Genomic DNA, 71,347 nt, shown 5'->3' on the forward strand with positions numbered 1-71,347 from the left:
GCTGACAGATTTAATTTACTTGAAAGCCCCTTGTAAAGTGGTATACCATATACCCAGGGACTGATTGTGCCACCCAAAGAAATAGCATTTCAAACCTGTCTCAAGCCTGCTACTGCAGTGCCTGTGCTGCAGTGTACTGCCACTTCGACTTGGCATTTAAAACTACTTGCCAAGCCTTAAACTCCAATTTTATTACATATCAGTAACCCCTAAGGTAGGCCCTAGGTAGTCCTAGGGGCATCATGCTATGTAAGTAAAAGGTAAGACATGTACTGTGGTAGTTTGTATGTCCTAGTAGTATCAAACAGTCTATTACATTTTTCACTACTGTGAGGTCTGCCCCTCTCATAGGTTAGCATTGGGTATTCCCTTATACTTTTTGGGGGGTAATTCCATATCTGAGAGGAGAAGCTTTATTTATTTATTGATAAATCCAATCTACTGGTGAGGTTGGATTTAATCTTACTATTGTATAAATGCCATTTTTAGAGAGTGAGCATTTCTCTGCACTTACTGCTCTATTTGCATGAAAACCTGTCTTCAATTGACGTCTGGATTGGGCTGCGAGACAGCTACATATGTGCATTCCCTGTAGACAGCCACAACACAGGTCACTCAACTGCAACTGCATTCATCTGCATTCTGATTGGCCTGGGGGAGAGCTCCGCTCCCCTTACCGCAAATATGTTCAAGAACGATAATTTATGTCAGTAAGTACAGTATACCTACATCTTATAATCATGTGTGTTTAAATAATTTGTCGTTAGATCGTTTAAATATTGAAAAGGATCTGTTTTTAATAGACATTTTACAAAAACAACTGGTACATTTGGGAATTCTGTAAAGGAAAAACCCAACTGCCGTGACATTGCCAACCACAATGCCGTGACTCGGATTCGAACCGAGGTTGCTGCGGCCACAACGCAGAGTACTAACCACTATACGATCACGGCGAGCTACTTGGGCTCAATAATGTACAGTGACATGAAGAAATTATAATTCGGAACACTCAGGGCTACTCCTGTGATAGGCTGAATGTGTTCATTGCTTCCTCATTCCTTATACAAAGGCTTTATCTCCTCAGTGGTTGATAGGCTGAAACCGTTTCCTGGCCGCCTGCTTGTGAACTGGCAGGAGTCAAAGATCACACATACACTGGTGGGCCTGTGATGGGACACCAATGCAGAGAAACACACCTGGCGCAGATATTCTATTCTGTTTATTAGACCTGCATCTCCCCTGTACTTCCTCAAGCCATCTGTATGTGAAGCAAGAAAGAGTTAAGGAACGGTCCATCTACACTTTTATTGGGAGGATGCTGCCGTGAGCTCCTCCCAGCTAATCACACAAACAGCAGTAAAGCAAGATAACTACACAGTTGGAGGGGACTGTATGGTTAGGTTTTGGAGGAATTATTGAAACTGACCTCAGTGACCCATAATCAGAGCTGTGGCTAATGACTGCATGCCTAATTATGATGAAGCAAGCACCATGGCTCGTAGGGGCCCCACAACACACTTTTCTTAGCTCATTGAATTAAAGTATAAACTTCTGCCATGTGTGAGTGGTAAAGGCTTGATAATTTTGTTGCTTTTCAAATTCACGTCTGACAACAAGACGAAGGAACATTGGGGCATCAGACGCTTTGGAAAGTAGCCACCAACCGCAGAGAAAGAGAGAAAGAGGGAAAAGACAGTATGAGGTGTGGAGAAAACAGCAGCAGGTACAAGGAGCTCAAATGAGATTAATGGCGCCTAAATAGAGCACGTAAAGGAACAGTTACAAATCTAAGAAAAGGGAAAGAAAAGACTAGGAAAAAACGCAGAAAGAGCTTGTAGATGAAATTCTCTTCCAGGAACAGCAGGTTAAGAGAAATTACACAGGGAGCAGTTAAGCTTGTAACGCGGGAGAGAATAGAAAAGAAAATGCAGTTTTATGAAGTGTGTTTGCCTAATCCAGCTAGCACTTTTATTTTATTTCTCTATTTGCTTCTTTTATTGGTAAAGTAAGTTTCAAGTGCATGCACAGGTATGACCGAGAGAGCCAGGGTATAATAATTTGAAGCGTTTGCACCAGCGCTAATGAAGGACGAGAGTTATAGCAAAGATATGAAAGGGGGAGCGATAATAAATATGTGATATGGCAATAGTGACACCAAAATAAGCCACCTATTTATAAAACTGACATGGAAGAAATACTAAAGGTTAACTTCTGAAATTGTAGCCGATGTTAAAAAGATTCTCATTGTCGGCAGGATTCGAACCTGCGCGGGGAGACCCCAATGGATTTCTAGTCCATCGCCTTAACCACTCGGCCACAACAACTGAGTGTAAGGTGTGTGCAAATAATCTGTATGCAAGTTTTCAAGGTGTCCCACAGCAAATTCCTGATATTCTGCAATGCACTTTTTAAAAATAATGTTTTTTTCAGCAGGCACATTCTCTCCTAAAAACAAAAATTGCATACGTATATCTCTAGTTTGGAATACCATAGGCTTGCATGCATACTCTCATGGGTCACTCAAGTTTTTTGGACCCTATTGCACTCTGTTTTCGTGCTGCTTTTAGTATATGGCCCATATTAGAGAAGTCTTCCATCTTTGAGTATTTGAGGCTCCTTTGTAAGTGGTTTATGTTTTTTCCTTGAAGAGCTATATAATAAAGGGGTCCGGGAAAGATTGCATTTATGGAAGATAAAAGAAGGCCCACTTGTCTCACCAAATGCTGTAGAGAAACCTGATGTTTTACTCATGTTATCCTTAGTTCGTTTTTGTTAGACCTTGCATTCTTAAGGTGGCCCCAACCCCACCTTATTGCTTTTCACCTCCGCATTTTGCTGTATCTTTTTGTTGGCCTTAGGACTCTGATCACTTTATCGCTACTAATCAGTGCTGAAGTGCACGTGCTTCTTCCCTAATCATGTGTATAATTGGAGTATACCTGACTGACAGATTTAATTTACTTGAAAGCCCCTTGTAAAGTGGTATACCATATACCCAGGGACTGATTGTGCCGCCCAAAGAAATAGCATTTCACACCTGTCTCAAGCCTGCTACTGCAGTGCCTGTGCTGCAGTGTACTGCCACTTCGACTTGGCATTTAAAACTACTTGCCAAGCCTTAAACTCCAATTTTATTACATATCAGTAACCAACCCCTAAGGTAGGCCCTAGGTAGTCCTAGGGGCATCATGCTATGTAAGTAAAAGGTAGGACATGTACTGTGGTAGTTTGTATGTCCTAGTAGTATCAAACAGTCTATTACATTTTTCACCACTGTGAGGTCTGCCCCTCTCATAGGTTAGCATTGGGTATTCCCTTATACTTTTTGGGGGGTAATTCCATTTCAGAGAGGAGAAGCTTTATTTATTTATTGATAAATCCTATCTACTGGTGAGGTTGGATTTAATCTTACTATTGTATAAATGCCATTTTTAGAGAGTGAGCATTTCTCTGCACTTACTGCTCTATTTGCATGAAAACCTGTCTTCAATTGACGTCTGGATTGGGCTGCGAGACAGCTACATATGTGCATTCCCTGTAGACAGCCACAACACAGGTCACTCAACTGCAACTGCATTCATCTGCATTCTGATTGGCCTGGGGGAGAGCTCCGCTCCCCTCACCGCAAATATGTTCAAGAACGATAATTTATGTCAGTAAGTACAGTATACCTACATCTTATAATCATGTGTGTTTAAATAATTTGTCGTTAGATCGTTTAAATATTGAAAAGGATCTGTTTTTAATAGACATTTTACAAAAACAACTGGTACATTTGGGAATTCTGTAAAGGAAAAACCCAACTGCTGTGACATTGCCAACCACAATGCTGTGACTCGGATTCGAACCGAGGTTGCTGCGGCCACAACGCAGAGTACTAACCACTATACGATCACGGCGAGCTACTTGGGCTCAATAACGTACAGTGACATGAAAAAATTATCATTCGGAACACTCAGGGCTACTCCTGTGATAGGCTGAATGTGTTCATTGCTTCCTCATTCCTTATACAAAGGCTTTTTCTCCTCAGTGGTTGATAGGCTGAAACCGTTTCCTGGCCGCCTGCTTGTGAACTGGCAGGAGTCAAAGATCACACATACACTGGTGGGCCTGTGATGGGACACCAATGCAGAGAAACACACCTGGCGCAGATATTCTATTCTGTTTATTAGACCTGCATCTCCCCTGTACCTCCTCAAGCCATCTGTATGTGAAGCAAGAAAGAGTTAAGGAACGGTCCATCTACACTTTTATTGGGAGGATGCTGCCGTGAGCTCCTCCCAGCTAATCACACAAACAGCAGTAAAGCAAGATAACTACACAGTTAGGGGGGACTGCATGGTTAGGTTTTTGAGGAATTATTGAAACTGACCTCAGTGACCCATAATCAGAGCTGTGGCTAATGACTGCATGCCTAATTATGATGAAGCAAGCACCATGGCTCGTAGGGGCCCCACAACACACTTTTCTTAGCTCATTGAATTAAAGTATAAACTTCTGCCATGTGTGAGTGGTAAAGGCTTGTTAATTTTGTTGCTTTACAAATTCACGTCTGACAACAAGACGAAGGAACATTGGGGCATCAGACGCTTTGGAAAGTAGCCACCAACCGCAGAGAAAGAGAGAAAGAGGGAAAATACAGTATGAGGTGTGGAGAAAACAGCAGCAGGTACAAGGAGCTCAAATGAGATTAATGGCGCCTAAATAGAGCACGTAAAGGAACAGTTACAAATCTAAGAAAAGGGAAAGAAAAGACTAAGAAAAAACACAGAAAGAGCTTGTAGATGAAATTCTCTTCCAGGAACAGCAGGTTAAGAGAAATTACACAGGGAGCAGTTAAGCTTGTAACACGGGGGAGAATAGAAAAGAAAATGCAGTTTTATGAAGTGTGTTTGCCTAATCCAGCTAGCACTTGTATTTTATTTCTCTATTTGCTTCTTTTATTGGTAAAGTAAGTTTCAAGTGCATGCACAGGTATGACCGAGAGAGCCAGGGTATAATAATTTGAAGCGTTTGCACCAGCGCTAATGAAGGACGAGAGTTATAGCAAAGATATGAAAGGGGGAGCGATAATAAATATGTGATATGGCAATAGTGACACCAAAATAAGCCACCTATTTATAAAACTGACATGGAAGAAATACTAAAGGTTAACTTCTGAAATTGTAGCCGATGTTAAAAAGATTCTCGTTGTCGGCAGGATTCTAACCTACGGGAGACCCCAATGGATTTCTAGTCCATCGCCTTAACTACTCAGCCACAACAACTGACTGTAAGGCGTGTGCACATAATCTGTATGCAAGTTTTCAAAGTGTCCCACAGCAAATTCCTGATATTCTGCAATGCACTTTTTAAAAATAATTTTTTTTTCAGCAGGCACATTCTCTCCTAAAAACAAAAATTGCATGCGTATATCTCTAGTTTGGAATACCATAGGCTTGCATGCATACTCTCATGGGTCACTCAAGTTTTTTGGACCCTATTGCACTCTGTTTTCGTGCTGCGTTTAGTATATGGCCCATATTACAGAAGTCTACCATCTTTGAGTATTTGAGGCTCCTTTGTAAGTGCTTTATATTTTTTCCTTGAAGAGCTATATAATAAAGGGGTCCGGGAAAGATTGCATTTATGGAAGATAAAAGAAGGCCCACTTGTCTCACCAAATGCTGTAGAGAAACCTGATGTTTTACTCATGTTATCCTTAGTTCGTTTTTGTTAGACCTTGCAGTCTTAAGGTGGTCCCAACCCCACCTTATTGCTTTTCACCTTCGCATTTTGCTGTATGTTTTTGTTGGCCTTAGGACTCTGATCACTTTATCGCTACTAATCAGTGCTGAAGTGCACGTGCTTCTTCCCTAATCATGTGTATAATTGGAGTATACCTGACTGACAGATTTAATTTACTTGAAAGCCCCTTGTAAAGTGGTATACCATATACCCAGGGGCTGATTGTGCCGCCCAAAGAAATAGCATTTCAAACCTGTCTCAAGCCTGCTACTGCAGTGCCTGTGCTGCAGTGTACTGCCACTTCGACTTGGCATTTAAAACTACTTGCCAAGCCTTACAACTCCAATTTTATTACATATCAGTAACCCCTAAGGTAGGCCCTAGGTAGTCCTAGGGGCATCATGCTATGCAAGTAAAAGGTAAGACATGTACTGTGGTAGTTTGTATGTCCTAGTAGTATCAAACAGTCTATTACATTTTTCACTACTGTGAGGTCTGCCCCTCTCATAGGTTAGCATTGGGTATTCCCTTATACTTTTTGGGGGGTAATTCCATATCAGAGAGGAGAAGCTTTATTTATTTATTGATAAATCCTATCTAATGGTGAGGTTGGATTTAATCTTACTATTGTATAAATGCCTTTTTTAGAGAGTGAGCATTTCTCTGCACTTACTGCTCTATTTGCATGAAAACCTGTCTTCAATTGACGTCTGGATTGGGCTGCGAGACAGCTGCATATGTGCATTCCCTGTAGACAGCCACAACACAGGTCACTCAACTGCAACTGCATTCATCTGCATTCTGATTGGCCTGGGGGAGAGCTCCGCTCCCATTACCGCAAATATGTTCAAGAACGATAATTTATGTCAGTAAGTACAGTATACCTACATCTTATAATCATGTATGTTTAAATAATTTGTCGTTAGATCGTTTAAATATTGAAAAGGATCTGTTTTTAATAGACATTTTACAAAAACAACTGGTACATTTGGGAATTCTGTAAAGGAAAAACCCAACTGCCGTGACATTGCCAACCAAAATGCCGTGACTCGGATTCGAACTGAGGTTGCTGCGACCACAACGCAGAGTACTAACTACTATACGATCACGGCGAGCTACTTGGGCACAATAACTTACAGTGACATGAAGAAATTATAATTCGGAACACTCAGGGCTACTCCTGTGATAGGCTGAATGTGTTCATTGCTTCCTCATTCCTTATACAAAGGCTTTATCTCCTCAGTGGTTGATAGGCTGAAACCGTTTCCTGGCCGCCTGCTTGTGAACTGGCAGGAGTCAAAGATCACACATACACTGGTGGGCCTGTGATGGGACACCAATGCAGAGAAACACACCTGGCGCAGATATTCTATTCTGTTTATTAGACCTGCATCTCCCCTGTACCTCCTCAAGCCATCTGTATGTGAAGCAAGAAAGAGTTAAGGAACGGTCCATCTACACTTTTATTGGGAGGATGCTGCCGTGAGCTCCTCCCAGCTAATCACACAAACAGCAGTAAAGCAAGATAACTACACAGTTAGGGGGGACTGCATGGTTAGGTTTTTGAGGAATTATTGAAACTGACCTCAGTGACCCATAATCAGATTTGTGGCTAATGACTGCATGCCTAATTATGATGAAGCAAGCACCATGGCTCGTAGGGGCCCCACAACACACTTTTCTTAGCTCATTGAATTAAAGTATAAACTTCTGCCATGTGTGAGTGGTAAAGGCTTGTTAATTTTGTTGCTTTTCAAATTCACGTCTGACAACAAGACGAAGGAACATTGGGGCATCAGACGCTTTGGAAAGTAGCCACCAACCGCAGACAAAGAGAGAAAGAGGGAAAAGACAGTATGAGGTGTGGAGAAAACAGCAGCAGGTACAAGGAGCTCAAATGAGATTAATGGCGCCTAAATAGAGCACATAAAGGAACAGTTACAAATCTAAGAAAAGGGAAAGAAAAGACTAGGAAAAAACACAGAAAGAGCTTGTAGATGAAATTCTCTTCCAGGAACAGCAGGTTAAGAGAAATTACACAGGGAGCAGTTAAGCTTGTAACACGGGGGAGAATAGAAAAGAAAATGCAGTTTTATGAAGTGTGTTTGCCTAATCCAGCTAGCACTTTTATTTTATTTCTCTATTTGCTTCTTTTATGGGTAAAGTAAGTTTCAAGTGCATGCACAGGTATGACCGAGAGAGCCAGGGTATAATAATTTGAAGCGTTTGCACCAGCGCTAATGAAGGACGAGAGTTATAGCAAAGATATGAAAGGGGGAGCAATAATAAATATTTGATATGGCAATAGTGACACCAAAATAAGCCACCTATTTATAAAACTGACATGGAAGAAATACTAAAGGTTAACTTCTGAAATTGTAGCCGATGTTAAAAAGATTCTCGTTGTCGGCAGGATTCGAACCTGCACGGGGAGACCCCAATGGATTTCTAGTCCATCGCCTTAACCACTTGGCCACAACAACTGACTGTAAGGCATGTGCACATAATCTGTATGCAAGTTTTCAAAGTGTCCCACAGCAAATTCCTGATATTCTGCAATGCACTTTTTAAAAATAATGTTTTTTTCAGCAGGCACATTCTCTCTTAAAAACAAAAATTGCATGCGTATATCTCTAGTTTGGAATACCATAGGTTTGCATGCATACTCTCATGGGTCACTCAAGTTTTTTGGACCCTATTGCACTCTGTTTCCTTGCTGCTTTTAGTATATGGCCCATATTACAGATGTCTACCATTTTTTACTATTTGAGGCTCCTTTGTAAGTGCTTTATATTTTTTCCTTGAAGAGCTATATAATAAAGGGGTCCGGGAAAGATTGCATTTATGGAAGATAAAAGAAGGCCCACTTGTCTCACAAAATGCTGTAGAGAAACCTGATGTTTTACTCATGTTATCCTTAGTTCGTTTTTGTTAGTCCCTGCATTCTTAAGGTGGTCCCAAACTCCACCTTATTGCTTTTCACCTCCGCATTTTGCTGTATCTTTTTGTTGGCCTTAGGACTCTGATCACTTTATCGCTACTAATCAGTGCTGAAGTGCACGTGCTTCTTCCCTAATCATGTGTATAATTGGAGTGTACCTGACTGACAGATTTAATTTACTTGAAAGCCCCTTGTAAAGTGGTATACCATATACCCAGGGACTGATTGCGCCGCCCAAAGAAATAGCATTTCAAACCTGTCTCAAGCCTGCTACTGCAGTGCCTGTGCTGCAGTGTACTGCCACTTCGACTTGGCATTTAAAACTATTTGCCAAGCCTTAAACTCCAATTTTATTACATATCAGTAACCCCTAAGGTAGGCCCTAGGTAGTCCTAGGGGCATCATGCTATGTAAGTAAAAGGTGAGACATGTACTGTGGTAGTTTGTATGTCCTAGGAGTATCAAACAGTCTATTACATTTTTCACTACTGTGAGGTCTGCCCCTCTCATAGGTTAGCATTGGGTATTCCCTTATACTTTTTGGGGGGTAATTCCATATAAGAGAGGAGAAGCTTTATTTATTTATTGATAAATCCTATCTACTGGTGAGGTTGGATTTCATCTTACTATTGTATAAATGCCATTTTTAGAGAGTGAGCATTTCTCTGCACTTACTGCTCTATTTGCATGAAAACCTGTCTTCAATTGACGTCTGGATTGGGCTGCGAGACAGCTACATATGTGCATTCCCTGTAGACAGCCACAACACAGGTCACTCAACTGCAACTGCATTCATCTGCATTCTGATTGGCCTGGGGGAGAGCTCCGCTCCCCTTACCGCAAATATGTTCAAGAACGATAATTTATGTCAGTAAGTACAGTATACCTACATCTTATAATCATGTGTGTTTAAATAATTTGTCGTTAGATCGTTTAAATATTGAAAAGGATCTGTTTTTATTAGACATTTTACAAAAACAACTGGTACATTTGGGAAATCTGTAAAGGAAAAACCCAACTGCCATGACATTGCCAACCACAATGCCGTGACTCGGGTTCTAACCGTGGTTGCTGCGGCCACAACGCAGAGTACTAACCACTATACGATCACGGCGAGCTACTTGGGCTCAATTATGTACAGTGACATGGAGAAATTATAATTCGGGACACTCAGGGCTACTCCTGTGATAGGCTGAATGTGTTCATTGCTTCCTCATTCCTTATACAAAGGCTTTATCTCTTCAGTGGTTGATAGGCTGAAACCGTTTCCTGGCCGCCTGCTTGTGAACTGGCAGGAGTCAAAGATCACACATACACTTGTAATTGTTGTGTCTTGTAATTGTTGTGTCTTGTAAAGCGCACTGCTACCCGGAGGCCTCGTAGCGCTATAGACCGCTGGGGAACCCGTCCTGGCTTTCCCTGTGAGATAGTCCCTCCTGGGGGTCTCCAAGGTGAAACCAGGCATCCCCGGCGTTTGTGTGGGGCCGTTGTGGAGATGAGGCAAGCTAATGCCCAGAGTTGCCGAGTGTGCTCCCTGGTCGGAGTAGGCACCGATGCGAGAATTATCAGTCCGCTGATCCTGGTCCAAGACCCTGCCGCGTCGGGAATCGAACCCTGGTCCCGGGCCGTTCTCTGCACTCGGGTCTGCCGCCTCTAACCAGTGAGCCACACCTCTCCACCTCTCTTGTGGGCCTGTGATGTGACACCAATGCAGAGAAACACACCTGGCGCAGATATTCTATTCTGTTTATTAGACCTGCATCTCCCCTGTACCTCCTCAAGCCATCTGTATGTGAAGCAAGAAAGAGTTAAGGAACGGTCCATCTACACTTTTATTGGGAGGATGCTGCCGTGAGCTCCTCCCAGCTAATCACACAAACAGAAGTAAAGCAAGATAACTACATAGTTAGGGGGGACTGCATGGTTAGGTTTTTGAGGAATTATTGAAACTGACCTCAGTGACCCATAATCAGAGCTGTGGCTAATGAGTGCATGCCTAATTATGATGAAGCAAGCACCATGGCTCGCAGGGGCCCTACAACACACTTTTCTTAGCTCATTGAATTAAAGTATAAACTTCCGCCATGTGTGAGTGGTAAAGGCTTGTTAATTTTGTTGCTTTTCAAATTCACGTCTGACAACAAGACGAAGGAACATTGGGGCATCAGACGCTTTGGAAAGTAGCCACCAACCGCAGAGAAAGAGAGAAAGAGGGAAAAGACAGTATGAGGTGTAGAGAAAACAGAAGCAGGTACAAGGAGCTCAAATGAGATTAATGGCGCCTAAATAGAGCACGTAATGGAAAGGGGCGACCACTCGGTCCCCCCGAACGTATGGTGGAGTACCCCGATCCCCCCGGGAAGCCATTTTGGGCGGGAGGCGAGTCTTGGCTGGTATGCCCGAAGCGGCGTAGCCGGGGCGCGCCTTTTCCCGCCCAAGAGTGGGTTGTCCTAGACACCGAAGCCGCTAGCCACGCCCCGGAGGCGGATTGGAGGTGGGTCCACGCCCGCCCGAAGAAGGATAAAAGGAGCGACGAGCCAAGAAAGCATCCTCTTGTTCCTGTGCTCTGAAGCTGCACCTCCCCGTTGCATGTGAGCTCGAGACGGAACGAAGAGCCAATTTTGAAGGATTTAATTTTGTTTTTGTTCTTTCAGTAAGTCAGCGTTGGACGATGCCGAGCAAGAAGGTCGGAAAGAGGGTCGGTACTGATCAGATGCTCCGCATGCTGGTGAAAGACATGGCCGAGATGAAGAAGCAGATGGCGGCAATGAATGGTGCGGGGGGACCCAAGCGAGTCGTCGGACCAGCATTGCCGGGAGTAGTCCCTAACGGGAGAGGTAGAAGGGCCAATAAGGGAGCGTCGGGGGGGGAGGCCCCAGTTCCCGAGGCGCCTCCGGCGCACCCGGATACACCGACTGAGGCCCCGATCCCGGTCCCGAACGAGGGGCAACCAATCCCGGTTGTAGTCACTCCCGTGAACGGGGAGGATATGCCTCCCGAACTGGCTGCACAGTTGGCAGCATGGTTGGGAAAAGATAACGAGGGGGCCACGGCTGATGATGCCAGGGCAGTAATGAAGCAGTTGCGGCAATCGAGAGATGCTGCGAAGGCACCATGTCCTCTTGTTCCCCCACAGGCTCCCGTGGAACAACCAGGAGCGGGCGTGAATTCGGCAGCGACTACGGTCACAGCTACCGGTCCAGGTAAGCAGCTATTGCCGATGGCGGGGGAGGGATCGGTACCTTCGAAAAGGGAAAAAGTTGTTCAGCATATCCCGATGGACGTCAAAGAGAGGATATGGGCTGATAAATATATAAACATGTTTTCCTTACTAACCGATCATTATGAGATTGAGCATGTGAAAAATCAAAAGGAGTTTCTGCATCCTAGTGTTTGGCGCGCCAAGATGGCCGCTTTCAGAGTTGATGAATCGATAGGTAATTGGGGCAGAGCGTTTGGAATGTTCATTGCAATTATGGGGGAACGAAGGCCCGAAATGTTGGCGGAACTAGCCGTATATCAGACACGTATTATGGAAATATATCAGACACATGATGGCAATCAATGGTTTTGTTATGATAGCATATTTCGTAAGTCCAAGGAGTACGACACATCTCTGACGTGGGATTGTTTCGACTCCATTTCCTGGCAAAAAATGGAGAAATCAGGCATGACGAAGGCGCCATTAGTGGGGGGGAGCGGGGGCGAATTTTCCCGCCACTCGTCTGGGGCGCCCTTTCGGGCGGGATCAGGCAATGATCAGCACTCAAGGACTAATGGCAACTCAGGTAAGAAGGGGGCATGCTGGAGTTTTAACAGAGGCAAATGTACAAGGCCCCAGGGGTCATGCAAGTTTAGGCATGAATGTGCAGGGTGCGGGCAGTCCTCGCATCCCGAGACCATGTGCAGAGCCAAAACGGGTGACACGGGAAGTAGAGGGGGCGCCAAACAGGTCTGAAATAGTCCGAGGGGCGCATCTTCCGACTCCTGTCGATACCATGGCAATGATTCCTTGGCTCAATGAATACCCGGATCATGGCTCCGCTGGGGTGTTGCGAAATGGTTTTTCATATGGTTTCCGCATCCCGGCGGGGGAATTTCAGGGTAAATCACAATGTAGGAACCAACTGTCGGTTTTGCAGAATACGGCGGTGGTACAAGCAAAGATTGGGAAAGAGGTGACCCGGGGTCGGGTCGCCGGACCATACGACATGCCGCCGGTTGCTAATTTTGTTTGCTCGCCTCTGGGAGTGGTCCCCAAGAAGGACCCAGGGGAATTCAGGTTGATACATAACTTATCAGCTCCGAGGGGTCTCTCGGTGAACGATGCGATTGACCCGGGAGTCTGTTCGGTGCGATACGCATCGTTTGATGAGGCTGTCGCCATGTTGAATCGCCTGGGGCCCGGGGCGCTGATGGCCAAATCAGATATCGAGTCAGCGTTCCGGTTGCTCCCGGTACACCCAGATGATCAGCGTCTCCTTGGTTTCATGTTTCAGGGACGCTATTACATGGATAAATGTATGCCGATGGGTTGCTCCATATCTGCTGCGTATTTTGAGAAATTCAGTAGTTTTCTCCAATGGGCATTCACAAGAATAACGGGGTTTACGCATGTTATGCACTATCTTGACGATTTTCTGTTCCTGGGGGCAGCTGGGGACTCGGAATGTGCACGGGCTTTGCATGAATTTTGTGATCTCATGAAACATTTTGGCGTGCCATTGGCACCAGGTAAGACAGTGGGACCATCTACTTCGCTCGAGTTTCTTGGGATAGAGCTCGATTCCGAAGAGGGGTGCTTCCGGTTGCCCAAGGAAAAGGTGATAAAATTCAGGGCCTCGCTGGAAACATGTATTAGCAAGACAAAGGTAAATTTGCATCAATTGCAGCAGATGGTGGGGCAGCTGAATTTTGCCCTTAGAGTGATACCAATGGCTCGCCCTTTTTCCCGCTCGATTGCACAAGCCATGGTCGGCCTAAAAGAAGGGCACCACCGCACAAGGCTCTCGGCAGAGGTTCGTCAGGATATGCGCATATGGTTGGCATTCCTGGCGGATTTCAATGGTCGTGTCGTGTGGAACAAACCGGCGGTGTCCTCCGAGGAGCTGGGGTTGTGGACAGACTCGGCAGGGAGTGTGGGTTTTGGCGCCATATTTGGTAATCACTGGTCAGCCTGAACATGGCCGTCATGGTGGCACGAGAGTGGGCTTACAGGTAACATTGGGTTTCTCGAATTGTTCCCTATTCTGGTGGCCTTGAAAACATGGCCGGAGGGGTTTCGTGATCACTCTGTGGTGTTCTGGTCTGATAACATGACCGTGGTTGAGTGTATCAATAGTCAGGCAGCTCGATGCAAATGGATTTTGAGATTGCTTAAGGAAATTGTCCTGCTATGTATGAGACTGAACGTCCATTTTAGGGCAAAGCATGTGCCAGGGGTGCTGAATCAGGCAGCTGATGCGCTTTCTCGTTCCCATATGCAGGCCTTCTGGGGTTTTCTGCCCACAGCGGACCCGGTGGCGGCACCATTTCCCGAAGCTCTCTGGTCTCTCGGTGCCCCGGACTACAAGACCTCGTGGGAGAGAGTCTAGCACCCAGGACAAGGAAGGCATACGAAGGGGCGTTCCGTTCCTACTGGTCCTTTTTGGGTTCTGCTGTGGGGGAGCTTTGGGGCCAAGAAGAGTATGTCCTGATATTTTTGTTATCGTTACATCAGGCAGGCAAATCAGTAGCTACGGCCCATAGGCACCGGGCCGCCATTTCCTTCATGGCGCAGGCTCATGGTATCCAGGACCCCACAGCGTCTTTTGTGGTACAGAAAGCGCTGCGTGGGTGGCAACGCCTTGAGGGTCGCAGAGTAGATGAGAGGCACCCGATAGGTCTGGAAAGGTTGGCCGTGTTACTGTCCGTACTCCCTGCAACATGTTCATCTCAATCAGAGACAGTGCTATTCCGGGCCGCTTTTGCATTAGCATTCCATGGGGCAATGCGGGTAAGCGAGCTGGTAGCGAGGAACAAGCAGGATACGGGGGGAGGTCTGTGCCGAGAGCACATTCAAATTAAGGGGGAGACAATGGTAGTCTCATTTGCCAGGTCCAAGACCGATCAGAAAGCAATCGGGGACAGCGTAGTGGTTCAGCGGATTCCGGGATCTCCCATGTGCCCGGTAGCATGCGTTGAGGAGTATTTAACGCAGAGGGAGGCATCATGGGGGGGAAGCTTGCTGAGGCACGCCGACGCCACCCCACTGACTAGATTTCAGTTCCAGCCGGTGCTCACGATGGCAATCGCAGCGGCGGGCTTGAACCCGTGCGAGTTTGGGACCCATTCCTTTCGGATAGGGGCTGCTACAGAGGCTACAGCCAGGGGTCTGAGTGTGGAAAAAGTGAAACAGTTGGGGCGTTGGTCCTCGAATTGTTATAAAAGGTATGTGCGGTTGCACATGTTGTGAAGCTTATGTCATGCACTCACGCTTCCTGTTTTTGTTTGGTTTACAGTTTTGCGAGCTTGCGAGGCGGGGCGGGGCGGACTATGCAGTCGACCCGACACCTGGGAACCAGCGGTCAAAGATCACCGGCTGAGGAAAGAGTGGTGTGGGTCGTGGGCCACTCATACGTGAGGCGTTCCGCAGACGTATTCAAAGCAGGTGACATGATTCACATGGCTGGGGAATACGGGTACAGGGTGACCTTCTACGGAAGGGGCGGGCTCTGTATTGACCAGTTTCAAACTTTTATGGAGGGTTTGTTAGGGCGGACAAGGTCACCGCCATCTATAATCATAGTGCATCTTGGGGGCAATGATTTGGTGACCACTGGTCGACGGGTACTTCTCGAGTTGATACTATCCACTGTAAGTTGGTTGGCGAGAAGGGTTCCGGGGTGCACAATTGCATGGTCCCATATGATTCCACGGAAGGTGTGGCGGGGGGCTAATTCTGTGTCTGCTATAAATCAGTCAGTGAAGAAAGTGAATAACAAGCTTGGTAGACTGTTCCGTACAAGTACATTGCATTCGATTCCTCATGGGTGTATCAGGGGGGACCATATGTATATAGAAGATGGGGTCCATTTGTCCCGGGTGGGGAATTCTTTACTCATAGGAGACCTCGTAGCATGGTTAAAGAGTTTGCAGTCATGACCTTTAAGTAGGAGTTTTTGTGGGGGGTCCGGATAGCTGGTCAACTATCCGGCCTGTGGCGGTAAGGTCATGATCGGTGAGCAGTAATTGGAAGATCCCTAGAGGTGGGGGCGTCACCCATTACGGATGGGAGCGCCCGGGGGGAGGCGGCCATTGGCCCCTCAACGGGGAGGTGGTCCCCTCTAAGGATGGGGACGCCGAAAGGGAAGGCGGCCATAGGCCCCTCCCTGGGGAGGAGGGGCTGGAGGGCCTCTCCTGGGAATTTCCCGGGGCCAGGACATCTGTGACGGCAGATGTGGTAAGTTGTGTGGGGTGGGAGGGGGGTCTACGCTACCTTCTAGACACCTCACACGAGTCCTCGGACGACCACTAAGATGGCGTCGAGTTAACATGGGGCCCCCGTCAAGACAAGGGAAATTGGAAATAGGCACAAAGGTGTAGTCCTCTGTGCGACCGCCCCTCACAAGTGAGGGGGGAGTTCTGGGTTAGGGATCTGACACCGGTTACGACCTTGCCGTTGGCCCGTAATGTTAGGATGTACAATTTCAATTTTTAGAAATGCATTTGCAGGATGTTTAGTAACGGCTAGGAGAACCTTTGTATTAGAGATGTGTTAAGGTTAGCCAAGAACATCGTAATGTGGAAATGAAATTGTACATGATATGAAACTGTTCTTTTAATGTTTTAATTTTGTTTCATATTTTAATAAATACGGCCGGGAGGGTAACTCCCTCCCGCCTTCCAAAAGTTCAGAACCGTTTCCGTATTCCCATTCTTGGGGATTGTGTTGAGAGGGGGTGGCGGGTATCTCAGCCATATGGAAAGGGGCGACCACTCGGTCCCCCCGAACGTATGGTGGAGTACCCCGATCCCCCCGGGAAGCCATTTTGGGCGGGAGGCGAGTCTTGGCTGGTATGCCCGAAGCGGCGTAGCCAGGGCGCGCCTTTTCCCGCCCAAGAGTGGGTTGTCCTAGACACCGAAGCCGCTAGCCACGCCCCGGAGGCGGATTGGAGGTGGGTCCACGCCCGCCCGAAGAAGGATAAAAGTAGCGACGAGCCAAGAAAGCATCCTCTTGTTCCTGTGCTCTGAAGCTGCACCTCCCTGTTGCACGTGAGCTCGAGACGGAACGAAGAGCCAATTTTGACCCACCCACCAGCCCCTGATGACAGCGAGTTGTTTGAATAAAGTCGTGTGACGTGGTATTGTTTTTCTTACAGGTTGTTCTGAATAAAGTTGGTGATTTGGTATGCAATAAAGTTGATAATCTTCTTTTCAGCATGTTTATTCAAAAGTAGTTGCACCAGAGTTGAACAGTGATGTTCTGTAGAATTAATACTTTGAATGGTTAGGTATAATTGTTTTTCTCCTCTTTAGCCTTAGATTGTCGTATTTATTTGGTCGGGCGGTAAGGTCATGATCGGTGAGCAGTAATTGGAAGATCCCTAGAGGTGGGGGTGTCACCCATTACGGATGGGAGCGCCCGTGGGGAGGCGGCCATTGGCCCCTCAACGGGGAGGCGGTCCCCTCTAAGGATGGGGACGCCGAAAGAGAAGGCGGCCATAGGCCCCTCCCTGGGGAGGAGGGGCTGGAGGGCCTCTCCTGGGAATTTCCCGGGGCCAGGACATCTGCGACGGCAGATGTGGTAAGTTGTGTGGGGAGGAGGGGGGTCTACGCTACCTTCTAGACACCTCACACGAGTCCTCGGACGACCACTAAGATGGCGTCGAGTTAACATGGGGCCCCCGTCAAGACAAGGGAAATTGGAAATAGGCACAAAGGTGTAGTCCTCTGTGCGACCGCCCCTCACAAGTGAGGGGGGAGTTCTGGGTTAGGGATCTGACACCGGTTACGACCTTGCCGTTGGCCCGTAATGTTAGGATGTACAATTTCAATTTTTAGAAATGCATTTGCAGGATGTTTAGTAACGGCTAGGAGAACCTTTGTATTAGAGATGTGTTAAGGTTAGCCAAGAACATCGTAATGTGGAAATAAAAATTGTACATGATATGAAACTGTTATTTTAATGTTTTAATTTTGTTTCATGTTTTAATAAATACGGCCGGGAGGGTAACTCCCTCCCGCCTTCCAAAAGTTCAGAACCGTTTCCGTATTCCCATTCTTGGGGATTGTGTTGAGAGGGGGTGGCGGGTATCTCAGCCATAAGGAACAGTTACACATCTAAGAAAAGGGAAAGAAAAGACTAGGAAAAAACACAGAAAGAGCTTGTAGATGAAATTCTCTTCCAGGAACAGCAGGTTAAGAGAAATTACACAGGGAGCAGTTAAGCTTGTAACACGGGGGAGAATAGAAAAGAAAATGCAGTTTTATGAAGTGTGTTTGCCTAATCCAGCTAGCACTTTTATTTTATTTCTCTATTTGCTTCTTTTATTGGTAAAGTAAGTTTCAAGTGCATGCACAGGTATGACCGAGAGAGCCAGGGTATAATAATTTGAAGCGTTTGCACCAGCGCTAATGAAGGACGAGAGTTATAGCAAAGATATGAAAGGGGGAGCGATAATAAATATGTGATATGGCAATAGTGACACCAAAATAAGCCACCTATTTATAAAACTGACATGGAAGAAATACTAAAGGTTAACTTCTGAAATTGTAGCCTGTGTTAAAAAGATTCTCGTTGTCGGCAGGATTCGAACTTGCGCGGGGAGACCCCAATGGATTTCTAGTCCATCGCCTTAACCACTCGGCCACAACAACTGACTGTAAGACGTGTGCACATAATCTGTATGCGTTTTCAAGGTGTCCCACAGCAAATTCCTGATTTTCTGCAATGCACTTTTTAAAAATAATGTTTTTTTCAGCAGGCACATTCTCTCCTAAAAACAAAAATTGCATGCGTATATCTCTAGTTTGGAATACCATAGGCTTGCATGCATACTCTCATGGGTCACTCAAGTTTTTTGGACCCTATTGCACTCTGTTTTCGTGCTGCTTTTAGTATATGGCCCATATTACAGAAGTCTACCATCTTTGAGTATTTGAGGCTCCTTTGTAAGTGCTTTGTATTTTTTCCTTGAAGAGCTATATAATAAAGGGGTCCGGGAAAGATTGCATTTATGGAAGATAAAAGAAGGCCCACTTGTCTCACCAAATGCTGTAGAGAAACCTGATGTTTTACTCATGTTATCCTTAGTTCGTTTTTGTTAGACCTTGCATTCTTAAGGTGGTCCCAACCCCACCTTATTGCTTTTCACCTCCGCATTTTGATGTATCTTTTTGTTGGCCTTAGGACTCTGATCACTTTATCGCTACTAATCAGTGCTGAAGTGCACGTGCTTCTTCCCTAATCATGTGTATAATTGGAGTATACCTGACTGACAGATTTAATTTACTTGAAAGCCCCTTGTAAAGTGGTATACCATATACCCAGGGACTGATTGTGCCGCCCAAAGAAATAGCATTTCAAACCTGTCTCAAGCCTGCTACTGCAGTGCCTGTGCTGCAGTGTACTGCCACTTCGACTTGGCATTTAAAACTACTTGCCAAGCCTTAAACTCTAATTTTATTACATATCAGTAACCCCTAAGGTAGGCCCTAAGTAGTCCTAGGGGCATCATGCTATGCAAGTAAAAGGTAAGACATGCACTGTGGTAGTTTGTATGTCCTAGTAGTATCAAACAGTCTATTACATTTTTCACTTCTGTGAGGTCTGCCCCTCTCATAGGTTAGCATTGGGTATTCCCTTATACTTTTTGGGGGGTAATTCCATATCAGAGAGGAGAAGCTTTATTTATTTATTGATAAATCCTATCTACTGGTGAGGTTGGATTTAATCTTACTATTGTATAAATGCCATTTTTAGAGAGTGAGCATTTCTCTGCACTTACTGCTCAATTTGCATGAAAACCTGTCTTCAATTGACGTCTGGATTGGGCTGCGAGACAGCTACATATGTGCATTCCCTGTAGACAGCCACAACACAGGTCACTCAACTGCAACTGCATTCATCTGCATTCTGATTGGCCTGGGGGAGAGCTCCGCTCCCCTTACCGCAAATATGTTCAAGAACGATAATTTATGTCAGTAAGTACAGTATACCTACATCTTATAATCATGTGTGTTTAAATAATTTGTCGTTAGATCGTTTAAATATTGAAAAGGATCTGTTTTAATAGACATTTTACAAAAACAACTGGTACATTTGGGAATTCTGTAAAGGAAAAACCCAACTGCCGTGACATTGCCAACCACAATGCCGTGACTCGGATTCGAACCAAGGTTGCTGCGGCCACAACGTAGAGTACTAACCACTATACGATCACGGCGAGCTACTTGGGCTCAATAATGTACAGTGACATGAAGAAATTATAATTCGGAATCACTCAGGGCTACTCCTGTGATAGGCTGAATGTGTTCATTGCTTCCTCATTCCTTATACAAAGGCTTTATCTCCTCAGTGGTTGATAGGCTGAAACCGTTTCCTGGCCGCCTGCTTGTGAACTGGCAGGAGTCAAAGATCACACATACACTGGTGGGCCTGTGATGGGACACCAATGCAGAGAAACACACCTGGCGCAGATATTCTATTCTGTTTATTAGACCTGCATCTCCCCTGTACCTCCTCAAGCCATCTGTATGTGAAGCAAGAAAGAGTTAAGGAACGGTCCATCTACACTTTTATTGGGAGGATGCTGCCGTGAGCTCCTCCCAGCTAATCACACAAACAGCAGTAAAGCAAGATAACTACACAGTTAGGGGGGACTGCATGGTTAGGTTTTTGAGGAATTATTGAAACTGACCTCAGTGACCCATAATCAGAGCTGTGGCTAATGACTGCATGCCTAATTATGATGAAGCAAGCACCATGGCTCGTAGGGGCCCCACAACACACTTTTCTTAGCTCATTGAATTAAAGTATAAACTTCTGCCATGTGTGAGTGGTAAAGGCTTGTTAATTTTGTTGCTTTTCAAATTCACGTCTGACAACAAGACGAAGGAACATTGGGGCATCAGACGCTTTGGAAAGTAGCCACCAACCGCAGAGAAAGAGAGAAAGAGGGAAAAGACAGTATGAGGTGTGGAGAAAACAGCAGCAGGTACAAGGAGCTCAAATGAGATTAATGGCGCCTAAATAGAGCACGTAAAGGAACAGTTACAAATCTAAGAAAAGGGAAAGAAAAGACTAGGAAAAAACACAGAAAGAGCTTGTAGATGAAATTCTCTTCCAGGAACAGCAGGTTAAGAGAAATTACACAGGGAGCAGTTAAGCTTGTAACGCGGGGGAGAATAGAAAAGAAAATGCAGTTTTATGAAGTGTGTTTGCCTAATCCAGCTAGCACTTTTATTTTGTTTCTCTATTTGCTTCTTTTATTGGTAAAGTAAGTTTCAAGTGCATGCACAGGTATGACCGAGAGAGCCAGGGTATAATAATTTGAAGCGTTTGCACCAGTGCTAATGAAGGACGAGAGTTATAGCAAAGATATGAAAGGGGGAGCGATAATAAATATGTGATATGGCAATAGTGACACCAAAATAAGCCACCTATTTATAAAACTGACATGGAAGAAATACTAAAGGTTAACTTCTGAAATTGTAGCCGATGTTAAAAAGATTCTCGTTGTCGGCAGGATTCGAACTTGCACGGGGAGACCCCAATGGATTTCTAGTCCATCGCCTTAACCACTCGGCCACAACAACTGACTGTAAGTCATGTGCACATAATCTGTATGCAAGTTTTCAAAGTGTCCCACAGCAAATTCCTGATATTCTGCAATGCACTTTTTAAAAATAATGTTTTTTTCAGCAGGCACATTCTCTCCTAAAAACAAAAATTGCATGCGTATATCTCTAGTTTGGAATACCATAGGCTTGCATGCATACTCTCATGGGTCACTCAAGTTTTTTGGACCCTATTGCACTCTGTTTTCGTGCTGCTTTTAGTATATGGCCCATATTACAGAAGTCTACCATCTTTGAGTATTTGAGGCTCCTTTGTAAGTGCTTTATATTTTTTCCTTGAAGAGCTATATAATAAAGGGGTCCGGGAAAGATTGCATTTATGGAAGATAAAAGAAGGCCCACTTGTCTCACCAAATGCTGTAGAGAAACCTGATGTTTTACTCATGTTTTCCTTAGTTCGTTTTTGTTAGACCTTGCATTCTTAAGGTGGTCCCAAAACTACCTTATTGCTTTTCACCTCCGCATTTTGCTGTATCTTTTTGTTGGCCTTAGGACTCTGATCACTTTATCGCTACTAATCAGTGCTGAAGTGCACGTGCTTCTTCCATAATCATGTGTATAATTGGAGTATACCTGACTGACAGATTTAATTTACTTGAAAGCCCCTTGTAAAGTGGTATACCATATACCCAGGGACTGATTGTGCCGCCCAAAGAAATAGCATTTCAAACCTGTCTCAAGCCTGCTACTGCAGTGCCTGTGCTGCAGTGTACTGCCACTTCGACTTGGCATTTAAAACTACTTGCCAAGCCTTAAACTCCAATTTTATTACATATCAGTAACCCCTAAAGTAGGCCCTAAGTAGTCCTAGGGGCATCATGCTATGTAAGTAAAAGGTAAGACATGTACTGTGGTAGTTTGTATGTCCTAGTAGTATCAAACAGTCTATTACATTTTTCACTACTGTGAGGTCTGCCCCTCTCATAGTTTAGCATTGGGTATTCCCTTATACTTTTTGGGGGGTAATTCCATATCAGAGAGGAGAAGCTTTATTTATTTACTGATAAATCCTATCTACTGGTGAGGTTGGATTTAATCTTACTATTGTATAAATGCCATTTTTAGAGAGTGAGCATTTCTCTGCACTTACTGCTCTATTTGCATGAAACCCTGTCTTCAATTGACGTCTGGATTGGGCTGCGAGACAGCTACATATGTGCATTCCCTGTAGACAGCCTCAACACAGGTCACTCAACTGCAACTGCATTCATCTGCATTCTGATTGGCCTGGGGGAGAGCTCCGCTCCCCTTACCGCAAATATGTTCACGAACGATAATTTATGTCAGTAAGTACAGTATACCTACATCTTATAATCATGTGTGTTTAAATAATTTGTCGTTAGATCGTTTAAATATTGAAATGGATCTGTTTTAATAGACATTTTACAAAAACAACTGGTACATTTGGGAATTCTGTAAAGGAAATACCCAACTGCCGTGACAATGCCAACCACAATGCCGTGACTCGGATTCGAACCGAGGTTGCTGCAGCCACAACGCAGAGTACTAACCACTATACGATCACGGCAAGCTACTTGGGCTCAATAACGTACAGTGACATGAAGAAATTATAATTCGGAACACTCAGGGCTACTCCTGTGATAGGCTGAATGTGTTCATTGCTTCCTCATTCCTTATACAAAGGCTTTATCTCCTCAGTGGTTGATAGGCTGAAACCGTTTCCGGGCCGCCTGCTTGTGAACTGGCAGGAGTCAAAGATCACACATACACTGGTGGGCCTGTGATGGGACACCAATGCAGAGAAACACACCTGGCGCAGATATTCTATTCTGTTTATTAGACCTGCATCTCCCCTGTACCTCCTCAAGCCATCTGTATGTGAAGCAAGAAAGAGTTAAGGAACGGTCCATCTACACTTTTATTGGGAGGATGCTGCCGTGAGCTCCTCCCAGCTAATCACACAAACAGCAGTAAAGCAAGATAACTACACAGTTAGGGGGGACTGCATGGTTAGGTTTTTGAGGAATTATTGAAACTGACCTCAGTGACCCATAATCAGAGCTGTGGCTAATGACTGAATGCCTAATTATGATGAAGCAAGCACCATGGCTCGTAGGGGCCCCACAACACACTTTTCTTAGCTCATTGAATTAAAGTATAAACTTCTGCCATGTGTGAGTGGTAAAGGCTTGTTAATTTTGTTGCTTTTCAAATTCACGTCTGACAACAAGACGAAGGAACATTGGGGCATCAGACGCTTTGGAAAGTAGCCACCAACCGCAGAGAAAGAGAGAAAGAGGGAAAAGACAGTATGAGGTGTGGAGAAAACAGCAGCAGGTACAAGGAGCTCAAATGAGATTAATGGCGCCTAAATAGAGCATGTAAAGGAACAGTTACAAATCTAAGAAAAGGGAAAGAAAAGACTAGGAAAAAACACAGAAAGAGCTTGTAGATGAAATTCTCTTCCAGGAACAGCAGGTTAAGAGAAATTACACAGGGAGCAGTTAAGCTTGTAACACGAGGGAGAATAGAAAAGAAAATGCAGTTTTATGAAGTGTGTTTGCCTAATCCAGCTAGCACTTTTATTTTATTTCTCTATTTGCTTCTTTTATTGGTAAAGTAAGTTCAAGTGCATGCACAGGTATGACCGAGAGAGCCAGGGTATAATAATTTGAAGCGTTTGCACCAGCGCTAAAGAAGGACGAGAGTTATAGTAAAGATATGAAAGGGGGAGCGATAATAAATATGTGATATGGCAATAGTGACACCAAAATAAGCCACCTATTTATAAAACTGACATGGAAGAAATACTAAAGGTTAACTTCTGATATTGTAGCCGATGTTAAAAAGATTTGCGTTGTCGGCAGGAGTCGAACCTGAGCAGGGAGACCCCAATGGATTTCTAGTCCATCGCCTTAACCACTCGGCCACAACAACTGACTGTAAGGCGTGTGCACATAATCTGTATGCAAGTTTTCACGGTGTCCCACAGCAAATTCCTGATATTCTGCAATGCACTTTTTAAAAATAATGTTTTTTTCAGCAGGCACATTCTCTCCTAAAAACAAAAATTGCATTGGTATATCTCTAGTTTGGAATACCATAGGCTTGCATGCATACTCTCATGGGTCACTCAAGTTTTTTGGACCCTATTGCACTCTGTTTTCGTGCTGCTTTTAGTATATGGCCCATATTACAGAAGTCAACCATCTTTGAGTATTTGAGGCTCCTTTGTAAGTGCTTTATATTTTTTCCTTGAAGAGCTATATAATAAAGGGGTCCGGGAGAGATTGCATTTATGGAAGATAAAAGAAGGCCCACTTGTCTCACCAAATGCTGTAGAGAAACCTGATGTTTTACTCATGTTATCCTTAGTTCGTTTTTGTTAGACCTTGCATTCTTAAGGTGGTCCCAACCCCACCTTATTGCTTTTCACCTCCGCATTTTGCTGTATCTTTTTGTTGGCCTTAGGACTCTGATCACTTTATCGCTACTAATCAGTGCTGAAGTGCACGTGCTTCTTCCCTAATCATGTGTATAATTGGAGTATACCTGACTGACAGATTTATTTTACTTGAAAGCCCCTTGTAAAGTGGTATACCATATACCCAGGGACTGATTGTGCCGCCCAAAGAAATAGCATTTCAAACCTGTCTCAAGCCTGCTACTGCAGTGCCTGTGCTGCAGTGTACTGCCACTTCGACTTGGCATTTAAAACTACTTGCCAAGCCTTAAACTCCAATTTTATTACATATCAGTAACCCCTAAGGTAGGCCCTAGGTAGTCCTAGGGGCATCATGCTATGTAAGTAAAAGGTAAGACATGTACTGTGGTAGTTTGTATGTCCTAGTAGTATCAAACAGTCTATTACATTTTTCACTACTGTGAGGTCTGCCCCTCTCATAGGTTAGCATTGAGTATTCCCTTATACTTTTTGGGGGGTAATTCCATATCAGAGAGGAGAAGCTTTATTTATTTATTGATAAATCCTATCTACTGGTGAGGTTGGATTTAATCTTACTATTGTATAAATGCCATTTTTAGAGAGTGAGCATTTCTCTGCACTTACTGCTCTATTTGCATGAAAACCTGTCTTCAATTGACGTCTGGATTGGGCTGCGAGACAGCTACATATGTGCATTCCCTGTAGACAGCCACAACACAGGTCACTCAACTGCAACTGCATTCATCTGCATTCTGATTGGCCTGGGGGAGAGCTCCGCTCCCCTTACCGCAAATATGTTCAAGAACGATAATTTATGTCAGTAAGTACAGTATACCTACATCTTATAATCATGTGTGTTTAAATAATTTGTCGTTAGATCGTTTAAATATTGAAATGGATCTGTTTTAATAGACATTTTACAAAAACAACTGGTACATTTGGGAATTCTGTAAAGGAAAAACCCAACTGCCGTGACATTGCCAACCACAATGCCGTGACTCAGATTCGAACCGAGGTTGCTTCGGCCACAACGCAGAGTACTAACCACTATACGATCACGGCGAGCTACTTGGGCTCAATAACGTACAGTGACATGAAGAAATTATAATTCGGAACACTCAGGGCTACTCCTGTGATAGGCTGAATGTGTTCATTGCTTCCTCATTCCTTATACAAAGGCTTTATCTCCTCAGTGGTTGATAGCCTGAAACCGTTTCCGGGCCGCCTGCTTGTGAACTGGCAGGAGTCAAAGATCACACATACACTGGTGGGCCTGTGATGGGACACCAATGCAGAGAAACACACCTGGCGCAGATATTCTATTCTGTTTATTAGACCTGCATCTCCCCTGTACCTCCTCAAGCCATCTGTATGTGAAGCAAGAAAGAGTTAAGGAACGGTCCATCTACACTTTTATTGGGAGGATGCTGCCGTGAGCTCCTCCCAGCTAATCACACAAACAGCAGTAAAGCAAGATAACTACACAGTTAGGGGGGACTGCATGGTTAGGTTTTTGAGGAATTATTGAAACTGACCTCAGTGACCCATAATCAGAGCTGTGGCTAATGACTGAATGCCTAATTATGATGAAGCAAGCACCATGGCTCGTAGGGGCCCCACAACACACTTTTCTTAGCTCATTGAATTAAAGTATAAACTTCTGCCATGTGTGAGTGGTAAAGGCTTGTTAATTTTGTTGCTTTTCAAATTCACGTCTGACAACAAGACGAAGGAACATTGGGGCATCAGACGCTTTGGAAAGTAGCCACCAACCGCAGAGAAAGAGAGAAAGAGGGAAAAGACAGTATGAGGTGTGGAGAAAACAGCAGCAGGTACAAGGAGCTCAAATGAGATTAATGGCGCCTAAATAGAGCATGTAAAGGAACAGTTACAAATCTAAGAAAAGGGAAAGAAAAGACTAGGAAAAAACACAGAAAGAGCTTGTAGATGAAATTCTCTTCCAGGAACAGCAGGTTAAGAGAAATTACACAGGGAGCAGTTAAGCTTGTAACACGGGGGAGAATAGAAAAGAAAATGCAGTTTTATGAAGTGTGTTTGCCTAATCCAGCTAGCACTTTTATTTTATTTCTCTATTTGCTTCTTTTATTGGTAAAGTAAGTTTCAAGTGCATGCACAGGTATGACCGAGAGAGCCAGGGTATAATAATTTGAAGCGTTTGCACCAGCGCTAATGAAGGACGAGAGTTATAGCAAAGATATGAAAGGAGGAGCGATAATAAATATGTGATATGGCAATAGTGACACCAAAATAAGCCACCTATTTATAAAACTGACATGGAAGAAATACTAAAGGTTAACTTCTGAAATTGTAGCCGATGTTAAAAAGATTCTCGTTGTCGGCAGGATTCGAACCTGAGCAGTGAGACCCCAATGGATTTCTAGTCCATCGCCTTAACCACTCGGCCACAACAACTGACTGTAAGGCGTGTGCACATAATCTGTATGCAAGTTTTCACGGTGTCCCACAGCAAATTCCTGATATTCTGCAATGTACTTTTTAAAAATAATGTTTTTTTCAGCAGGCACATTCTCTCCTAAAAACAAAAATTGCATTGGTATATCTCTAGTTTGGAATACCATAGGCTTGCATGCATACTCTCATGGGTCACTCAAGTTTTTTGGACCCTATTGCACTCTGTTTTCGTGCTGCTTTTAGTATATGGTCCATATTACAGAAGTCTACCATCTTTGAGTATTTGAGGCTCCTTTGTAAGTGCTTTATATTTTTTCCTTGAAGAGCTATATAATAAAGGGGTCCGGGAAAGATTGCATTTATGGAAGATAAAAGAAGGCCCACTTGTCTCACCAAATGCTGTAGAGAAACCTGATGTTTTACTCATGTTATCCTTAGTTCGTTTTTGTTAGACCTTGCATTCTTAAGGTGGTCCCAACCCCACCTTATTGCTTTTCACCTCCGCATTTTGCTGTATCTTTTTGTTGGCCTTAGGACTCTGATCACTTTATCGCTACTAATCAGTGCTGAAGTGCACGTGCTTCTTCCCTAATCATGTGTATAATTGGAGTATACCTGACTGACGGATTTAATTTACTTGAAAGCCCCTTGTAAAGTGGTATACCATATACCCAGGGACTGATTGTGCCGCCCAAAGAAATAGCAATTCAAACCTGTCTCAAGCCTGCTACTGCAGTGCCTGTGCTGCAGTGTACTGCCACTTCGACTTGGCATTTAAAACTACTTGCCAAGCCTTAAACTCCAATTTTATTACATATCAGTAACCCCTAAGGTAGGCCCTAGGTAGTCCTAGGGGCATCATGCTATGTAAGTAAAAGGTAAGACATGTACTGTGGTAGTTTGTATGTCCTAGTAGTATCAAACAGTCTATTACATTTTTCACTACTGTGAGGTCTGCCCCTCTCATAGGTTAGCATTGGGTATTCCCTTATACTTTTTGGGGGGTAATTCCATATCAGAGAGGAGAAGCTTTATTTATTTATTTATAAATCCTATCTACTGGTGAGGTTGGGTTTAATCTTACTATTGTATAAATGCCATTTTTAGAGAGTGAGCATTTCTCTGCACTTACTGCTCTATTTGCATGAAAACCTGTCTTCAATTGACGTCTGGATTGGGCTGCGAGACAGCTACATATGTGCATTCCCTGTAGACAGCCACAACACAGGTCACTCAACTGCAACTGCATTCATCTGCATTCTGATTGGCCTGGGGGAGAGCTCCGCTCCCCTTACCGCAAATATGTTCAAGAACGATAATTTATGTCAGTAAGTACAGTATGCCTACATCTTATAATCATGTGTGTTTAAATAATTTGTCGTTAGATCGTTTAAATATTGAAAAGGATCTGTTTTAATAGACATTTTACAAAAACAACTGGTACATTTGGGAATTCTGTAAAGGAAAAACCCAACTGCCGTGACATTGCCAACCACAATGCCGTGACTCGGATTTCGAACCGAGGTTGCTGCGGCCACAACGCAGAGTACTAACCACTATACGATCACGGCGAGCTACTTGGGCTCAATAACGTACAGTGACATGAAGAAATTATAATTCGGAACACTCAGGGCTACTCCTGTGATAGGCTGAATGTGTTCATTGCTTCCTCATTCCTTATACAAAGGCTTTATCTCCTCAGTGGTTGATAGGCTGAAACCGTTTCCTGGCCGCCTGCTTGTGAACTGGCAGGAGTTAAAGATCACACATACACTGGTGGGCCTGTGATGGGACACCAATGCAGAGAAACACACCTGGCGCAAATATTCTATTCTGTTTATTAGACCTACATCTCCCCTGTACCTCCTCAAGCCATCTGTATGTGAAGCAAGAAAGAGTTAAGGAACGGTCCATCTACACTTTTATTGGGAGGATGCTGCCGTGAGCTCCTCCCAGCTAATCACACAAACAGCAGTAAAGCAAGATAACTACACAGTTAGGGGGGACTGCATGGTTAGGTTTTTGAGGATTTATTGAAACTGACCTCAGTGACCCATAATCAGAGCTGTGGCTAATGACTGCATGCCTAATTATGATGAAGCAAGCACCATGGCTCGTAGGGGCCCCACAACACACTTTTCTTAGCTCATTGAATTAAAGTATACACTTCTGCCATATGTGAGTGGTAAAGGCTTGTTAATTTTGTTGCTTTTCAAATTCACGTCTGACAACAAGACGAAGGAACATTGGGGAATCAGACGCTTTGGAAAGTAGCCACCAACCGCAGAGAAAGAGAGAAAGAGGGAAAAGACAGTATGAGGTGTGGAGAAAACAGCAGCAGGTACAAGGAGCTCAAATGAGATTAATGGCGCCTAAATAGAGCACGTAAAGGAACAGTTACACATCTAAGAAAAGGGAAAGAAAAGACTAGGAAAAAACAGAGAAAGAGCTTGTAGATGAAATTCTCTTCCAGGAACAGCAGGTTAAGAGAAATTACACAGGGAGCAGTTAAGCTTGTAACACAGGGGAGAATAGAAAAGAAAATGCAGTTTTATGAAGTGTGTTTGCCTAATCCAGCTAGCACTTTTATTTTATTTCTCTATTTGCTTCTTTTATTGGTAAAGTAAGTTTCAAGTGCATGCAAAGGTATGACTGAGAGAGCCAGGGTATAATAATTTGAAGCGTTTGCACCAGCGCTAATGAAGGACGAGAGTTATAGCAAAGATATGAAAGGGGGAGCGATAATAAATATGTGTTATGGCAATAGTGACACCAAAATAAGCCACCTATTTATAAAACTGACATGGAAGAAATACTAAAGGTTAACTTCTGAAATTGTAGCCGATGTTAAAAAGATTCTCGTTGTCGGCAGGATTCGAACTTGCGCGGGGAGACCCCAATGGATTTCTAGTCCATCGCCTTAACCACTCGGCCACAACAACTGACTGTAAGTCGTGTGCACATAATCTGTATGCAAGTTTTCAAAGTGTCCCACAGCAAATTCCTGATATTCTGCAATGCACTTTTTAAAAATAATGTTTTTTTCAGCAGGCACATTCTCTCCTAAAAACAAAAATTGCATGCGTATATCTCTAGTTTGGAATACCATAGGCTTGCATGCATACTCTCATGGGTCACTCAAGTTTTTTGGACCCTATTGCACTCTGTTTTCGTGCTGCTTTTAGTATATGGCCCATATTACAGAAGTCTACCATCTTTGAGTATTTGAGGCTCCTTTGTAAGTGCTTTATATTTTTTCCTTGAAGAGCTATATAATAAAGGGGTCCGGGAAAGATTGCATTTATGGAAGATAAAAGAAGGCCCACTTGTCTCACCAAATGCTGTAGAGAAACCTGATGTTTTACTCATGTTATCCTTAGTTCGTTTTTGTTAGACCTTGCATTCTTAAGGTGGTCCCAACCCTACCTTATTGCTTTTCACCTCCGCATTTTGCTGTATCTTTTTGTTGGCCTTAGGACTCTGATCACTTTATCGCTACTAATCAGTGCTGAAGTGCACGTGCTTCTTCCCTAATCATGTGTATAATTGGAGTATACCTGACTGACAGATTTAATTTACTTGAAAGCCCCTTGTAAAGTGGTATACCATATACCCAGGGACTGATTGTGCCGCCCAAAGAAATAGCATTTCAAACTTGTCTCAAGCCTGCTACTGCAGTGCCTGTGCTGCAGTGTACTGCCACTTCGACTTGGCATTTAAAACTACTTGCCAAGCCTTAAACTCCAATTTTATTACATATCAGTAACCCCTAAGGTAGGCCCTAAGTAGTCCTAGGGGCATCATGCTATGCAAGTAAAAGGTAAGACATGTACTGTGGTAGTTTGTATGTCCTAGTAGTATCAAACAGTCTATTACATTTTTCACTACTGTGAGGTCTGCCCCTCTCATAGGTTAGCATTGGGTATTCCCTTATACTTTTTGGGGGGTAATTCCATATCAGAGAGGAGAAGCTTTATTTATTTATTGATAAATCCTATCTACTGGTGAGGTTGGATTTAATCTTACTATTGTATAAATGCCATTTTTAGAGAGTGAGCATTTCTCTGCACTTACTGCTCTATTTGCATGAAAACCTGTCTTCAATTGACGTCTGGATTGGGCTGCGAGACAGCTACATATGTGCATTCCCTGTAGACAGCCACAACACAGGTCACTCAACTGCAACTGCATTCATCTGCATTCTGGTTGGCCTGGGGGAGAGCTCCGCTCCCCTTACCGCAAATATGTTCAAGAACGATAATTTATGTCAGTAAGTACAGTATACCTACATCTTATAATCATGTGAGTTTAAATAGTTTGTCGTTAGATCGTTTAAATATTGAAATGGATCTGTTTTAATAGACATTTTACAAAAACAACTGGTACATTTGGGAATTCTGTAAAGGAAAAACCCAACTGCCTTGACATTGCCAACCACAATGCCGTGACTCGGATTCGAACCGAGGTTGCTGCGGCCACAACGCAGAGTACTAACCACTATACGATCACGGCGAGCTACTTGGGCTCAATAATGTACAGTGACATGAAGAAATTATAATTCGGAACACTCAGGGCTACTCCTGTGATAGGCTGAATGTGTTCATTGCTTCCTCATTCCTTATACAAAGGCTTTATCTCCTCAGTGGTTGATAGGCTGAAACCGTTTTCTGGCCGCCTGCTTGTGAACTGGCAGGAGTCAAAGATCACACATACACTGGTGGGCCTGTGATGGGACACCAATGCAGAGAAACACACCTGGCGCAGATATTCTATTCTGTTTATTAGACCTGCATCTCCCCTGTACCTCCTCAAGCCATCTGTATGTGAAGCAAGAAAGAGTTAAGGAACGGTTCATCTACACTTTTATTGGGAGGATGCTGGCGTGAGCTCCTCCCAGCTAATCACACAAACAGCAGTAAAGCAAGATAACTACACAGTTAGGGGGGACTGCATGGTTAGGTTTTTGAGGAATTATTGAAACTGACCTCAGTGACCCATAATCAGAGCTGTGGCTAATGACTGCATGCCTAATTATGATGAAGCAAGCACCATGGCTCGTAGGGGCCCCACAACACACTTTTCTTAGCTCATTGAATTAAAGTATAAACTTCTGCCATGTGTGAGTGGTAAAGGCTTGTTAATTTTGTTGCTTTTCAAATTCACGTCTGACAACAAGACGAAGGAATATTGGGGCATCAGACGCTTTGGAAAGTAGCCACCAACCGCAGAGAAAGAGAGAAAGAGGGAAAAGACAGTATGAGGTGTGGAGAAAACAGCAGCAGGTACAAGGAGCTCAAATGAGATTAATGGCGCCTAAATAGAGCACGTAAAGGAACAGTTACAAATCTAAGAAAAGGGAAAGAAAAGACTAGGAAAAAACACAGAAATAGCTTGTAGATGAAATTCTCTTCCAGGAACAGCAGGTTAAGAGAAATTACACAGGGAGCAGTTAAGCTTGTAACACGGGGGAGAATAGAAAAGAAAATGCAGTTTTATGAAGTGTGTTTGCCTAATCCAGCTAGCACTTTTATTTTATTTCTCTATTTGCTTCTTTTATTGGTAAAGTAAGTTTCAAGTGCATGCACAGGTTTGACCGAGAGAGCCCGGGTATAATAATTTGAAGCGTTTGCACCAGCGCTAATGAAGGACGAGAGTTATAGCAAAGATATGAAAGGGGGAGCGATAATAAATATGTGATATGGCAATAGTGACACCAAAATAAGCCACCTATTTATAAAACTGACATGGAAGAAATACTAAAGGTTAACTTCTGAAATTGTAGCCGATGTTAAAAAGATTCTCATTGTCGGCAGGATTCGAACCTGCGCGGGTAGACCCCAATGGATTTCTAGTCCATCGCCTTAACCACTCGGCCACAAAAACTGACTGTAAGGCGTGTGCACATAATCTGTATGCAAGTTTTCACGGTGTCCCACAGCAAATTCCTGATATTCTGCAATGCACTTTTTAAAAATAATGTTTTTTTCAGCAGGCACATTCTCTCCTAAAAACAAAAATTGCATGCTTATATCTCTAGTTTGGAATACCATAGGCTTGCATGCATACTCTCATGGGTCACTCAAGTTTTTTGGACCCTATTGCACTCTGTTTTCGTGCTGCTTTTAGTATATGGCCCATATTACAGAAGTCTACCATCTTTGAGTATTTGAGGCTCCTTTGTAAGTGCTTTATATTTTTTCCTTGAAGAGCTATATAATAAAGGGGTCCGGGAAAGATTGCATTTATGGAAGATAAAAGAAGGCCCACTTGTCTCACCAAATGCTGTAGAGAAACCTGATGTTTTACTCATGTTATCCTTAGTTCGTTTTTGTTAGACCTTGCATTCTTAAGGTGGTCCCAACCCCACCTTATTGCTTTTCACCTCCGCATTTTGCTGTATCTTTTTGTTGGCCTTAGGACTCTGATCACTTTATCGCTACTAATCAGTGCTGAAGTGCACGTGCTTCTTCCCTAATCATGTGTATAATTGGAGTATACCTGACTGACGGATTTAATTTACTTGAAAGCCCCTTGTAAAGTGGTATACCATATACCCAGGGACTGATTGTGCCGCCCAAAGAAATAGCAATTCAAACCTGTCTCAAGCCTTCTACTGCAGTGCCTGTGCTGCAGTGTACTGCCACTTCGACTTGGCATTTAAAACTACTTGCCAAGCCTTAAACTCCAATTTTATTACATATCAGTAACCCCTAAGGTAGGCCCTAGGTAGTCCTAGGGGCATCATGCTATGTAAGTTTAAGGTAAGACATGTACTGTGGTAGTTTGTATGTCCTAGTAGTATCAAACAGTCTATTACATTTTTCACTACTGTGAGGTCTGCCCCTCTCATAGGTTAGCATTGGGTATTCCCTTATACTTTTTGGGGGGTAATTCCATATCAGAGAGGAGAAGCTTTATTTATTTATTGATAAATCCTATCTACTAGTGAGGTTGGATTTAATCTTACTATTGTATAAATGCCATTTTTAGAGAGTGAGCATTTCCCTGCACTTACTGCTATATTTGCATGAAAACCTGTCTTCAATTGATGTCTGGATTGGGCTGCGAGACAGCTACATATGTGCATTCCCTGTAGACAGCCACAACACAGGCCACTCAACTGCAACTGCATTCATCTGCATTCTGATTGGCCTGGGGGAGAGCTCCGCTCCCCTTACCGCAAATATGGTCAAGAATGATAATTTATGTCAGTAAGTACAGTATACCTACATCTTATAATCATGTGTGTTTAAATAATTTGTCGTTAGATCGTTTAAATATTGAAAAGGATCTGTTTTTATTAGACATTTTACAAAAACAACTGGTACATTTGGGAATTCTGTAAAGGAAAAACCCAACTGCCGTGACATTGCCAACCACAATGCCGTGACTCGGATTCGAACCGAGGTTGCTGCGGCCACAACGCAGAGTACTAACCACTATACGATCACGGCGAGCTACTTGGGCTCAATAACGTACAGTGACATGAAGAAATTATAATTCGGAACACTCAGGGCTACTCCTGTGATAGGCTGAATGTGTTCATTGCTTCCTCATTCCTTATACAAAGGCTTTATCTCCTCAGTGGTTGATAGGCTGAAACCGTTTCCTGGCCGCCTGCTTGTGAACTGGCAGGAGTCAAAGATCACACATACACTGGTGGGCCTGTGATGGGACACCAATGCAGAGAAACACACCTGGCGCAGATATTCTATTCTGTTTATTAGACCTGCATCTCCCCTGTACCTCCTCAAGCCATCTGTATGTGAAGCAAGAAAGAGTTAAGGAACGGTCCATCTACACTTTTATTGGGAGGGTGCTGCCGTGAGCTCCTCCCAGCTAATCACACAAACAGCAGTAAAGCAAGATAACTACACAGTTAGGGGGGCTGCATGGTTAGGTTTTTGAGGATTTATTGAAACTGACCTCAGTGACCCATAATCAGAGCTGTGGCTAATGACTGCATGCCTAATTATGATGAAGCAAGCACCATGGCTCGTAGGGGCCCCACAACACACTTTTCTTAGCTCATTGAATTAAAGTATAAACTTCTGCCATGTGTGAGTGGTAAAGGCTTGTTAATTTTGTTGCTTTTCAAATTCACGTCTGACAACAAGACGAAGGAACATTGGGGCATCAGACGCTTTGGAAAGTAGCCACCAAGCGCAGAGAAAGAGAGAAAGAGGGAAAAGACAGTATGAGGTGTGGAGAAAACAGCAGCAGGTACAAGGAGCTCAAATGAGATTAATGGCGCCTAAATAGAGCACGTAAAGGAACAGTTACAAATCTAAGAAAAGGGAAAGAAAAGACTAGGAAAAAACACAGAAAGAGCTTGTAGATGAAATTCTCTTCCAGGAACAGCAGGTTAAGAGAAATTACACAGGGAGCAGTTAAGCTTGTAACACGGGGGAGAATAGAAAAGAAAATGCAGTTTTATGAAGTGTGTTTGCCTAATCCAGCTAGCACTTTTATTTTATTTCTCTATTTGCTTCTTTTATTGGTAAAGTAAGTTTCAAGTGCATGCACAGGTATGACCAAGAGAGCCAGGGTATAATAATTTGAAGCGTTTGCACCAGCGCTAATGAAGGACGAGAGTTATAGCAAAGATATGAAAGGGGGAGCGATAATAAATATGTGATATGGCAATAGTGACACCAAAATAAGCCACCTATTTATAAAACTGACATGGAAGAAATACTAAAGGTTAACTTCTGAAATTGTAGCCGATGTTAAAAAGATTCTCGTTGTCGGCAGGATTCGAACCTGCGCAAGGAGACCCCAATGGATTTCTAGTCCATCGCCTTAACCACTCGGCCACAACAACTGACTGTAAGGTGTGTGCACATAATCTGTATGCAAGTTTTCAAGGTGTCCCACAGCAAATTCCTGATATTCTGCAATGCACTTTTTAAAAATGTTTTTTTCAGCAGGCACATTCTCTCCTAAAAACAAAAATTGCATGCGTATATCTCTAGTTTGGAATACCATAGGCTTGCATGCATACTCTCATAGATCACTCAAGTTTTTGGGACCCTATTGCACTCTGTTTTCGTGCTGCTTTTAGTATATGGCCCATATTACAGAAGTCTACCATCTTTGAGTATTTGAGGCTCATTTGTAAGTGCTTTATATTTTTTCCTTGAAGAGCTATATAATAAAGGGGTCCGGGAAAGATTGCATTTATGGAAGATAAAAGAAGGCCCATTTGTCTCACCAAATGCTGTAGAGAAACCTGATGTTTTACTCATGTTATCCTTAGTTCGTTTTTGTTAGACCTTGCATTCTTAAGGTGGTCCCAACCCTACCTTATTGCTTTTCACCTCCGCATTTTAATGTATCTTTTTGTTGGCCTTAGGACTCTGATCACTTTATCGCTACTAATCAGTGCTGAAGTGCACGTGCTTCTTCCCTAATCATGTGTATAATTGGAGTATACCTGACTGACAGATTTAATTTACTTGAAAGCCCCTTGTAAAGTGGTATACCATATACCCAGGGACTGATTGTGCCACCCAAAGAAATAGCATTTCAAACCTGTCTCAAGCCTGCTACTGCAGTGCCTGTGCTGCAGTGTACTGCCACTTCGACTTGGCATTTTAAACTACTTGCCAAGCCTTAAACTTCAATTTTATTACATATCAGTAACCCCTAAGGTAGGCCCTAGGTAGTCCTAGGGGCATCATGCTATGTAAGTAAAAGGTAAGACATGTACTGTGGTAGTTTGTATGTCCTAGTAGTATCAAACAGTCTATTACATTTTTCACTACTGTGAGGTCTGCCCCTCTCATAGGTTAGCATTGGGTATTCCCTTATACTTTTTGGGGGGTAATTCCATATCAGAGAGGAGAAGCTTTATTTATTTATTGATAAATCCTATCTACTGGTGAGGTTGGATTTAATCTTACTATTGTATAAATGCCATTTTTAGAGAGTGAGCATTTCTCTACACTTACTGCTCTATTTGCATTGAAACCTGTCTTCAATTGACGTCTGGATTGGGCTGTGAGACAGCTACATATGTGCATTCCCTGTAGACAGCCACAACACAGGTCACTCAACTGCAACTGCATTCATCTGCATTCTGATTGGCCTGGGGGAGAGCTCCGCTCCCCTTACCGCAAATATGTTCAAGAACGATAATTTATGTCAGTAAGTACAGTATACCTACATCTTATAATCATGTGTGTTTAAATAATTTGTCATTAGATCGTTTAAATATTGAAAAGGATCTGTTTTTAATAGACATTTTACAAAAACAACTGGTACATTTGGGAATTCTGTAAAGGAAAAACCCAACTGCCGTGACATTGCCAACCACAATGCCGTGACTCGGATTCGAACCGAGGTTGCTGCGGCCACAACGCAGAGTACTAACCACTATACGATCACGGCGACCTACTTGGGCTCAATAACGTACAGTGACATGAAGAAATTATAATTCGGAACACTCAGGGCTACTCCTGTGATAGGCTGAATGTGTTCATTGCTTCCTCATTCCTTATACAAAGGCTTTATCTCCTCAGTGGTTGATAGGCTGAAACCGTTTCCTGGCCGCCTGCTTGTGAACTGGCAGGAGTCAAAGATCACACATACACTGGTGGGCCTGTGATGGGACACCAATGCAGAGAAACACACCTGGCGCAGATATTCTATTCTGTTTATTAGACCAGCATCTCCCCTGTACCTCCTCAAGCCATCTGTATGTGAAGCAAGAAAGAGTTAAGGAACGGTCCATCTACACTTTTATTGGGAGGATGCTGCCGTGAGCTCCTCCCAGCTAATCACACAAACAGCAGTAAAGCAAGATAACTACACAGGTATGGTTAAGTTTTTGAGGAATTATTGAAACTGACCTCAGTGACCCATAATCAGAGCTGTGGCTAATGACTGAATGCCTAATTATGATGAAGCAAGCACCATGGCTCGTAGGGGCCCCACAACACACTTTTCTTAGCTCATTGAATTAAAGTATAAACTTCTGCCATGTGTGAGTGGTAAAGGCTTGTTAATTTTGTTGCTTTTCAAATTCACGTCTGACAACAAGACGAAGGAACATTGGGGCATCAGACGCTTTGGAAAGTAGCCACCAACCGCAGAGAAAGAGAGAAAGAGGGAAAAGACAGTATGAGGTGTGGAGAAAACAGCAGCAGGTACAAGGAGCTCAAATGAGATTAATGGCGCCTAAATAGAGCACGTAAAGGAACAGTTACAAATCTAAGAAAAGGGAAAGAAAAGACTAGGAAAAAACACAGAAAGAGCTTGTAGATGAAATTCTCTTCCAGGAACAGCAGGTTAAGAGAAATTACACAGGGAGCAGTTAAGCTTGTAACACGGGGGAGAATAGAAAAGAAAATGCAGTTTTATAAAGTGTGTTTGCCTAATCCAGCTAGCACTTTTATTTTATTTCTCTATTTGCTTCTTTTATTGGTAAAGTAAGTTTCAAGTGCATGCACAGGTATGACCGAGAGAGCCAGGGTATAATAATTTGAAGCGTTTGCACCAGCGCTAATGAAGGACGAGAGTTATAGCAAAGATATGAAAGGGGGAGCGATAATAAATATGTGATATGGCAATAGTGACACCAAAATAAGCCACCTATTTATAAAACTGACATGGAAGAAATACTAAAGGTTAACTTATGAAATTGTAGCCGATGTTAAAAAGATTCTCGTTGTCGGCAGGATTCGAACCTGCGCGGGGAGACCCCAATGGATTTCTAGTCCATCGCCTTAACGCCTCGGCCACAAAAACTGACTGTAAGGCGTGTGCACATAATCTGTATGCAAGTTTTCAAGGTGTCCCACAGCAAATTCCTGATATTCTGCAATGAACTTTTTAAAAATAATGTTTTTTTCAGCAGGCACATTCTCTCCTAAAAACAAAAATTGCATGCGTATATCTCTAGTTTGGAATACCATAGGCTTGCATGCATACTCTCATGGGTCACTCAAGTTTTTTGGACCCTATTGCACTCTGTTTTCGTGCTGCTTTTAGTATATGGCCCATATTACAGAAGTCTACCATCTTTGAGTATTTGAGGCTCCTTTGTAAGTGCTTTATATTTTTTCCTTGAAGAGCTATATAATAAAGGGGTCCGGGAAAGATTGCATTTATGGAAGATAAAAGAAGGCCCACTTGTCTCACCAAATGCTGTAGAGAAACCTGATGTTTTACTCATGTTATCCTTAGTTCGTTTTTGTTAGACCTTGCATTCTTAAGGTGGTCCCAACCCTACCTTATTGCTTTTCACCTCCGCATTTTGCTGTATCTTTTTGTTGGCCTTAGGACTCTGATCACTTTATCGCTACTAATCAGTGCTGAAGTGCACGTGCTTCTTCCCTAATCATGTGTATAATTGGAGTATACCTGACTGACGGATTTAATTTACTTGAAAGCCCCTTGTAAAGTGGTATACCATATACCCAGGGACTGATTGTGCCGCCCAAAGAAATAGCAATTCAAACCTGTCTCAAGCCTGCTACTGCAGTGCCTGTGCTGCAGTGTACTGCCACTTTGACTTGGCATTTAAAACTACTTGCCAAGCCTTAAACTCCAATTTTATTACATATCAGTAACCCCTAAGGTAGGCCCTAGGTAGTCCTAGGGGCATCATGCTATGTAAGTAAAAGGTAAGACATGTACTGTGGTAGTTTGTATGTCCTAGTAGTATCAAACAGACTATTACATTTTTCACTACTGTGAGGTCTGCCCCTCTCATAGGTTAGCATTGGGTATTCCCTTATACTTTTTGGGGGGTAATTCCATATCAGAGAGGAGAAGCTTTATTTATTTATTGATAAATCCTATCTACTGGTGAGGTTGGATTTAATCTTACTATTGTATAAATGCCATTTTTAGAGAGTGAGCATTTCTCTGCACTTACTGCTCTATTTGCATGAAAACCTGTCTTCAATTGATGTCTGGAATGGGCTGCGAGACAGCTACATATGTGCATTCCCTGTAGACAGCCACAACACAGGTCACTCAACTGCAACTGCATTCATCTGCATTCTGATTGGCCTGGGGGAGAGCTCCGCTCCCCTTACCGCAAATATGTTCAAGAACGATAATTTATGTCAGTAAGTACAGTATACCTACATCTTATAATCATGTGTGTTTAAATAATTTGTCGTTAGATCGTTTACATATTGAAAAGGATCTGTTTTTATTAGACATTTTACAAAAACAACTGGTACATTTGGGAATTCTGTAAAGGAAAAACCCAACTGCCGTGACATTGCCAACCACAATGCCGTGACTCGGGTTCGAACCGTGGTTGCTGCTGCCACGACGCAGAGTACTAACCACTATACGATCACGGCGAGCTACTTGGGCTCAATAACGTACAGTGACATGGAGAAATTATAATTCGGAACACTCAGGGCTACTCCTGTGATAGGCTGAATGTGTTCATTGCTTCCTCATTCCTTATACAAAGGCTTTATCTCCTCAGTGGTTGATAGGCTGAAACCGTTTCCTGGCCGCCTGCTTGTGAACTGGTAGGAGTCAAAGATCACACATACACTGGTGGGCCTGTGATGGGACACCAATGCAGAGAAACACACCTGGAGCAGATATTCTATTCTGTTTATTAGACCTGCATCTCCCCTGTACCTCCTCAAGCCATCTGTATGTGAAGCAAGAAAGAGTTAAGGAACGGTCCATCTACACTTTTATTGGGAGGATGCTGCCGTGAGCTCCTCCCAGCTAATCACACAAACAGCAGTAACGCAAGATAACTACACAGTTAGGGGGGACTGCATGGTTAGGTTTTTGAGGAATTATTGAAACTGACCTCAGTGACCCATAGTCAGAGCTGTGGCTAATGACTGCATGCCTAATTATGATGAAGCAAGCACCATGGCTCGCAGGGGCCCCACAACACACTTTTCTTAGCTCATTGAATTAAAGTATAAACTTCCGCCATGTGTGAGTGGTAAAGGCTTGTTAATTTTGTTGCTTTTCAAATTCACGTCTGACAACAAGACGAGGGAACATTGGGGCATCAGACGCTTTGGAAAGTAGCCACCAACCGCAGAGAAAGAGAGAAAGAGGGAAAAGACAGTATGAGGTGTGGAGAAAACAGCAGCAGGTACAAGGAGCTCAAATGAGATTAATGGCGCCTAAATAGAGCATGTAAAGGAACAGTTACAAATCTAAGGAAAGGGAAAGAAAAGACTAGGAAAAAACACAGAAAGAGCTTGTAGATGAAATTCTCTTCCAGGAACAGCAGGTTAAGAGAAATTACACAGGGAGAAGTTAAGCGTGTAACACGGGGGAGAATAGAAAAGAAAATGCAGTTTTATGAAGTGTGTTTGCCTAATCCAGCTAGCACTTTTATTTTATTTCTCTATTTGTTTCTTTTATTGGTAAAGTAAGTTTCAAGTGCATGCACAGGTATGACCGAGAGAGCCAGGGTATAATAATTTGAAGCGTTTGCACCAGCGCTAATGAAGGACGAGAGTTATAGCAAAGATATGAAAGGGGGAGCGATAATAAATATGTGATATGGCAATAGTGACACCAAAATAAGCCACCTATTTATAAAACTGACATGGAAGAAATACTAAAGGTTAACTTCTGAAATTGTAGCCGATGTTAAAAAGATTCTCGTTGTCGGCAGGATTCGAACCTGAGCAGGGAGACCCCAATGGATTTCTAGTCCATCGCCTTAACCACTCGGCCACAACAACTGACTGTAAGGCATGTGCACATAATCTGTATGCAAGTTTTCACGGTGTCCCACAGCAAATTCCTGATATTCTGCAATGCACTTTTTAAAAATAATGTTTTTTTCAGCAGGCACATTCTCTCCTAAAAACAAAAATTGCATTGGTATATCTCTAGTTTGGAATACCATAGGCTTGCATGCATACTCTCATGGGTCACTCAAGTTTTTTGGACCCTATTGCACTCAGTTTTCGTGCTGCTTTTAGTATATGGCCCATATTACAGAAGTCTACCATCTTTGAGTATTTGAGGCTCCTTTGTAAGTGCTTTATATTTTTTCCTTGAAGAGCTATATAATAAAGGGGTCCGGGAAAGATTGCATTTATGGAAGATAAAAGAAGGCCCACTTGTCTCACCAAATGCTGCAGAGAAACCTGATGTTTTACTCATGTTATCCTTAGTTCGCTTTTGTTAGACCTTGCATTCTTAAGGTGGTCCCAACCCCACCTTATTGCTTTTCACCTCCGCATTTTGCTGTATCTTTTTGTTGGCCTTAGGACTCTGATCACTTTATCGCTACTAATCGGTGCTGAAGTGCACGTGCTTCTTCCCTAATCATGTGCATAATTGGAGTATACCTGACTGACAGATTTAATTTACTTGAAAGCCCCTAGTAAAGTGGTATACCATATACCCAGGGACTGATTGTGCCGCCCAAAGAAATAGCATTTCAAACCTGTCTCAAGCCTGCTACTGCAGTGCCTGTGCTGCAGTGTACTGCCACTTCGACTTGGCATTTAAAACTACTTGCCAAGCCTTAAACTCCAATTTTATTACATATCAGTAACCCCTAAGGTAGGCCCTAAGTAGTCCTAGGGGCATCATGCTATGCAAGTAAAAGGTAAGACATGTACTGTGGTAGTTTGTATGTCCTAGTAGTATCAAACAGTCTATTGCATTTTTCACTACTGTAAGGTCTGCCCCTCTCATAGGTTAGCATTGGGTATTCCCTTATACTTTTTGGGGGGTAATTCCATATCAGAGAGGAGAAGCTGTATTTATTTATTGATAAATCCTATCTACTGGTGAGGTTGGATTTAATCTTACTATTGTATAAATGCCATTTTTAGAGAGTGAGCATTTCTCTGCACTTACTGCTCTATTTGCATTGAAACCTGTCTTCAATTGACGTCTGGATTGGGCTGCGAGACAGCTACATATGTGCATTCCCTGTAGACAGCCACAATACAGGTCACTCAACTGCAACTGCATTCATCTGCATTCTGATTGGCCTGGGGGAGAGCTCCGCTCCCCTTACTGCAAATATGTTCAAGAACGATAATTTATGTCAGTAAGTACAGTATACCTACATCTTATAATCATGTGTGTTTAAATAATTTGTCGTTAGATCGTTTAAATATTGAAAAGGATCTGTTTTTAATAGACATTTTACAAAAACAACTGGTACATTTGGGAATTCTGTAAAGGAAAAACCCAACTGCCGTGACATTGCCAACCACAATGCCGTGACTCGGATTCGAACCGAGGTTGCTGCGGCCACAACGCAGAGTACTAACCACTATACGATCACGGCGAGCTACTTGGGGTCAATAACGTACAGTGACATGAAGAAATTATAATTCTGAACACTCAGGGCTACTCCTGTGATAGGCTGAATGTGTTCATTGCTTCCTCATTCCTTATACAAAGGCTTTATGTCCTCAGTGGTTGATAGGCTGAAACCGTTTCCTGGCCGCCTGCTTGTGAACTGGCAGGAGTCAAAGATCACACATACACTGGTGGGCCTGTGATGGGACACCAATGCAGAGAAACACACCTGGCGCAGATATTCTATTCTGTTTATTAGACCTGCATCTCCCCTGTACCTCCTCAAGCCATCTGTATGTGAAGCAAGAAAGAGTTAAGGAACGGTCCATCTACACTTTTATTGGGAGGATGCTGCCGTGAGCTCCTCCCAGCTAATCACACAAACAGCAGTAAAGCAAGATAACTGCACAGTTGGGGGGACTGCATGGTTATGTTTTTGAGGAATTATTGAAACTGACCCCAGTGACCCATAATCAGAGCTGTGGCTAATGACTGCATGCCTAATTATGATGAAGCAAGCACCATGGCTCATAGGGGCCCCACAACACACTTTTCTTAGCTCATTGAATTAAAGTATAAACTTCTGCCATGTGTGAGTGGTAAAGGCTTGTTAATTTTGTTGCTTTTCAAATTCACGTCTGACGACAAGACGAAGGAACATTGGGGCATCAGACGCTTTGGAAAGTAGCCACCAACCGCAGAGAAAGAGAGAAAGAGGGAAAAGACAGTATGAGGTGTGGAGAAAACAGCAGCAGGTACAAGGAGCTCAAATGAGATTAATGGCGCCTAAATAGAGCACGTAAAGGAACAGTTACAAATCTAAGAAAAGGGAAAGAAAAGACTAGGAAAAAACACAGAAAGAGCTTGTAGATGAAATTCTCTTCCAGGAACAGCAGGTTAAGAGAAATTACACAGGGAGCAGTTAAGCTTTTAACACGGGGGAGAATAGAAAAGAAAATGCAGTTTTATGAAGTGTGTTTGCCTAATCCAGCTAGCACTTTTATTTTATTTCTCTATTTGCTTCTTTTATTGGTAAAGTAAGTTTCAAGTGCATGCACAGGTATGACCGAGAGAGCCAGGGTATAATAATTTGAAGCGTTTGCACCAGCGCTAATGAAGGACGAGAGTTATAGCAAAGATATGAAAGGGGGAGCGATAATAAATATGTGATATGGCAATAGTGACACCAAAATAAGCCACCTATTTATAAAACTGACATGGAAGAAATACTAAAGGTTAACTTCTGAAATTGTAGCCGATGTTAAAAAGATTCTCGTTGTTGGCAGGATTCGAACCTGCGCGGGGAGACCCCAATGGATTTTTAGTCCATCGCCTTAACCACTCGGCCACAACAACTGACTGGAAGGCGTGTGCACATAATCTGTATGCAAGTTTTCAAGGTGTCCCACAGCAAATTCCTGATATTCTGCAATGCACTTTTTAAAAATAATGTTTTTTTCAGCAGGCACATTCTCTCCTAAAAACAAAAATTGCATGTGTATATCTCTAGTTTGGAATACCATAGGCTTGCATGCATACTCTCATGGGTCACTCAAGTTTTTTGGACCCTATTGCACTCTGTTTTCGTGCTGCTTTTAGTATATGGCCCATATTACAGAAGTCTACCATCTTTGAGTATTTGAGGCTCCTTTGTAAGTGCTTTATATTTTTTCCTTGAAGAGCTATATAATAAAGGGGTCCGGGAAAGATTGCATTTATGGAAGATAAAAGAAGGCCCACTTGTCTCACAAAATGCTGTAGAGAAACCTGATGTTTTACTCATGTTATCCTTAGTTCGTTTTTGTTAGTCCCTGCATTCTTAAGGTGGTCCCAAACTCCACCTTATTGCTTTTCACCTCCGCATTTTGCTGTATCTTTTTGTTGGCCTTAGGACTCTGATCACTTTATCGCTACTAATCAGTGCTGAAGTGCACGTGCTTCTTCCCTAATCATGTGTATAATTGGAGTGTACCTGACTGACAGATTTAATTTACTTGAAAGCCCCTTGTAAAGTGGTATACCATATACCCAGGGACTGATTGGGCCGCCCAAAGAAATAGCATTTCAAACCTGTCTCAAGCCTGCTACTGCAGTGCCTGTGCTGCAGTGTACTGCCACTTCGACTTGGCATTTAAAACTATTTGCCAAGCCTTAAACTCCAATTTTATTACATATCAGTAACCCCTAAGGTAGGCCCTAGGTAGTCCTAGGGGCATCATGCTATGTAAGTAAAAAGTAAGACATGTACTGTGATAGTTTGTATGTCCTAGTAGTATCAAACAGTCTATTACATTTTTCACTACTGTGAGGTCTGCCCCTCTCATAGGTTAGCATTGGGTATTCCCTTATACTTTTTGGGGGGTAATTCCATATAAGAGAGGAGAAGCTTTATTTATTTATTGATAAATCCTATCTACTGGTGAGGTTGGATTTCATCTTACTATTGTATAAATGCCATTTTTAGAGAGTGAGCATTTCTCTGCACTTACTGCTCTATTTGCATGAAAACCTGTCTTCAATTGACGTCTGGATTGGGCTGCGAGACAGCTACATATGTGCATTCCCTGTAGACAGCCACAACACAGGTCACTCAACTGCAACTGCATTCATCTGCATTCTGATTGGCCTGGGGGAGAGCTCCGCTCCCCTTACCGCAAATATGTTCAAGAACGATAATTTATGTCAGTAAGTACAGTATACCTACATCTTATAATCATGTGTGTTTAAATAATTTGTCGTTAGATCGTTTAAATATTGAAAAGGATCTGTTTTTATTAGACATTTTACAAAAACAACTGGTACATTTGGGAAATCTGTAAAGGAAAAACCCAACTGCCATGACATTGCCAACCACAATGCCGTGACTCGGGTTCTAACCGTGGTTGCTGCGGCCACAACGCAGAGTACTAACCACTATACGATCACGGCGAGCTACTTGGGCTCAATTATGTACAGTGACATGGAGAAATTATAATTCGGGACACTCAGGGCTACTCCTGTGATAGGCTGAATGTGTTCATTGCTTCCTCATTCCTTATACAAAGGCTTTATCTCTTCAGTGGTTGATAGGCTGAAACCGTTTCCTGGCCGCCTGCTTGTGAACTGGCAGGAGTCAAAGATCACACATACACTTGTGGGCCTGTGATGTGACACCAATGCAGAGAAACACACCTGGCGCAGATATTCTATTCTGTTTATTAGACCTGCATCTCCCCTGTACCTCCTCAAGCCATCTGTATGTGAAGCAAGAAAGAGTTAAGGAACGGTCCATCTACACTTTTATTGGGAGGATGCTGCCGTGAGCTCCTCCCAGCTAATCACACAAACAGAAGTAAAGCAAGATAACTACATAGTTAGGGGGGACTGCATGGTTAGGTTTTTGAGGAATTATTGAAACTGACCTCAGTGACCCATAATCAGAGCTGTGGCTAATGAGTGCATGCCTAATTATGATGAAGCAAGCACCATGGCTCGCAGGGGCCCTACAACACACTTTTCTTAGCTCATTGAATTAAAGTATAAACTTCCGCCATGTGTGAGTGGTAAAGGCTTGTTAATTTTGTTGCTTTTCAAATTCACGTCTGACAACAAGACGAAGGAACATTGGGGCATCAGACGCTTTGGAAAGTAGCCACCAACCGCAGAGAAAGAGAGAAAGAGGGAAAAGACAGTATGAGGTGTTTAGAAAACAGAAGCAGGTACAAGGAGCTCAAATGAGATTAATGGCGCCTAAATAGAGCACGTAATGGAAAGGGGCGACCACTCGGTCCCCCCGAACGTATGGTGGAGTACCCCGATCCCCCCGGGAAGCCATTTTGGGCGGGAGGCGAGTCTTGGCTGGTATGCCCGAAGCGGCGTAGCCGGGGCGCGCCTTTTCCCGCCCAAGAGTGGGTTGTCCTAGACACCGAAGCCGCTAGCCACGCCCCGGAGGCGGATTGGAGGTGGGTCCACGCCCGCCCGAAGAAGGATAAAAGGAGCGACGAGCCAAGAAAGCATCCTCTTGTTCCTGTGCTCTGAAGCTGCACCTCCCCGTTGCACGTGAGCTCGAGACGGAACGAAGAGCCAATTTTGAAGGATTTAATTTTGTTTTTGTTCTTTCAGTAAGTCAGCGTTGGACGATGCCGAGCAAGAAGGTCGGAAAGAGGGTCGGTACTGATCATATGCTCCGCATGCTGGTGAAAGACATGGCCGAGATGAAGAAGCAGATGGCGGCAATGAATGGTGCGGGGGGACCCAAGCGAGTCGTCGGACCAGCATTGCCGGGAGTAGTCCCTAACGGGAGAGGTAGAAGGGCCAATAAGGGAGCATCGGGGGGGGAGGCCCCAGTTCCCGAGGCGCCTCCGGCGCACCCGGATACACCGACTGAGGCCCCGATCCCGGTCCCGAACGAGGGGCAACCAATCCCGGTTGTAGTCACTCCCGTGAACGGGGAGGATATGCCTCCCGAACTGGCTGCACAGTTGGCAGCATGGTTGGGAAAAGATAACGAGGGGGCCACGGCTGATGATGCCAGGGCAGTAATGAAGCAGTTGCGGCAATCGAGAGATGCTGCGAAGGCACCATGTCCTCTTGTTCCCCCACAGGCTCCCGTGGAACAACCAGGAGCGGGCGTGAATTCGGCAGCGACTACGGTCACAGCTACCGGTCCAGGTAAGCAGCTATTGCCGATGGCGTGGGAGGGATCGGTACCTTCGAAAAGGGAAAAAGTTGTTCAGCATATCCCGATGGACGTCAAAGAGAGGATATGGGCTGATAAATATATAAACATGTTTTCCTTACTAACCGATCATTATGAGATTGAGCATGTGAAAAATCAAAAGGAGTTTCTGCATCCTAGTGTTTGGCGCGCCAAGATGGCCGCTTTCAGAGTTGATGAATCGATAGGTAATTGGGGCAGAGCGTTTGGAATGTTCATTGCAATTATGGGGGAACGAAGGCCCGAAATGTTGGCGGAACTAGCCGTATATCAGACACGTATTATGGAAATATATCAGACACATGATGGCAATCAATGGTTTTGTTATGATAGCATATTTCGTAAGTCCAAGGAGTACGACACATCTCTGACGTGGGATTGTTTCGACTCCATTTCCTGGCAAAAAATGGAGAAATCAGGCATGACGAAGGCGCCATTAGTGGGGGGGAGCGGGGGCGAATTTTCCCGCCACTCGTCTGGGGCGCCCTTTCGGGCGGGATCAGGCAATGATCAGCACTCAAGGACTAATGGCAACTCAGGTAAGAAGGGGGCATGCTGGAGTTTTAACAGAGGCAAATGTACAAGGCCCCAGGGGTCATGCAAGTTTAGGCATGAATGTGCAGGGTGCGGGCAGTCCTCGCATCCCGAGACCATGTGCAGAGCCAAAACGGGTGACACGGGAAGTAGAGGGGGCGCCAAACAGGTCTGAAATAGTCCGAGGGGCGCATCTTCCGACTCCCGTCGATACCATGGCAATGATTCCTTGGCTCAATGAATACCCGGATCATGGCTCCGCTGGGGTGTTGCGAAATGGTTTTTCATATGGTTTCCGCATCCCGGCGGGGGAATTTCAGGGTAAATCACAATGTAGGAACCAACTGTCGGTTTTGCAGAATACGGCGGTGGTACAAGCAAAGATTGGGAAAGAGGTGACCCGGGGTCGGGTCGCCGGACCATACGACATGCCGCCGGTTGCTAATTTTGTTTGCTCGCCTCTGGGAGTGGTCCCCAAGAAGGACCCAGGGGAATTCAGGTTGATACATAACTTATCAGCTCCGAGGGGTCTCTCGGTGAACGATGCGATTGACCCGGGAGTCTGTTCGGTGCGATACGCATCGTTTGATGAGGCTGTCGCCATGTTGAATCGCCTGGGGCCCGGGGCGCTGATGGCCAAATCAGATATCGAGTCAGCGTTCCGGTTGCTCCCGGTACACCCAGATGATCAGCGTCTCCTTGGTTTCATGTTTCAGGGACGCTATTACATGGATAAATGTATGCCGATGGGTTGCTCCATATCTGCTGCGTATTTTGAGAAATTCAGTAGTTTTCTCCAATGGGCATTCACAAGAATAACGGGGTTTACGCATGTTATGCACTATCTTGACGATTTTCTGTTCCTGGGGGCAGCTGGGGACTCGGAATGTGCACGGGCTTTGCATGAATTTTGTGATCTCATGAAACATTTTGGCGTGCCATTGGCACCAGGTAAGACAGTGGGACCATCTACTTCGCTCGAGTTTCTTGGGATAGAGCTCGATTCCGAAGAGGGGTGCTTCCGGTTGCCCAAGGAAAAGGTGATAAAATTCAGGGCCTCGCTGGAAACATGTATTAGCGAGACAAAGGTAAATTTGCATCAATTGCAGCAGATGGTGGGGCAGCTGAATTTTGCCCTTAGAGTGATACCAATGGCTCGCCCTTTTTCCCGCTCGATTGCACAAGCCATGGTCGGCCTAAAAGAAGGGCACCACCGCACAAGGCTCTCGGCAGAGGTTCGTCAGGATATGCGCATATGGTTGGCATTCCTGGCGGATTTCAATGGTCGTGTCGTGTGGAACAAACCGGCGGTGTCCTCCGAGGAGCTGGGGTTGTGGACAGACTCGGCAGGGAGTGTGGGTTTTGGCGCCATATTTGGTAATCACTGGTCAGCCTGAACATGGCCGTCATGGTGGCACGAGAGTGGGCTTACAGGTAACATTGGGTTTCTCGAATTGTTCCCTATTCTGGTGGCCTTGAAAACATGGCCGGAGGGGTTTCGTGATCACTCTGTGGTGTTCTGGTCTGATAACATGACCGTGGTTGAGTGTATCAATAGTCAGGCAGCTCGATGCAAATGGATTTTGAGATTGCTTAAGGAAATTGTCCTGCTATGTATGAGACTGAACGTCCATTTTAGGGCAAAGCATGTGCCAGGGGTGCTGAATCAGGCAGCTGATGCGCTTTCTCGTTCCCGTATGCAGGCCTTCTGGGGTTTTCTGCCCACAGCGGACCCGGTGGCGGCACCATTTCCCGAAGCTCTCTGGTCTCTCGGTGCCCCGGACTACAAGACCTCGTGGGAGAGAGTCTAGCACCCAGGACAAGGAAGGCATACGAAGGGGCGTTCCGTTCCTACTGGTCCTTTTTGGGTTCTGCTGTGGGGGAGCTTTGGGGCCAAGAAGAGTATGTCCTGATATTTTTGTTATCGTTACATCAGGCAGGCAAATCAGTAGCTACGGCCCATAGGCACCGGGCCGCCATTTCCTTCATGGCGCAGGCTCATGGTATCCAGGACCCCACAGCGTCTTTTGTGGTACAGAAAGCGCTGCGTGGGTGGCAACGCCTTGAGGGTCGCAGAGTAGATGAGAGGCACCCGATAGGTCTGGAAAGGTTGGCCGTGTTACTGTCCGTACTCCCTGCAACATGTTCATCTCAATCAGAGACAGTGCTATTCCGGGCCGCTTTTGCATTAGCATTCCATGGGGCAATGCGGGTAAGCGAGCTGGTAGCGAGGAACAAGCAGGATACGGGGGGAGGTCTGTGCCGAGAGCACATTCAAATTAAGGGGGAGACAATGGTAGTCTCATTTGCCAGGTCCAAGACCGATCAGAAAGCAATCGGGGACAGCGTAGTGGTTCAGCGGATTCCGGGATCTCCCATGTGCCCGGTAGCATGCGTTGAGGAGTATTTAACGCAGAGGGAGGCATCATGGGGGGGAAGCTTGCTGAGGCACGCCGACGCCACCCCACTGACTAGATTTCAGTTCCAGCCGGTGCTCACGATGGCAATCGCAGCGGCGGGCTTGAACCCGTGCGAGTTTGGGACCCATTCCTTTCGGATAGGGGCTGCTACAGAGGCTACAGCCAGGGGTCTGAGTGTGGAAAAAGTGAAACAGTTGGGGCGTTGGTCCTCGAATTGTTATAAAAGGTATGTGCGGTTGCACATGTTGTGAAGCTTATGTCATGCACTCACGCTTCCTGTTTTTGCTTGGTTTACAGTTTTGCGAGCTTGCGAGGCGGGGCGGGGCGGACTGTGCAGTCGACCCGACACCTGGGAACCAGCGGTCAAAGATCACCGGCTGAGGAAAGAGTGGTGTGGGTCGTGGGCCACTCATACGTGAGGCGTTCCGCAGACGTATTCAAAGCAGGTGACATGATTCACATGGCTGGGGAATACGGGTACAGGGTGACCTTCTACGGAAGGGGCGGGCTCTGTATTGACCAGTTTCAAACTTTTATGGAGGGTTTGTTAGGGCGGACAAGGTCACCGCCATCTATAATCATAGTGCATCTTGGGGGCAATGATTTGGTGACCACTGGTCGACGGGTACTTCTCGAGTTGATACTATCCACTGTAAGTTGGTTGGCGAGAAGGGTTCCGGGGTGCACAATTGCATGGTCCCATATGATTCCACGGAAGGTGTGGCGGGGGGCTAATTCTGTGTCTGCTATAAATCAGTCAGTGAAGAAAGTGAATAACAAGCTTGGTAGACTGTTCCGTACAAGTACATTGCATTCGATTCCTCATGGGTGTATCAGGGGGGACCATATGTATATAGAAGATGGGGTCCATTTGTCCCGGGTGGGGAATTCTTTACTCATAGGAGACCTCGTAGCATGGTTAAAGAGTTTGCAGTCATGACCTTTAAGTAGGAGTTTTTGTGGGGGGTCCGGATAGCTGGTCAACTATCCGGCCTGTGGCGGTAAGGTCATGATCGGTGAGCAGTAATTGGAAGATCCCTAGAGGTGGGGGCGTCACCCATTACGGATGGGAGCGCCCGGGGGGAGGCGGCCATTGGCCCCTCAACGGGGAGGTGGTCCCCTCTAAGGATGGGGACGCCGAAAGGGAAGGCGGCCATAGGCCCCTCCCTGGGGAGAAGGGGCTGGAGGGCCTCTCCTGGGAATTTCCCGGGGCCAGGACATCTGCGACGGCAGATGTGGTAAGTTGTGTGGGGTGGGAGGGGGGTCTACGCTACCTTCTAGACACCTCACACGAGTCCTCGGACGACCACTAAGATGGCGTCGAGTTAACATGGGGCCCCCGTCAAGACAAGGGAAATTGGAAATAGGCACAAAGGTGTAGTCCTCTGTGCGACCGCCCCTCACAAGTGAGGGGGGAGTTCTGGGTTAGGGATCTGACACCGGTTACGACCTTGCCGTTGGCCCGTAATGTTAGGATGTACAATTTCAATTTTTAGAAATGCATTTGCAGGATGTTTAGTAACGGCTAGGAGAACCTTTGTATTAGAGATGTGTTAAGGTTAGCCAAGAACATCGTAATGTGGAAATGAAATTGTACATGATATGAAACTGTTATTTTAATGTTTTAATTTTGTTTCATATTTTAATAAATACGGCCGGGAGGGTAACTCCCTCCCGCCTTCCAAAAGTTCAGAACCGTTTCCGTATTCCCATTCTTGGGGATTGTGTTGAGAGGGGGTGGCGGGTATCTCAGCCATATGGAAAGGGGCGACCACTCGGTCCCCCCGAACGTATGGTGGAGTACCCCGATCCCCCCGGGAAGCCATTTTGGGCGGGAGGCGAGTCTTGGCTGGTATGCCCGAAGCGGCGTAGCCAGGGCGCGCCTTTTCCCGCCCAAGAGTGGGTTGTCCTAGACACCGAAGCCGCTAGCCACGCCCCGGAGGCGGATTGGAGGTGGGTCCACGCCCGCCCGAAGAAGGATAAAAGTAGCGACGAGCCAAGAAAGCATCCTCTTGTTCCTGTGCTCTGAAGCTGCACCTCCCTGTTGCACGTGAGCTCGAGACGGAACGAAGAGCCAATTTTGACCCACCCACCAGCCCCTGATGACAGCGAGTTGTTTGAATAAAGTCGTGTGACGTGGTATTGTTTTTCTTACAGGTTGTTCCGAATAAAGTTGGTGATTTGGTATGCAATAAAGTTGATAATCTTCTTTTCAGCATGTTTATTCAAAAGTAGTTGCACCAGAGTTGAACAGTGATGTTCTGTAGAATTAATACTTTGAATGGTTAGGTATAATTGTTTTTCTCCTCTTTAGCCTTAGATTGTCGTATTTATTTGGTCGGGCGGTAAGGTCATGATCGGTGAGCAGTAATTGGAAGATCCCTAGAGGTGGGGGTGTCACCCATTACGGATGGGAGCGCCCGGGGGGAGGCGGCCATTGGCCCCTCAACGGGGAGGCGGTCCCCTCTAAGGATGGGGACGCCGAAAGAGAAGGTGGCCATAGGCCCCTCCCTGGGGAGGAGGGGCTGGAGGGCCTCTCCTGGGAATTTCCCGGGGCCAGGACATCTGCGACGGCAGATGTGGTAAGTTGTGTGGGGAGGAGGGGGGTCTACGCTACCTTCTAGACACGTCACACGAGTCCTCGGACGACCACTAAGATGGCGTCGAGTTAACATGGGGCCCCCGTCAAGACAAGGGAAATTGGAAATAGGCACAAAGGTGTAGTCCTCTGTGCGACCGCCCCTCACAAGTGAGGGGGGAGTTCTGGGTTAGGGATCTGACACCGGTTACGACCTTGCCGTTGGTCCGTAATGTTAGGATGTACAATTTCAATTTTTAGAAATGCATTTGCAGGATGTTTAGTAACGGCTAGGAGAACCTTTGTATTAGAGATGTGTTAAGGTTAGCCAAGAACATCGTAATGTGGAAATAAAAATTGTACATGATATGAAACTGTTATTTTAATGTTTTAATTTTGTTTCATGTTTTAATAAATACGGCCGGGAGGGTAACTCCCTCCCGCCTTCCAAAAGTTCAGAACCGTTTCCGTATTCCCATTCTTGGGGATTGTGTTGAGAGGGGGTGGCGGGTATCTCAGCCATAAGGAACAGTTACACATCTAAGAAAAGGGAAAGAAAAGACTAGGAAAAAACACAGAAAGAGCTTGTAGATGAAATTCTCTTCCAGGAACAGCAGGTTAAGAGAAATTACACAGGGAGCAGTTAAGCTTGTAACACGGGGGAGAATAGAAAAGAAAATGCAGTTTTATGAAGTGTGTTTGCCTAATCCAGCTAGCACTTTTATTTTATTTCTCTATTTGCTTCTTTTATTGGTAAAGTAAGTTTCAAGTGCATGCACAGGTATGACCGAGAGAGCCAGGGTATAATAATTTGAAGCGTTTGCACCAGCGCTAATGAAGGACGAGAGTTATAGCAAAGATATGAAAGGGGGAGCGATAATAAATATGTGATATGGCAATAGTGACACCAAAATAAGCCACCTATTTATAAAACTGACATGGAAGAAATACTAAAGGTTAACTTCTGAAATTGTAGCCTGTGTTAAAAAGATTCTCGTTGTCGGCAGGATTCGAACTTGCGCGGGGAGACCCCAATGGATTTCTAGTCCATCGCCTTAACCACTCGGCCACAACAACTGACTGTAAGACGTGTGCACATAATCTGTATGCGTTTTCAAGGTGTCCCACAGCAAATTCCTGATTTTCTGCAATGCACTTTTTAAAAATAATGTTTTTTTCAGCAGGCACATTCTCTCCTAAAAACAAAAATTGCATGCGTATATCTCTAGTTTGGAATACCATAGGCTTGCATGCATACTCTCATGGGTCACTCAAGTTTTTTGGACCCTATTGCACTCTGTTTTCGTGCTGCTTTTAGTATATGGCCCATATTACAGAAGTCTACCATCTTTGAGTATTTGAGGCTCCTTTGTGGGTGCTTTGTATTTTTTCCTTGAAGAGCTATATAATAAAGGGGTCCGGGAAAGATTGCATTTATGGAAGATAAAAGAAGGCCCACTTGTCTCACCAAATGCTGTAGAGAAACCTGATGTTTTACTCATGTTATCCTTAGTTCGTTTTTGTTAGACCTTGCATTCTTAAGGTGGTCCCAACCCCACCTTATTGCTTTTCACCTCCGCATTTTGCTGTATCTTTTTGTTGGCCTTAGGACTCTGATCACTTTATGGCTACTAATCAGTGCTGAAGTGCACGTGCTTCTTCCCTAATCATGTGTATAATTGGAGTATACCTGACTGACAGATTTAATTTACTTGAAAGCCCCTTGTAAAGTGGTATACCATATACCCAGGGACTGATTGTGCCGCCCAAAGAAATAGCATTTCAAACCTGTCTCAAGCCTGCTACTGCAGTGCCTGTGCTGCAGTGTACTGCCACTTCGACTTGGCATTTAAAACTACTTGCCAAGCCTTAAACTCTAATTTTATTACCGATCAGTAACCCCTAAGGTAGGCCCTAAGTAGTCCTAGGGGCATCATGCTATGCAAGTAAAAGGTAAGACATGCACTGTGGTAGTTTGTATGTCCTAGTAGTATCAAACAGTCTATTACATTTTTCACTTCTGTGAGGTCTGCCCCTCTCATAGGTTAGCATTGGGTATTCCCTTATACTTTTTGGGGGGTAATTCCATATCAGAGAGGAGAAGCTTTATTTATTTATTGATAAATCCTATCTACTGGTGAGGTTGGATTTAATCTTACTATTGTATAAATGCCATTTTTAGAGAGTGAGCATTTCTCTGCACTTACTGCTCAATTTGCATGAAAACCTGTCTTCAATTGACGTCTGGATTGGGCTGCGAGACAGCTACATATGTGCATTCCCTGTAGACAGCCACAACACAGGTCACTCAACTGCAACTGCATTCATCTGCATTCTGATTGGCCTGGGGGAGAGCTCCGCTCCCCTTACCGCAAATATGTTCAAGAACGATAATTTATGTCAGTAAGTACAGTATACCTACATCTTATAATCATGTGTGTTTAAATAATTTGTCGTTAGATCGTTTAAATATTGAAAAGGATCTGTTTTAATAGACATTTTACAAAAACAACTGGTACATTTGGGAATTCTGTAAAGGAAAAACCCAACTGCCGTGACATTGCCAACCACAATGCCGTGACTCGGATTCGAACCAAGGTTGCTGCGGCCACAACGTAGAGTACTAACCACTATACGATCACGGCGAGCTACTTGGGCTCAATAATGTACAGTGACATGAAGAAATTATAATTCGGAATCACTCAGGGCTACTCCTGTGATAGGCTGAATGTGTTCATTGCTTCCTCATTCCTTATACAAAGGCTTTATCTCCTCAGTGGTTGATAGGCTGAAACCGTTTCCTGGCCGCCTGCTTGTGAACTGGCAGGAGTCAAAGATCACACATACACTGGTGGGCCTGTGATGGGACACCAATGCAGAGAAACACACCTGGCGCAGATATTCTATTCTGTTTATTAGACCTGCATCTCCCCTGTACCTCCTCAAGCCATCTGTATGTGAAGCAAGAAAGAGTTAAGGAACGGTCCATCTACACTTTTATTGGGAGGATGCTGCCGTGAGCTCCTCCCAGCTAATCACACAAACAGCAGTAAAGCAAGATAACTACACAGTTAGGGGGGACTGCATGGTTAGGTTTTTGAGGAATTATTGAAACTGACCTCAGTGACCCATAATCAGAGCTGTGGCTAATGACTGCATGCCTAATTATGATGAAGCAAGCACCATGGCTCGTAGGGGCCCCACAACACACTTTTCTTAGCTCATTGAATTAAAGTATAAACTTCTGCCATGTGTGAGTGGTAAAGGCTTGTTAATTTTGTTGCTTTTCAAATTCACGTCTGACAACAAGACGAAGGAACATTGGGGCATCAGACGCTTTGGAAAGTAGCCACCAACCGCAGAGAAAGAGGGAAAAGACAGTATGAGGTGTGGAGAAAACAGCAGCAGGTACAAGGAGCTCAAATGAGATTAATGGCGCCTAAATAGAGCACGTAAAGGAACAGTTACAAATCTAAGAAAAGGGAAAGAAAAGACTAGGAAAAAACACAGAAAGAGCTTGTAGATGAAATTCTCTTCCAGGAACAGCAGGTTAAGAGAAATTACACAGGGAGCAGTTAAGCTTGTAACGCGGGGGAGAATAGAAAAGAAAATGCAGTTTTATGAAGTGTGTTTGCCTAATCCAGCTAGCACTTTTATTTTGTTTCTCTATTTGCTTCTTTTATTGGTAAAGTAAGTTTCAAGTGCATGCACAGGTATGACCGAGAGAGCCAGGGTATAATAATTTGAAGCGTTTGCACCAGTGCTAATGAAGGACGAGAGTTATAGCAAAGATATGAAAGGGGGAGCGATAATAAATATGTGATATGGCAATAGTGACACCAAAATAAGCCACCTATTTATAAAACTGACATGGAAGAAATACTAAAGGTTAACTTCTGAAATTGTAGCCGATGTTAAAAAGATTCTCATTGTCGGCAGGATTCGAACTTGCACGGGGAGACCCCAATGGATTTCTAGTCCATCGCCTTAACCACTCGGCCACAACAACTGACTGTAAGTCGTGTGCACATAATCTGTATGCAAGTTTTCAAAGTGTCCCACAGCAAATTCCTGATATTCTGCAATGCACTTTTTAAAAATAATGTTTTTTTCAGCAGGCACATTCTCTACTAAAAACAAAAATTGCATGCGTATATCTCTAGTTTGGAATACCATAGGCTTGCATGCATACTCTCATGGGTCACTCAAGTTTTTTGGACCCTATTGCACTCTGTTTTCGTGCTGCTTTTAGTATATGGCCCATATTACAGAAGTCTACCATCTTTGAGTATTTGAGGCTCCTTTGTAAGTGCTTTATATTTTTTCCTTGAAGAGCTATATAATAAAGGGGTCCGGGAAAGATTGCATTTATGGAAGATAAAAGAAGGCCCACTTGTCTCACCAAATGCTGTAGAGAAACCTGATGTTTTACTCATGTTTTCCTTAGTTCGTTTTTGTTAGACCTTGCATTCTTAAGGTGGTCCCAAAACTACCTTATTGCTTTTCACCTCCGCATTTTGCTGTATCTTTTTGTTGGCCTTAGGACTCTGATCACTTTATCGCTACTAATCAGTGCTGAAGTGCACGTGCTTCTTCCCTAATCATGTGTATAATTGGAGTATACCTGACTGACAGATTTAATTTACTTGAAAGCCCCTTGTAAAGTGGTATACCATATACCCAGGGACTGATTGTGCCGCCCAAAGAAATAGCATTTCAAACCTGTCTCAAGCCTGCTACTGCAGTGCCTGTGCTGCAGTGTACTGCCACTTCGACTTGGCATTTAAAACTACTTGCCAAGCCTTAAACTCCAATTTTATTACATATCAGTAACCCCTAAAGTAGGCCCTAAGTAGTCCTAGGGGCATCATGCTATGTAAGTAAAAGGTAAGACATGTACTGTGGTAGTTTGTATGTCCTAGTAGTATCAAACAGTCTATTACATTTTTCACTACTGTGAGGTCTGCCCCTCTCATAGTTTAGCATTGGGTATTCCCTTATACTTTTTGGGGGGTAATTCCATATCAGAGAGGAGAAGCTTTATTTATTTACTGATAAATCCTATCTACTGGTGAGGTTGGATTTAATCTTACTATTGTATAAATGCCATTTTTAGAGAGTGAGCATTTCTCTGCACTTACTGCTCTATTTGCATGAAACCCTGTCTTCAATTGACGTCTGGATTGGGCTGCGAGACAGCTACATATGTGCATTCCCTGTAGACAGCCTCAACACAGGTCACTCAACTGCAACTGCATTCATCTGCATTCTGATTGGCCTGGGGGAGAGCTCCGCTCCCCTTACCGCAAATATGTTCAAGAACGATAATTTATGTCAGTAAGTACAGTATACCTACATCTTATAATCATGTGTGTTTAAATAATTTGTCGTTAGATCGTTTAAATATTGAAATGGATCTGTTTTAATAGACATTTTACAAAAACAACTGGTACATTTGGGAATTCTGTAAAGGAAAAACCCAACTGCCGTGACAATGCCAACCACAATGCCGTGACTCGGATTCGAACCGAGGTTGCTGCAGCCACAACGCAGAGTACTAACCACTATACGATCACGGCAAGCTACTTGGGCTCAATAACGTACAGTGACATGAAGAAATTATAATTCGGAACACTCAGGGCTACTCCTGTGATAGGCTGAATGTGTTCATTGCTTCCTCATTCCTTATACAAAGGCTTTATCTCCTCAGTGGTTGATAGGCTGAAACCGTTTCCGGGCCGCCTGCTTGTGAACTGGCAGGAGTCAAAGATCACACATACACTGGTGGGCCTGTGATGGGACACCAATGCAGAGAAACACACCTAGCGCAGATATTCTATTCTGTTTATTAGACCTGCATCTCCCCTGTACCTCCTCAAGCCATCTGTATGTGAAGCAAGAAAGAGTTAAGGAACGGTCCATCTACACTTTTATTGGGAGGATGCTGCCGTGAGCTCCTCCCAGCTAATCACACAAACAGCAGTAAAGCAAGATAACTACACAGTTAGGGGGGACTGCATGGTTAGGTTTTTGAGGAATTATTGAAACTGACCTCAGTGACCCATAATCAGAGCTGTGGCTAATGACTGAATGCCTAATTATGATGAAGCAAGCACCATGGCTCGTAGGGGCCCCACAACACACTTTTCTTAGCTCATTGAATTAAAGTATAAACTTCTGCCATGTGTGAGTGGTAAAGGCTTGTTAATTTTGTTGCTTTTCAAATTCACGTCTGACAACAAGACGAAGGAACATTGGGGCATCAGACGCTTTGGAAAGTAGCCACCAACCGCAGAGAAAGAGAGAAAGAGGGAAAAGACAGTATGAGGTGTGGAGAAAACAGCAGCAGGTACAAGGAGCTCAAATGAGATTAATGGCGCCTAAATAGAGCATGTAAAGGAACAGTTACAAATCTAAGAAAAGGGAAAGAAAAGACTAGGAAAAAACACAGAAAGAGCTTGTAGATGAAATTCTCTTCCAGGAACAGCAGGTTAAGAGAAATTACACAGGGAGCAGTTAAGCTTGTAACACGGGGGAGAATAGAAAAGAAAATGCAGTTTTATGAAGTGTGTTTGCCTAATCCAGCTAGCACTTTTATTTTATTTCTCTATTTGCTTCTTTTATTGGTAAAGTAAGTTTCAAGTGCATGCACAGGTATGACCGAGAGAGCCAGGGTATAATAATTTGAAGCGTTTGCACCAGCGCTAAAGAAGGACGAGAGTTATAGTAAAGATATGAAAGGGGGAGCGATAATAAATATGTGATATGGCAATAGTGACACCAAAATAAGCCACCTATTTATAAAACTGACATGGAAGAAATACTAAAGGTTAACTTCTGATATTGTAGCCGATGTTAAAAAGATTTGCGTTGTCGGCAGGAGTCGAACCTGAGCAGGGAGACCCCAATGGATTTCTAGTCCATCGCCTTAACCACTCGGCCACAACAACTGATTGTAAGGCGTGTGCACATAATCTGTATGCAAGTTTTCACGGTGTCCCACAGCAAATTCCTGATATTCTGCAATGCACTTTTTAAAAATAATGTTTTTTTCAGCAGGCACATTCTCTCCTAAAAACAAAAATTGCATTGGTATATCTCTAGTTTGGAATACCATAGGCTTGCATGCATACTCTCATGGGTCACTCAAGTTTTTTGGACCCTATTGCACTCTGTTTTCGTGCTGCTTTTAGTATATGGCCCATATTACAGAAGTCAACCATCTTTGAGTATTTGAGGCTCCTTTGTAAGTGCTTTATATTTTTTCCTTGAAGAGCTATATAATAAAGGGGTCCGGGAGAGATTGCATTTATGGAAGATAAAAGAAGGCCCACTTGTCTCACCAAATGCTGTAGAGAAACCTGATGTTTTACTCATGTTATCCTTAGTTCGTTTTTGTTAGACCTTGCATTCTTAAGGTGGTCCCAACCCCACCTTATTGCTTTTCACCTCAGCATTTTGCTGTATCTTTTTGTTGGCCTTAGGACTCTGATCACTTTATCGCTACTAATCAGTGCTGAAGTGCACGTGCTTCTTCCCTAATCATGTGTATAATTGGAGTATACCTGACTGACAGATTTAATTTACTTGAAAGCCCCTTGTAAAGTGGTATACCATATACCCAGGGACTGATTGTGCCGCCCAAAGAAATAGCATTTCAAACCTGTCTCAAGCCTGCTACTGCAGTGCCTGTGCTGCAGTGTACTGCCACTTCGACTTGGCATTTAAAACTACTTGCCAAGCCTTAAACTCCAATTTTATTACATATCAGTAACCCCTAAGGTAGGCCCTAGGTAGTCCTAGGGGCATCATGCTATGTAAGTAAAAGGTAAGACATGTACTGTGGTAGTTTGTATGTCCTAGTAGTATCAAACAGTCTATTACATTTTTCACTACTGTGAGGTCTGCCCCTCTCATAGGTTAGCATTGAGTATTCCCTTATACTTTTTGGGGGGTAATTCCATATCAGAGAGGAGAAGCTTTATTTATTTATTGATAAATCCTATCTACTGGTGAGGTTGGATTTAATCTTACTATTGTATAAATGCCATTTTTAGAGAGTGAGCATTTCTCTGCACTTACTGCTCTATTTGCATGAAAACCTGTCTTCAATTGACGTCTGGATTGGGCTGCGAGACAGCTACATATGTGCATTCCCTGTAGACAGCCACAACACAGGTCACTCAACTGCAACTGCATTCATCTGCATTCTGATTGGCCTGGGGGAGAGCTCCGCTCCCCTTACCGCAAATATGTTCAAGAACGATAATTTATGTCAGTAAGTACAGTATGCCTACATCTTATAATCATGTGTGTTTAAATAATTTGTCGTTAGATCGTTTAAATATTGAAATGGATCTGTTTTAATAGACATTTTACAAAAACAACTGGTACATTTGGGAATTCTGTAAAGGAAAAACCCAACTGCCGTTACATTGCCAACCACAATGCCGTGACTCAGATTCGAACCGAGGTTGCTGCGGCCACAACGCAGAGTACTAACCACTATACGATCACGGCGAGCTACTTGGGCTCAATAACGTACAGTGACATGAAGAAATTATAATTCGGAACACTCAGGGCTACTCCTGTGATAGGCTGAATGTGTTCATTGCTTCCTCATTCCTTATACAAAGGCTTTATCTCCTCAGTGGTTGATAGCCTGAAACCGTTTCCGGGCCGCCTGCTTGTGAACTGGCAGGAGTCAAAGATCACACATACACTGGTGGGCCTGTGATGGGACACCAATGCAGAGAAACACACCTGGCGCAGATATTCTATTCTGTTTATTAGACCTGCATCTCCCCTGTACCTCCTCAAGCCATCTGTATGTGAAGCAAGAAAGAGTTAAGGAACGGTCCATCTACACTTTTATTGGGAGGATGCTGCCGTGAGCTCCTCCCAGCTAATCACACAAACAGCAGTAAAGCAAGATAAGTACACAGTTAGGGGGGACTGCATGGTTAGGTTTTTGAGGAATTATTGAAACTGACCTCAGTGACCCATAATCAGAGCTGTGGCTAATGACTGAATGCCTAATTATGATGAAGCAAGCACCATGGCTCGTAGGGGCCCCACAACACACTTTTCTTAGCTCATTGAATTAAAGTATAAACTTCTGCCATGTGTGAGTGGTAAAGGCTTGTTAATTTTGTTGCTTTTCAAATTCACGTCTGACAACAAGACGAAGGAACATTGGGGCATCAGACGCTTTAGAAAGTAGCCACCAACCGCAGAGAAAGAGAGAAAGAGGGAAAAGACAGTATGAGGTGTGGAGAAAACAGCAGCAGGTACAAGGAGCTCAAATGAGATTAATGGCGCCTAAATAGAGCATGTAAAGGAACAGTTACAAATCTAAGAAAAGGGAAAGAAAAGACTAGGAAAAAACACAGAAAGAGCTTGTAGATGAAATTCTCTTCCAGGAACAGCAGGTTAAGAGAAATTACACAGGGAGCAGTTAAGCTTGTAACACGGGGGAGAATAGAAAAGAAAATGCAGTTTTATGAAGTGTGTTTGCCTAATCCAGCTAGCACTTTTATTTTATTTCTCTATTTGCTTCTTTTATTGGTAAAGTAAGTTTCAAGTGCATGCACAGGTATGACCGAGAGAGCCAGGGTATAATAATTTGAAGCGTTTGCACCAGCGCTAATGAAGGACGAGAGTTATAGCAAAAATATGAAAGGGGGAGCGATAATAAATATGTGATATGGCAATAGTGACACCAAAATAAGCCACCTATTTATAAAACTGACATGGAAGAAATACTAAAGGTTAACTTCTGAAATTGTAGCCGATGTTAAAAAGATTCTCGTTGTCGGCAGGATTCGAACCTGAGCAGTGAGACCCCAATGGATTTCTAGTCCATCGCCTTAACCACTCGGCCACAACAACTGACTGTAAGGCGTGTGCACATAATCTGTATGCAAGTTTTCACGGTGTCCCACAGCAAATTCCTGATATTCTGCAATGTACTTTTTAAAAATAATGTTTTTTTCAGCAGGCACATTCTCTCCTAAAAACAAAAATTGCATTGGTATATCTCTAGTTTGGAATACCATAGGCTTGCATGCATACTCTCATGGGTCACTCAAGTTTTTTGGACCCTATTGCACTCTGTTTTCGTGCTGCTTTTAGTATATGGTCCATATTACAGAAGTCTACCATCTTTGAGTATTTGAGGCTCCTTTGTAAGTGCTTTATATTTTTTCCTTGAAGAGCTATATAATAAAGGGGTCCGGGAAAGATTGCATTTATGGAAGATAAAAGAAGGCCCACTTGTCTCACCAAATGCTGTAGAGAAACCTGATGTTTTACTCATGTTATCCTTAGTTCGTTTTTGTTAGACCTTGCATTCTTAAGGTGGTCCCAACCCCACCTTATTGCTTTTCACCTCCGCATTTTGCTGTATCTTTTTGTTGGCCTTAGGACTCTGATCACTTTATCGCTACTAATCAGTGCTGAAGTGCACGTGCTTCTTCCCTAATCATGTGTATAATTGGAGTATACCTGACTGACGGATTTAATTTACTTGAAAGCCCCTTGTAAAGTGGTATACCATATACCCAGGGACTGATTGTGCCGCCCAAAGAAATAGCAATTCAAACCTGTCTCAAGCCTGCTACTGCAGTGCCTGTGCTGCAGTGTACTGCCACTTCGACTTGGCATTTAAAACTACTTGCCAAGCCTTAAACTCCAATTTTATTACATATCAGTAACCCCTAAGGTAGGCCCTAGGTAGTCCTGGGGCATCATGCTATGTAAGTAAAAGGTAAGACATGTACTGTGGTAGTTTGTATGTCCTAGTAGTATCAAACAGTCTATTACATTTTTCACTACTGTGAGGTCTGCCCCTCTCATAGGTTAGCATTGGGTATTCCCTTATACTTTTTGGGGGGGTAATTCCATATCAGAGAGGAGAAGCTTTATTTATTTATTTATAAATCCTATCTACTGGTGAGGTTGGGTTTAATCTTACTATTGTATAAATGCCATTTTTAGAGAGTGAGCATTTCTCTGCACTTACTGCTCTATTTGCATGAAAACCTGTCTTCAATTGACGTCTGGATTGGGCTGCGAGACAGCTACATATGTGCATTCCCTGTAGACAGCCACAACACAGGTCACTCAACTCGAACTGCATTCATCTGCATTCTGATTGGCCTGGGGGAGAGCTCCGCTCCCCTTACCGCAAATATGTTCAAGAACGATAATTTATGTCAGTAAGTACAGTATGCCTACATCTTATAATCATGTGTGTTTAAATAATTTGTCGTTAGATCGTTTAAATATTGAAAAGGATCTGTTTTAATAGACATTTTACAAAAACAACTGGTACATTTGGGAATTCTGTAAAGGAAAAACCCAACTGCCGTGACATTGCCAACCACAATGCCGTGACTCGGATTTCGAACCGAGGTTGCTGCGGCCACAACGCAGAGTACTAACCACTATACGATCACGGCGAGCTACTTGGGCTCAATAACGTACAGTGACATGAAGAAATTATAATTCGGAACACTCAGGGCTACTCCTGTGATAGGCTGAATGTGTTCATTGCTTCCTCATTCCTTATACAAAGGCTTTATCTCCTCAGTGGTTGATAGGCTGAAACCGTTTCCTGGCCGCCTGCTTGTGAACTGGCATGAGTCAAAGATCACACATACACTGGTGGGCCTGTGATGGGACACCAATGCAGAGAAACACACCTGGCGCAAATATTCTATTCTGTTTATTAGACCTACATCTCCCCTGTACCTCCTCAAGCCATCTGTATGTGAAGCAAGAAAGAGTTAAGGAACGGTCCATCTACACTTTTATTGGGAGGATGCTGCCGTGAGCTCCTCCCAGCTAATCACACAAACAGCAGTAAAGCAAGATAACTACACAGTTAGGGGGGACTGCATGGTTAGGTTTTTGAGGATTTATTGAAACTGACCTCAGTGACCCATAATCAGAGCTGTGGCTAATGACTGCATGCCTAATTATGATGAAGCAAGCACCATGGCTCGTAGGGGCCCCACAACACACTTTTCTTAGCTCATTGAATTAAAGTATAAACTTCTGCCATATGTGAGTGGTAAAGGCTTGTTAATTTTGTTGCTTTTCAAATTCACGTCTGACAACAAGACGAAGGAACATTGGGGCATCAGACGCTTTGGAAAGTAGCCACCAACCGCAGAGAAAGAGAGAAAGAGGGAAAAGACAGTATGAGGTGTGGAGAAAACAGCAGCAGGTACAAGGAGCTCAAATGAGATTAATGGCGCCTAAATAGAGCACGTAAAGGAACAGTTACACATCTAAGAAAAGGGAAAGAAAAGACTAGGAAAAAACAGAGAAAGAGCTTGTAGATGAAATTCTCTTCCAGGAACAGCAGGTTAAGAGAAATTACACAGGGAGCAGTTAAGCTTGTAACACAGGGGAGAATAGAAAAGAAAATGCAGTTTTATGAAGTGTGTTTGCCTAATCCAGCTAGCACTTTTATTTTATTTCTCTATTTGCTTCTTTTATTGGTAAAGTAAGTTTCAAGTGCATGCAAAGGTATGACTGAGAGAGCCAGGGTATAATAATTTGAAGCGTTTGCACCAGCGCTAATGAAGGACGAGAGTTATAGCAAAGATATGAAAGGGGGAGCGATAATAAATATGTGTTATGGCAATAGTGACACCAAAATAAGCCACCTATTTATAAAACTGACATGGAAGAAATACTAAAGGTTAACTTCTGAAATTGTAGCCGATGTTAAAAAGATTCTCGTTGTCGGCAGGATTCGAACTTGCGCGGGGAGACCCCAATGGATTTCTAGTCCATCGCCTTAACCACTCGGCCACAACAACTGACTGTAAGTCGTGTGCACATAATCTGTATGCAAGTTTTCAAAGTGTCCCACAGCAAATTCCTGATATTCTGCAATGCACTTTTTAAAAATAATGTTTTTTTCAGCAGGCACATTCTCTCCTAAAAACAAAAATTGCATGCGTATATCTCTAGTTTGGAATACCATAGGCTTGCATGCATACTCTCATGGGTCACTCAAGTTTTTTGGACCCTATTGCACTCTGTTTTCGTGCTGCTTTTAGTATATGGCCCATATTACAGAAGTCTACCATCTTTGAGTATTTGAGGCTCCTTTGTAAGTGCTTTATATTTTTTCCTTGAAGAGCTATATAATAAAGGGGTCCGGGAAAGATTGCATTTATGGAAGATAAAAGAAGGCCCACTTGTCTCACCAAATGCTGTAGAGAAACCTGATGTTTTACTCATGTTATCCTTAGTTCGTTTTTGTTAGACCTTGCATTCTTAAGGTGGTCCCAACCCCACCTTATTGCTTTTCACCTCCGCATTTTGCTGTATCTTTTTGTTGGCCTTAGGACTCTGATCACTTTATCGCTACTAATCAGTGCTGAAGTGCACGTGCTTCTTCCCTAATCATGTGTATAATTGGAGTATACCTGACTGACAGATTTAATTTACTTGAAAGCCCCTTGTAAAGTGGTATACCATATACCCAGGGACTGATTGTGCCGCCCAAAGAAATAGCATTTCAAACTTGTCTCAAGCCTGCTACTGCAGTGCCTGTGCTGCAGTGTACTGCCACTTCGACTTGGCATTTAAAACTACTTGCCAAGCCTTAAACTCCAATTTTATTACATATCAGTAACCCCTAAGGTAGGCCCTAAGTAGTCCTAGGGGCATCATGCTATGCAAGTAAAAGGTAAGACATGTACTGTGGTAGTTTGTATGTCCTAGTAGTATCAAACAGTCTATTACATTTTTCACTACTGTGAGGTCTGCCCCTCTCATAGGTTAGCATTGGGTATTCCCTTATACTTTTTGGGGGGTAATTCCATATCAGAGAGGAGAAGCTTTATTTATTTATTGATAAATCCTATCTACTGGTGAGGTTGGATTTAATCTTACTATTGTATAAATGCCATTTTTAGAGAGTGAGCATTTCTCTGCACTTACTGCTCTATTTGCATGAAAACCTGTCTTCAATTGACGTCTGGATTGGGCTGCGAGACAGCTACATATGTGCATTCCCTGTAGACAGCCACAACACAGGTCACTCAACTGCAACTGCATTCATCTGCATTCTGGTTGGCCTGGGGGAGAGCTCCGCTCCCCTTACCGCAAATATGTTCAAGAACGATAATTTATGTCAGTAAGTACAGTATACCTACATCTTATAATCATGTGAGTTTAAATAGTTTGTCGTTAGATCGTTTAAATATTGAAATGGATCTGTTTTAATAGACATTTTACAAAAACAACTGGTACATTTGGGAATTCTGTAAAGGAAAAACCCAACTGCCTTGACATTGCCAACCACAATGCCGTGACTCGGATTCGAACCGAGGTTGCTGCGGCCACAACGCAGAGTACTAACCACTATACGATCACGGCGAGCTACTTGGGCTCAATAATGTACAGTGACATGAAGAAATTATAATTCGGAACACTCAGGGCTACTCCTGTGATAGGCTGAATGTGTTCATTGCTTCCTCATTCCTTATACAAAGGCTTTATCTCCTCAGTGGTTGATAGGCTGAAACCGTTTTCTGGCCGCCTGCTTGTGAACTGGCAGGAGTCAAAGATCACACATACACTGGTGGGCCTGTGATGGGACACCAATGCAGAGAAACACACCTGGCGCAGATATTCTATTCTGTTTATTAGACCTGCATCTCCCCTGTACCTCCTCAAGCCATCTGTATGTGAAGCAAGAAAGAGTTAAGGAACGGTTCATCTACACTTTTATTGGGAGGATGCTGGCGTGAGCTCCTCCCAGCTAATCACACAAACAGCAGTAAAGCAAGATAACTACACAGTTAGGGGGGACTGCATGGTTAGGTTTTTGAGGAATTATTGAAACTGACCTCAGTGACCCATAATCAGAGCTGTGGCTAATGACTGCATGCCTAATTATGATGAAGCAAGCACCATGGCTCGTAGGGGCCCCACAACACACTTTTCTTAGCTCATTGAATTAAAGTATAAACTTCTGCCATGTGTGAGTGGTAAAGGCTTGTTAATTTTGTTGCTTTTCAAATTCACGTCTGACAACAAGACGAAGGAATATTGGGGCATCAGACGCTTTGGAAAGTAGCCACCAACCGCAGAGAAAGAGAGAAAGAGGGAAAAGACAGTATGAGGTGTGGAGAAAACAGCAGCAGGTACAAGGAGCTCAAATGAGATTAATGGCGCCTAAATAGAGCACGTAAAGGAACAGTTACAAATCTAAGAAAAGGGAAAGAAAAGACTAGGAAAAAACACAGAAATAGCTTGTAGATGAAATTCTCTTCCAGGAACAGCAGGTTAAGAGAAATTACACAGGGAGCAGTTAAGCTTGTAACACGGGGGAGAATAGAAAAGAAAATGCAGTTTTATGAAGTGTGTTTGCCTAATCCAGCTAGCACTTTTATTTTATTTCTCTATTTGCTTCTTTTATTGGTAAAGTAAGTTTCAAGTGCATGCACAGGTTTGACCGAGAGAGCCCGGGTATAATAATTTGAAGCGTTTGCACCAGCGCTAATGAAGGACGAGAGTTATAGCAAAGATATGAAAGGGGGAGCGATAATAAATATGTGATATGGCAATAGTGACACCAAAATAAGCCACCTATTTATAAAACTGACATGGAAGAAATACTAAAGGTTAACTTCTGAAATTGTAGCCGATGTTAAAAAGATTCTCATTGTCGGCAGGATTCGAACCTGCGCGGGTAGACCCCAATGGATTTCTAGTCCATCGCCTTAACCACTCGGCCACAAAAACTGACTGTAAGGCGTGTGCACATAATCTGTATGCAAGTTTTCACGGTGTCCCACAGCAAATTCCTGATATTCTGCAATGCACTTTTTAAAAATAATGTTTTTTTCAGCAGGCACATTCTCTCCTAAAAACAAAAATTGCATGCTTATATCTCTAGTTTGGAATACCATAGGCTTGCATGCATACTCTCATGGGTCACTCAAGTTTTTTGGACCCTATTGCACTCTGTTTTCGTGCTGCTTTTAGTATATGGCCCATATTACAGAAGTCTACCATCTTTGAGTATTTGAGGCTCCTTTGTAAGTGCTTTATATTTTTTCCTTGAAGTGCTATATAATAAAGGGGTCCGGGAAAGATTGCATTTATGGAAGATAAAAGAAGGCCCACTTGTCTCACCAAATGCTGTAGAGAAACCTGATGTTTTACTCATGTTATCCTTAGTTCGTTTTTGTTAGACCTTGCATTCTTAAGGTGGTCCCAACCCCACCTTATTGCTTTTCACCTCCGCATTTTGCTGTATCTTTTTGTTGGCCTTAGGACTCTGATCACTTTATCGCTACTAATCAGTGCTGAAGTGCACGTGCTTCTTCCCTAATCATGTGTATAATTGGAGTATACCTGACTGACGGATTTAATTTACTTGAAAGCCCCTTGTAAAGTGGTATACCATATACCCAGGGACTGATTGTGCCGCCCAAAGAAATAGCAATTCAAACCTGTCTCAAGCCTTCTACTGCAGTGCCTGTGCTGCAGTGTACTGCCACTTCGACTTGGCATTTAAAACTACTTGCCAAGCCTTAAACTCCAATTTTATTACATATCAGTAACCCCTAAGGTAGGCCCTAGGTAGTCCTAGGGGCATCATGCTATGTAAGTTAAAGGTAAGACATGTACTGTGGTAGTTTGTATGTCCTAGTAGTATCAAACAGTCTATTACATTTTTCACTACTGTGAGGTCTGCCCCTCTCATAGGTTAGCATTGGGTATTCCCTTATACTTTTTGGGGGGTAATTCCATATCAGAGAGGAGAAGCTTTATTTATTTATTGATAAATCCTATCTACTGGTGAGGTTGGATTTAATCTTACTATTGTATAAATGCCATTTTTAGAGAGTGAGCATTTCCCTGCACTTACTGCTATATTTGCATGAAAACCTGTCTTCAATTGATGTCTGGATTGGGCTGCGAGACAGCTACATATGTGCATTCCCTGTAGACAGCCACAACACAGGCCACTCAACTGCAACTGCATTCATCTGCATTCTGATTGGCCTGGGGGAGAGCTCCGCTCCCCTTACCGCAAATATGGTCAAGAATGATAATTTATGTCAGTAAGTACAGTATACCTACATCTTATAATCATGTGTGTTTAAATAATTTGTCGTTAGATCGTTTAAATATTGAAAAGGATCTGTTTTTATTAGACATTTTACAAAAACAACTGGTACATTTGGGAATTCTGTAAAGGAAAAACCCAACTGCCGTGACATTGCCAACCACAATGCCGTGACTCGGATTCGAACCGAGGTTGCTGCGGCCACAACGCAGAGTACTAACCACTATACAATCACGGCGAGCTACTTGGGCTCAATAACGTACGGTGACATGGAGAAATTATAATTCTGAACACTCAGGGCTACTCCTGTGATAGGCTGAATGTGTTCATTGCTTCCTCATTCCTTATACAAAGGCTTTATCTCCTCAGTGGTTGATAGGCTGAAAC

General features: G+C 43.7%; 17 non-coding genes across 17 annotated transcripts; all 17 read right to left on the reverse strand.

The window, feature by feature from the left end:
* Positions 1-881: 881 nt before the first annotated feature.
* On the reverse strand, positions 882-953 carry TRNAH-GUG (transfer RNA histidin (anticodon GUG)). The gene has a single exon. It is a non-coding gene; the product is annotated as a tRNA-His (tRNA).
* A 1,289-nt stretch (positions 954-2,242) lies between these two features.
* Positions 2,243-2,324, reverse strand: TRNAS-AGA (transfer RNA serine (anticodon AGA)). The gene has a single exon. It is a non-coding gene; the product is annotated as a tRNA-Ser (tRNA).
* A 5,804-nt stretch (positions 2,325-8,128) lies between these two features.
* On the reverse strand, positions 8,129-8,210 carry TRNAS-AGA (transfer RNA serine (anticodon AGA)). The gene has a single exon. It is a non-coding gene; the product is annotated as a tRNA-Ser (tRNA).
* Positions 8,211-18,444: 10,234 nt separating this feature from the next.
* TRNAS-AGA (transfer RNA serine (anticodon AGA)) lies at positions 18,445-18,526 on the reverse strand. The gene has a single exon. It is a non-coding gene; the product is annotated as a tRNA-Ser (tRNA).
* A 4,438-nt stretch (positions 18,527-22,964) lies between these two features.
* On the reverse strand, positions 22,965-23,036 carry TRNAH-GUG (transfer RNA histidin (anticodon GUG)). The gene has a single exon. It is a non-coding gene; the product is annotated as a tRNA-His (tRNA).
* Positions 23,037-30,207: 7,171 nt separating this feature from the next.
* TRNAS-AGA (transfer RNA serine (anticodon AGA)) lies at positions 30,208-30,289 on the reverse strand. The gene has a single exon. It is a non-coding gene; the product is annotated as a tRNA-Ser (tRNA).
* A 1,498-nt stretch (positions 30,290-31,787) lies between these two features.
* On the reverse strand, positions 31,788-31,859 carry TRNAH-GUG (transfer RNA histidin (anticodon GUG)). The gene has a single exon. It is a non-coding gene; the product is annotated as a tRNA-His (tRNA).
* Positions 31,860-34,729: 2,870 nt separating this feature from the next.
* TRNAH-GUG (transfer RNA histidin (anticodon GUG)) lies at positions 34,730-34,801 on the reverse strand. Its single transcript has one exon. It is a non-coding gene; the product is annotated as a tRNA-His (tRNA).
* A 1,288-nt stretch (positions 34,802-36,089) lies between these two features.
* TRNAS-AGA (transfer RNA serine (anticodon AGA)) lies at positions 36,090-36,171 on the reverse strand. The gene has a single exon. It is a non-coding gene; the product is annotated as a tRNA-Ser (tRNA).
* A 1,496-nt stretch (positions 36,172-37,667) lies between these two features.
* On the reverse strand, positions 37,668-37,739 carry TRNAH-GUG (transfer RNA histidin (anticodon GUG)). Its single transcript has one exon. It is a non-coding gene; the product is annotated as a tRNA-His (tRNA).
* A 5,800-nt stretch (positions 37,740-43,539) lies between these two features.
* Positions 43,540-43,611, reverse strand: TRNAH-GUG (transfer RNA histidin (anticodon GUG)). The gene has a single exon. It is a non-coding gene; the product is annotated as a tRNA-His (tRNA).
* A 1,288-nt stretch (positions 43,612-44,899) lies between these two features.
* On the reverse strand, positions 44,900-44,981 carry TRNAF-AAA (transfer RNA phenylalanine (anticodon AAA)). Its single transcript has one exon. It is a non-coding gene; the product is annotated as a tRNA-Phe (tRNA).
* Positions 44,982-54,848: 9,867 nt separating this feature from the next.
* Positions 54,849-54,930, reverse strand: TRNAS-AGA (transfer RNA serine (anticodon AGA)). Its single transcript has one exon. It is a non-coding gene; the product is annotated as a tRNA-Ser (tRNA).
* Positions 54,931-59,360: 4,430 nt separating this feature from the next.
* On the reverse strand, positions 59,361-59,432 carry TRNAH-GUG (transfer RNA histidin (anticodon GUG)). The gene has a single exon. It is a non-coding gene; the product is annotated as a tRNA-His (tRNA).
* A 7,172-nt stretch (positions 59,433-66,604) lies between these two features.
* TRNAS-AGA (transfer RNA serine (anticodon AGA)) lies at positions 66,605-66,686 on the reverse strand. Its single transcript has one exon. It is a non-coding gene; the product is annotated as a tRNA-Ser (tRNA).
* Positions 66,687-68,184: 1,498 nt separating this feature from the next.
* TRNAH-GUG (transfer RNA histidin (anticodon GUG)) lies at positions 68,185-68,256 on the reverse strand. The gene has a single exon. It is a non-coding gene; the product is annotated as a tRNA-His (tRNA).
* A 2,870-nt stretch (positions 68,257-71,126) lies between these two features.
* Positions 71,127-71,198, reverse strand: TRNAH-GUG (transfer RNA histidin (anticodon GUG)). Its single transcript has one exon. It is a non-coding gene; the product is annotated as a tRNA-His (tRNA).
* Positions 71,199-71,347: the final 149 nt, after the last annotated feature.

Source organism: Lissotriton vulgaris, chromosome 1_1 (genome assembly GCF_964263255.1).
Source record: "Lissotriton vulgaris chromosome 1_1, aLisVul1.2, whole genome shotgun sequence".
Classification (NCBI taxonomy): Eukaryota; Metazoa; Chordata; class Amphibia; order Caudata; family Salamandridae; genus Lissotriton; species Lissotriton vulgaris.